The 72,089-nt window shown below is 38.7% G+C and overlaps 1 protein-coding gene across 3 annotated transcripts; it reads left to right on the top strand.

The window, feature by feature from the left end:
- Positions 1–38,630: 38,630 nt before the first annotated feature.
- Positions 38,631–45,281, top strand: LOC110879058 (patatin-like protein 1). Of its 3 annotated transcripts, none has more exons than XM_022127465.2 (7): positions 38,631–38,886; positions 39,047–39,228; positions 39,320–39,506; positions 41,045–41,191; positions 44,360–44,662; positions 44,814–44,989; positions 45,131–45,281. In XM_022127465.2, exons 1-7 carry the CDS (start codon positions 38,740–38,742, stop codon positions 45,201–45,203), a joined length of 1,215 nt encoding a protein of 404 aa, XP_021983157.1. In that variant the 5' UTR covers positions 38,631–38,739; the 3' UTR covers positions 45,204–45,281. The 3 variants fall into 3 exon arrangements, with proteins under 3 accessions (XP_021983157.1, XP_035833592.1, XP_021983158.1); XM_035977699.1 differs by having other exon boundaries at positions 44,345–44,662; XM_022127466.2 differs by lacking the exon at positions 41,045–41,191.
- The last annotated feature ends 26,808 nt before the right edge of the window (positions 45,282–72,089 follow it).

The raw sequence follows: 72,089 nt of genomic DNA, 5'->3' as shown, positions 1-72,089 counted from the left end.
CTAAAGATCACGGAATATCAACGGCACCTAATAGGTAGCTTATGTTAATATACCGGACCAAATCGGAAGGATCGGACAGTACGCGGGTTCGTAAACCAAACGAGTATGGAGACTCGTGTAATATGGCTTAGCAAAGCCTACATACTAAAATGAAACCTAATCTAAGTGCTTACGGTCCATCACGACCCGTTTAGGTAGCTTATGCTACCCTAACGCGTCGTTCGCGTAGAACGCGTTCGGAACGCCTAACATTGCGACCACACGGTATAACCTCGGAAGGTTATAGCTATGGTCACCTAATGCGTTTGGTCGGGTCCTAATGACCGACCAAATGGGTCGGGTTCGAAAGTATAAGCGATGGTTTAAATCGCTTACCTTACGACCCTATATAAGCACTAAACTAAAAGTGACGAGCTAAGCATGTTAGAACATGCTTAACTAAGTTTAGAAACAGGTTTGGCATCAAAACAAACGGCTTTGATGCCCACGAGTAGTTTGGTTACAAAATACGCAAGAATGCGCATTTTGGCCGAAACTACGACTCGTCACTGAGCCTAGATAACGTGGTAATCAGTAGGTATGGTCACTATGGACCATAACCATCGTGATCACGCTCACGTTATGAAGTTCCATGAACTTCACATTGACCAAAAGCTGGTCAATGCAGAAAGTCAACAAAACGTTGACTTTCGGACTCGAAAAGCGAATAAAAGAACGAAAGAAGACTTACGGAGGGTCCCCGAGTGCTAATCAAGATCAAATAGCTCAGGTATGAAACAACGGTTCCAACTTAGAGCTTTAGATCTGATTTTGTGATTTTTACACTAAAGGGGGGGGGTATTTATAGGAAAAGTGAAACCGTTAGGATCGTTTTATCGAATATCGTGCCTTGATCTCGTGCGTACATGTGTCCAGGGGTTAAATACACTGAACTTGGCCCTTGGCCCTTCATTTGGGTGAAAAGGCATCGCCCCTTGATCGAACGAAAGGCCAGATTCTGCATTAAATGCAAAATCTTCTGTCAGACATCCTTACGCGGCCCGCCTACACATTTGGGCAAACCTTACGCGGGCCGCCTGGCCCCTCTGATCTGCACCACTTGCAGAATTTACATATTTGGTCCCTGTTGCGTTTTTAAGCCATTTCCAGCCCTTTCAAGACCTGTAAAGCCATCTTTAAGGCCCTAAAATGATGCCTAAACATTGTGGACATGAAACATGCCCAAAAATATGTCGGATGTCGGTTCGTTTGGCCGTACGATCGCGATGTTCGCTTAATTACGACGGAATGCGCATAAGCGTGAAAGACGATCCAAATGATGCGACAAATGGATTTTTCTCATGCCAAACACTAAGGCATAATATAAGGATGCTTACATAAATTTTTGGATGTCCGGATGTATTCAGAACGTGAGTTATGCGCGAAAGTGCAAACTTATGCACTTTTTGACACTTTTAGTCCCTGAATGATCCAAAAGTTTGTTTTAGCATACCAAACCCCTCAAAGCCTATTTCTAAGCTATGTAAAGGATATATATGGTATGTTAAGTGTATGATGGTCTCCCGGAGTATTTGTCGCATTAAACTGAGTACGTTTATGCACCAGTTTCCGTATAATTCTCCAGAAAGCATTGTAGAGTATGAAATTGAACAAGAATTGATATGTGCAAAGCATACACATATTTATACAAATCCCAAGTATGAAATACAATATTTCCTTGGTTTGGCATTTGTTTGATGGTTGAAGTGACACAGGTGTCACAGTCTCCCCTACTTTAGGAAATTTCGTCCCGAAATTTAATTCTAGAGGAAACTCGTGAGGACAGCTGTGACGGTTTCGCCTTATAATAGATCCATTGAACCCTTAGGTAAAACCCTGGGCCATGTTAGGATTCTTAGCTAATTTGTTAACCCTCAAAGTGAATTCCTTGTAATAATAAAACATGGAATTTTGAACTATGGATAGAAGAATGTTTCTTATGAAGACTTATCATAGGAAACTTGGTGTGTGATTGAGATCAGAATTAGGGGAGTGTGAGAATAAATGACATTGGTCGAGGTCCGAGACTTCTCCCGTATCATTATTCTTGCCACTAGGTCTTAACACATGATGAAGCTTCCTGTGGCTCCTGTGCACTGAATTCCATAATTATGTAGGCCTCCATAATTACGTAATTCCTTGCACAGTCCGCACAGTCCATTTCATAATACGTAGGAAAATTACTTGAATAAACATGAAGCGATTCGACTAGACCACCAAAGGATCCTTTTAATTAGATCAACGAACGATCTTTTTAACTAGATCAACACATGATCTTCTTAACTAGACCGTCGTACGATCTCTTTAAATAGACCACTTAAGGGATCATTTTTTAGTTACGTCATCACATGATATTTCTAATCAGATTTTTCAAAATCAATCTGTTTAAACAGACCTTTCAAGAGGTCCAATTATAGAATAATACTTTATAACCCGAGGGACTTAATTACACTGTTGAAATCCATTAAGGGTTTAAGATAGTATCTTTGGATATCCCATTATGAATCTCTCGTATGAAGATATGAAAGATTCTATGATGATTTGGATGGATCACATACAACCACAAAACATGTAAGAAAATACATAAGCACAAATTTAGTTAACTTGATTCTTTATTTTGTTATCCTTAGGTATGGATATTAAGGCACACTAGGAATCCAACCTATGGATTTCATTTGGCACTTTAACGATTTATGAAGATCTATCTATAAAGATAGAGGGATTCTCAATAAGTGTTTGACTTTGTTTCTTAAAAGAAACGAGAGTTTAAGGTTCTTGGGGAGATCACAAGTGATCATAATATGACAGAACCATACGAGTAGTTTGTCTTTGGGTTGACATCATAAAGTTGCATCAAGCATTCACACAAACGCATAAATTTTGCAGAAATAAAAACAACAAATCTTTATTTATGTAACAACGGAATTGTCTTGAAGTGTCAAAAGATAGCAACCAAGGTAATACAAAACACTAATTGTTCACTGCTGCATCATTGTTCATGTTTGCCTCATTGATGTTGAACACTCGTCCATGCGCTGGAGGTATGTTAACAAGCCTTGGTCAATTGTTCCTGTAGTGGGTAAGGTCACCACAGTTATAACATGACCCTGGAGGGAACCGTGCTTGAACAGCAGCAGGGTTTGCAGCAGCTTGATTTGCATAACGACAAACATTGATCAAATGTCCCAACCGTCCACAGTGGGTACATTTGTGACACTGCTCTTGCTCTAGATGATGACGGTTGCACTTGTTGCACAAAGGTGCAGTACCAACATAGTTTTGCCTTTTACGAGGTTGTGCTGGTTGGTTTGGTGCAACTTGTTTGTCTTGAGCAGTTACAGCGTAGCTTTGAGAGGCTTTGCGCTTTTTCTTCTTGGACACCTCAGCATTTTCTTCCTTTGGTTCCACATGAGCAGTCTTGTCAGATGGTCTTAAGTCGCCCTTCCGAAACAGCTTGCGCTTCCTGATTTGGGATTCAGTCAGAGTGGCAGCCAATTCAATGGCTTGTCTGACAGTAGTAGGGTTGCTGCCAGTAACGATATCCTGAACGACGTCAGGAAGCCCATCAATGTATTTCTCAATCGCCTTATCCAGAGGCGTAACCATAGTAGGGCATAACAAGCTCAATTCCTCATAGCGATCAGTATAGGCTCGATGTTCCCCACTGTCTTGCTTTAAATCATCAAATTCCCTTTCTAGAGCCCTAAGCTCATGACGAGGACAGAATTCCTTCATCATAAGAGCCCTAAGCTCGGCCCAAGTCTGTGCTAATGCAACCTCTGCACCGCGGTCTCTCATAACCCCGTTCCACCACGTAAGAGCCCTCTTCTGAAACACACTCGAAGAAAACTCAACCTTGCGATTTTCAGGACACTGAACGTGACGGAAAGTATTCTCAATGCTCTCGAACCATTGAAGAAGCCCAGTTGCTCCCTCAGAACCACTAAACTTGAGTGGTTTAGCCGAGTTAAAAATCTTGAAATTGCATGGAGCATTGTTGTTGTTGTTGTTGTTGTTGATGGCTTGGGTTATTTGAGCATAAAGAATTGGGAAGGCAGCAACCATTTGTTGCGCGATGATTTCCGCCAGTTCGGCATTCGCCATCTGATTGTCGCGTCGAGGAGGCATTCTAAAAGAGGAAACATGAGAGGAAACGAGTGAGAGAATTAGACGAAAAGAATGAGATGAAACAAATCTGATGAAAGCAAGGATAGTGGCCGTCTGTCTGTTACTACAAAGCAACAAACGACCTGGTGATTAATCAAAGCAAATAGGTCAAAAATAATGTATCGCGAAGACATGCTCGCCTATAAGTGGACACTCACCCCAAGAGTTCCCAGGTAAGAGTGACTGGTCCGATTATGTGGATTTGTACGAACACTCTAGCCTTAGACAGAAAACTCAGGGTACAGGCACCCACCCTTCCAGTTTGCATGTGTTCACAATATTTAGACCAACTTTGACGAGAGTTTTGAAAATTCAAAGGGGTTCAAAACCTTATAACAGAGGGTTCAAAACCTAGTAATCAATCATCCTAGAACAGATGATTAGTTTTCAAAGCGGTTTTGAAATTTATGTTCTTGTTGCGGTCGTCGCCTAAGGATAGGTGACGGTGTTGTTTTATGACTAAACGCAAGTAAACTCGCGTTAGGGTACTAGGAAGGTTATAGACTAGGTCAAAGCATTACTAATAACCTAATTCCCTATAACCATGAGCTCTGATACCAACTTTTCTGTCACACCCCGACCACGTGGTACAACAAAACGTGGCGGAAACGTCGGGGAGTGTTGTAACAGAATCATTGTTTCATAACACATGGAAATTTAAATATTGTTTTATTGATTAAATGAACTCGTTGTTCTATTACAATCACATAAGTACAACTATGATCTTCCAAGTTTTAAAGTTGCTAAGGCACGAGTCCATCCTAAATGTAGGATGCATCAACAATCATCTCAAGACAGCACCTGAAACATGTGTAAAAATAGGTACGTCAGCATAAAAATGCCTGTGAGATACATAGGTTTTGTGAAAACGGAGTTCATGACTTATGTTTGAGAAAATGTTTAGTCATGAACTTTGTAAATTTGCTTTGTCTGGTAAATCATTTGAAAAACGATAGGATCAGATGATATGTATAAATAAGAGAATAATGTATGGTTAACTGAATAACCATGTAAAATGAGTTTGTATAAGTTAAGTTGTTTGAAAAACAATGTTTTAATAAAACGTTTATGGTATATATAAAATATACCTTGGTTTTAAGAAAGTTGAATAAGTAATATATTAAAATATATTTCAGTTCCAATATTGTTAACCCATGTGTACTAAATAACGCCACGGTATGTAATGCAACGAAAACACTTATATATAAGAAGTACCAGCGGCGTATCTACCATGTTTTCATCACATTACACTCGTTCCGTTATCTAAACACTAACCAAAACCAAATCGTTTGATAGATAGTATATTAAATATACTTTAGTTGTTCAAAATAATAGTTTTCAGTAGTATATTACAAGTATACCTTGGATTTATAAATAACACATTAAACCATGTTTTAGTTTTGTAACCAACATATCAGTATATGCTTTGGATGTGATAAATAACATATTAAACTATGTTTTAGTTATGTAAGTAACATATCACAATATGCTTTGGATGATTACAAAATATATGTTGGTTCTGTACAATACCACACATGAGAGTATATCAAACTATACTTTTTGGGAGTATATCAAAATATACTTTAAAGGTGCGATTTAAGAATTCATTCAGACCTGGTGCATCAAACTACACCTTTGAGACTATAAGGATACCACAAAGGAAATCCCTATTTGGATGGAGAAACAAATTGGTTTCAGACATTCCATGACAACAGGAATGGGGTGTCTAGTCCTATAGCGCTATATCATACTACCAATCGGTCTGGTGAACAAAATAAGTACTATTCCAACAATTACTTTTGTAATCTTTGAGAAATCAGTGTTTAAACCATAGATAGTTATTTAGTTTGTCAAAAGATAAATACTAACATGTATAATCAATTATACTTTGAAATCATGAAAATAACAGATAGGTACACATGCTTCACCCCAAAACAGTTCGGAAAACAGTAAAAGAGGGGTTCAATGTACTCACCTGAGATTGCTTTGGATTCCTTGTATAATAACCGGATAATGCTAAAGATCACGGAATATCAACGGCACCTAATAGGTAGCTTATGTTAATATACCGGACCAAATCGGAAGGATCGGACAGTACGCGGGTTCGTAAACCAAACGAGTATGGAGACTCGTGTAATATGGCTTAGCAAAGCCTACATACTAAAATGAAACCTAATCTAAGTGCTTACGGTCCATCACGACCCGTTTAGGTAGCTTATGCTACCCTAATGCGTCGTTCGCGTAGAACGCGTTCGGAACGCCTAACATTGCGACCACACGGTATAACCTCGGAAGGTTATAGCTATGGTCACCTAATGTGTTTGGTCGGGTCCTAATGACCGACCAAATGGGTCGGGTTCGAAAGTATAAGCGATGGTTTAAATCGCTTACCTTACGACCCTATATAAGCACTAAACTAAAAGTGACGAGCTAAGCATGTTAGAACATGCTTAACTAAGTTTAGAAACAGGTTTGGCATCAAAACAAACGGCTTTGATGCCCACGAGTAGTTTGGTTACAAAATACGCAAGAATGCGCATTTTGGCCGAAACTACGACTCGTCACTGAGCCTAGATAACGTGGTAATCAGTAGGTATGGTCACTATGGACCATAACCATCGTGATCACGCTCACGTTATGAAGTTCCATGAACTTCACATTGACCAAAAGCTGGTCAATGCAGAAAGTCAACAAAACGTTGACTTTCGGACTCGAAAAGCGAATAAAAGAACGAAAGAAGACTTACGGAGGGTCCCCGAGTGCTAATCAAGATCAAATAGCTCAGGTATGAAACAACGGTTCCAACTTAGAGCTTTAGATCTGATTTTGTGATTTTTACACTAAAGGGGGGGGGGGTATTTATAGGAAAAGTGAAACCGTTAGGATCGTTTTATCGAATATCGTGCCTTGATCTCGTGCGTACATGTGTCCAGGGGTTAAATACACTGAACTTGGCCCTTGGCCCTTCATTTGGGTGAAAAGGCATCGCCCCTTGATCGAACGAAAGGCCAGATTCTGCATTAAATGCAAAATCTTCTGTCAGACATCCTTACGCGGCCCGCCTACACATTTGGGCAAACCTTACGCGGGCCGCCTGGCCCCTCTGATCTGCACCACTTGCAGAATTTACATATTTGGCCCCTGTTGCGTTTTTAAGCCATTTCCAGCCCTTTCAAGACTTGTAAAGCCATCTTTAAGGCCCTAAAATGATGCCTAAACATTGTGGACATGAAACATGCCCAAAAATATGTCGGATGTCGGTTCGTTTGGCCGTACGATCGCGATGTTCGCTTAATTACGACGGAATGCGCATAAGCGTGAAAGACGATCCAAATGACGCGACAAATGGATTTTTCTCATGCCAAACACTAAGGCATAATATAAGGATGCTTACATAAATTTTTGGATGTCCGGATGTATTCAGAACGTGAGTTATGCGCGAAAGTGCAAACTTATGCACTTTTTGACACTTTTAGTCCCTGAATGATCCAAAAGTTTGTTTTAGCATACCAAACCCCTCAAAGCCTATTTCTAAGCTATGTAAAGGATATATATGGTATGTTAAGTGTATGATGGTCTCCCGGAGTATTTGTCGCATTAAACTGAGTACGTTTATGCACCAGTTTGCGTATAATTCTCCAGAAAGCGTTGTAGAGTATGAAATTGAACAAGAATTGATATGTGCAAAGCATACACATATTTATACAAATCCCAAGTATGAAATACAATATTTCCTTGGTTTGGCATTTGTTTGATGGTTGAAGTGACACAGGTGTCACACCTCTTGCTGGGGACCCCAAGCAAAAGGCTTCTCTTTCTGAGTCAAAGTAGTGAGAGGAACGACGATCTTTGAAAAGTCCGAGATGAATCAACGGTAATAACCCACCAATCCTAGGAAGGAACGAATCTCGGATGCAGATTCAAGCGTACTGCAATTCTTCACAGCTTCGATTTTAGAAGGGTCAACATGAATACCTTGCTTACTAACGACGTGCCCAAGAGATTGTACTGCACTAATCCAAAATTCACACTAAGAAAATTTAGCGTATAAGCGTTCACAACGTAAAAGTTCCAACATAAGACGTAGATGGCGTGCATGATCAGCTCTAGTTTTTGGATAAATAAGAATATCATCAATAAAGACTATCATAAAACAGTCCAAGTAAGGTTTACGAACGCGGTTCATAAGATCCATGAACACCGAGGGTGCGTTGGTTAAGCCAAAAGGCATAACCACGAACTCGTAGTGCCCGTAACGAGTGCGAAATGCAGTTTTGGGAATATCGTCCTCGAGAATACGAAGCTGATGATAACCAGATCGAAGGTCGATTTTAGAAAAACAGGACGCGCCTTGTAGTTGGTCAAATAGATCATCAATACGAGGGAGAGGATAACGATTCTTGATGGTGAGTTTATTCAGTTCGCGGTAGTCGATACACATACGAAACGAACCATCTTTCTTCTTGATGAATAGCACAGGAGCACCCCACGGAGAGGTACTTGGACGAATGAATCCTTTGTCGAGTAGTTCCTAAAGCTGACTGGATAGTTCTTACATCTCGGACGGTGCAAGTCGGTAAGGAGCCTTGGCGACAGGGGTCGCACCAGGTATGAGATCAATACGAAAATCAACAGATCTTGGAGGAGGAAGACCAGGAAGATCTTCGGGAAAGACGTCAGGGAAATCACATACAACCGGAACATCGCTTAGGTCCTTTCCCTTACCCTTTTGTTCCACCACATGGGCCAAGAAGGCAAAGTCCTGTTTACGTAAGCACCTGCTCGCTTGAGTGCATGACATCAACTTCAGTCCTCTAGAAGGTCGGTCTCCATAAACGTGCAAAATATCACTGGACGGGAGAGGAAGACGGACGTACTTCTCGTGACAAGCAATCTCGGCATGATTCTTACGCAACCAATCCAAACCGATTATAACATCAAAGCTACCCAGTTGCATTGGTATTAGATCAATAAAAAGACGTGGTCGTTAAGAGTCAGGGAATAACCTCTGAGGATAGAATCAACAAGAATCGATTTACCATCGACAATCTCAACCGAAAACGACTTAGGTAGTTTCGAGCGTGCACAGTTTAACAAAGATTCGAATTCTACAGACACAAAGCTTTTGTCGGCACCAGTATCAAATAGTATCAAAGCGTAAAGATTATTGACGAGAAATGTACCATTCATGACGTCATTGTCATTACGAGCCTGGTTTGCATTAAGGTTGAACGCTCGTCCACGAGCGACTGGCTATTGCTACTGGGTTAGCTGCGGACACTGGTTACGGAGATGAGCAGTGTCTCCACACTTGTTGAGTTGCTTAAAACGGGTAGTATAGGCCAGGTTGTCATCTCCAACCTGCTTGAGATGCCAAAACTCTTCTTCAAGCTTCAGTTGTTCATGGGGATGGCAGAATTTGAGCATCATCAATTCTCGCACCTTAGGCCAGGGAAGAGCATAGGCTTCCTCGTTGGAACGAATGTTTCTCTCGTTTGCCCACCACTCTAGAGCTTTGCCTTGAAACATGCTAGTATCACTCCTAGTCTTTAAGTGTTCTGGGCACTCGCTGTTGATGAAAGTAACCTCGATGCTGTCGAACCATTCCAGCATAGCAGTCACCCCATCACTGCCCGTGAAAGGCTTAAGGTTGAAAGAGACAAAGTGTTTGCAGCGGAACTTCGTGGGCTTCACTTTCTCTATCTTAGAGTCAACAGAGGAGGGAGGAGTGTTTGAACCCTGGATCTCAGTGATGATCTTTGGCACAATGCGAGCAATCTGATCGGCCATGAAAGACATCATTTTCTTCTGAGATTTTCTCTGGATCTCTTGAGAGTGTCGGATAGCTTACGGGAAGACATCTAAAGATCCAAGAAAAGGATCATATAAGTCTAGATCACAATTCATAGTTTCACACGTGATCGCACAAAGACTTAAGTTTCAGAAAGATTTAACACAAGTCCGCAAACCCATGACTTTCGCATGGCACGTGGTACGAAAGTTCGGTAACATGTCTGAAACACTTATATATAGGAAGTACCAGCGGCGTATCTACCATGTTTCGGGCATATCACGTCCGTCTCGTCTTCGGTGTCATGTTACCTGTCGCGTTTTGCCAATCACAACAATACACTCCATCATTATCACATACACGTAGATCAATCAAATAGTTTCACATAGCTCAACATTCAACATCCTCACCACAATCCACAAAACAACGAATTCCTCAGGGATCCTTAGGGTACACGTAGGTTAGCAAGTAGTCTCTCATAGATCATTGTTTCAACATTCTTATCACCGGTCTGCAAAATACCAAATTTCGCATGGCACGTGGTACGAAAGTTGGAAACATGTCGGAAACACTTATATATAGGAAGTACCAGCGGCGTATCCATCATGTTTCGTCCATGTTACTTTTGTCTCATCTGTCGGTGCCATGTTACGTTTAATGTTTTGCTTCCTATAACAGCACATACCACATAGATTAATCAAATAGTCTCACGTAGTATCACGTTTCACATAGTTTACTCAAGATTCACACACAGATTAACACGATGAGTGGAGCTTTATAAATTTGGTTCAATCCTGATTATCGTTTTAGATTGTGGAGATACGTGTGAATTGTGCCAAAGTCCCAAACGAATGAAGAATCAAGTTTAAAACCACATAAAAAATCGAGATAACATAAAAAGATAGGATCATAAAACATAGGATTGTTCTGGGTAGAGGAACGTTGACTAACCAAAGTGAATCGAACCCCTTTCGAATGGAGGCAACGTGTCTTGACTTACTTAGACAAATTCGTCATCGATGTTAGGCCTACGGTATCTGTCCTTTCGATCATTTCACGTTCCTAATTGATTGGGAATTTCGAGACTTTGGCGAGACAGAAAATCAAAGAGTGGAACTACTTATCAAGGTATGAGTTTCACCTCTAACTTGACAACTTCGTACCCCAATAGCGTCGGTACTTATCGAAAGATAAGACCTTCTAGGATATCATATGGAGATTTCCTATCAAGGTTCGGATGTCACTCCTGACTTGAGGGTAAATCTCGTGCAAAATACGAACACTGCATAACAACGTTTTCAAAGCATCCAAGTGTATATTGTGTCAGCCTTAGGAAAGGCATGTAAGTTTAACAGGAACTGGGTTGTTAGGAAGCAATTACGGTAGAATACATAAGTCTTAAACAACAGATAAGAGTCAAGATTTCTAGCACTATAGCCAAGGCAAGGCATTCCTACTTTACCTAATTCCCTATAGTTATGGCTCTGATACCAATCTGTCACACCCCAACCGATGGCGGAAACATCGGGGTGCGGTACTAAGCGATTCAGATTGTTCAGAAGTTTCCACAACCCTGAATGTGTCATTATAGATTAATCAAAATTCATATCAAATCGTCCAAAACATCAACCACACATCCAAGTATTAAATACATAACGTTAAACATTGTTCAATTTCCAAAATTAACTAGTTGAGTTTCTAATCGTCATCCTAGCTTGTTTCTTGAATCCAGCATCTTATCAGCCTGTAACATGTATTAAAATAGAGTTCAATGCAAAAGTAAAGGCGAGTATACAAGTTTGAGTATATAGTATGATAATTTAAAAGACTCGTATCCATCATGTAAACATATGATAGTTTCAGCCATGCTAGTTCACGCAGTCCAAGTGATAGCCCAAGTATCCCAATGCGTTTACCACTTCCCCAAGTCTCAAGGAAAGCAAAATAGACTCCTCCTAACAATACCCCCGAGAATAATGGGGAGGTGCATTACTCCTATAGCGCTACTATTGTTAAGGCAGAACTACACACAAGGATTAAACGTTCACATTGCATAGAGAATCAAGAATCTAAAAGTATCAAGTTTCACGTTCACAGAGGATAGAGTATGTTTCCAAACAAGTTTCAAGTATCAAGTTTATAGAATACATGTTGCATCCCAAAAGTGTTTAAAACAAAAAAGGGATCGAGTATACTCACAGTGGGTGCTAAGTATCAACATCAACTAGTTGGATTGAGGGGAGCTCTGGGTTAGCCTGATTGTAGTTTAACAGTGTATGCGTTGAACAGAAAGTGGAATCAGCAAATAAACGTGTCTGACAGGTGTCCGGATCGGATGGTCATCCGGTCGAATGACCATTCGTCCCAGATAGGATCCATCCGAGCGGACGGTCGTCCGTTCAGTGACGTGTTTGTAAATTGATAAGGGTTCAAGTGTCGAGATCATAGTGCCCTGCAAAACAACAAGTGTAACGATAATCAGACCTTCTAGACGGATGGTCATCCGATCGGATGGCCATCCGGTCAGACGGTCAAAGTGTCTCAACTTTTGAAGTTTTTGTTGTAGTATAAGTCCAAGTCTTTCGACCGGATGGTCGTCCGGTCGGATGATCGTTCGGTCAGATGACTGTTTGAGTAAAAGTTTAATAGTTCCAAATCTTGATTCAAATCGTTTAAGTATTGAAGGACTTAAGGAACCAAGAGACCTGATCAAGAGAATTAAAAAGCTCAAGAGCCAGGTTGCGATTCTGATTCTGGAAGAGAAAGAGAAAAAGAAGGTGTAGAAGTCAGAATTTTGATAAAATCAAGCGCAATTCAGTAAGAACTCTTCCTCCTGAGCTCTGATACCACTTGTAGGATCGTTTGCACGACCAAACGAGTCGTTCAGAAGAATTCTCGATCAATACGAGAGGCGGAAACAAACGTATTAACGTTGAATCAGCTTGATATACACATTAATTGTCTTGTTTATTGATTTGAAAGCGTTTTACAGGCTAGAGACACTTCGGCAGCACCTCGGCACCGGAATCAGAAGTCTACATACGAAATGACAAGTCAGGTATTTATAGAGAAGGCATTTCGCACGGAATGACTATGAACCATTTCGTGCGAAATGGTCACTGTTCATTTCGTACGAAATGGGCAATATCCATTTCGTGCGAAATGGTCCCTCATCTCTAAAACCCTTTTTCTCGTACAACGTGCCTTGATCTTTCTAAATTATTACAAGACTCGATACAAGACGAAGTAGACAGACATATGTACCAACAGACTCCCCCTTGGATGTTACTGTCACACCCCCAAAATCCACCTGCGGAGTATCACCGCTTGGGAGCGTGACTGACCAGGATCAAGCCACCAATCATATTGAACATGTAATTAATGTCAAGTATAGTAAATGTAAACAAACCATTCAATACGATTGATGTTTCAATCAAAACGTAATTTAAGTTGCGGAAGCATAGTAAATAATCCAACAAAAGTTAATAGTTTTAAATGTCAAATAGTTCAATGTAGAAACCACGATCCTTGTCCACAACGACCCGCTTCTCCAGTGCAAGCTCCAAGTACCTAACGATCTGCAAGGCATGTAACAGAATGATCAACAAACTAGTTGAGCGAGTTCACAGTAAGTAAGTGCGTAACAGTAAGTAACGGGTGGCTCTACTGGGCCAATAGTAAGTTATACAAGTGGGGGCTTCCCATGTTATGTGACCACTAGACTATTCGTATTATCCCTGTTCTTCGTCCGAGAACAGTAGTGCGTATGAGGTGTGCGTAGGTTTTACGCACGTATCCTTTGTATCGAGGATAGTAATTAGTGTATGACCACGTAGGTGTTATCCCAACCTACGGAAGAAGTAAGTAATGCGTACACGTAGGTTTTACGTGCGTATCCTTTGTATCGAGGATAGTAATTGGCATATGACCACGTAGGTGTTATCCAACCTACGGAACCACGTAGGTGTTATCCCAACCTACGGAACCGTCCTGACATCCGAGGACCATGATAGGTGATAGTCTAGGAAAAGCGTTTGTACGTTATAAGTCAATTGAAACCTTTAACCCATTCCCACGACCCGGGAATCCCATGCCTTAGTAAGAGTGTGAACTCACCTTGGTTTGCTCGGTATGCTATGCTCTAGGGTTTAACAATGGCCTAAGTCCGTTATACACGACCTAGGATATATTGCACAGGATATAATGTAAGTGTTTGAAATCCGTTATCAATTAGGGTTTGCAAGTCTTGGCGTTCAATCAACTGAGTTTGATAATCGCTTACACACTCAACTAACATGGTTTGCACATCAACACAGTAATATACCACCATTACATCAACATAGATATCACATCACGTAGAACAGAACATGCTGTTATTGTATCACACCGTACAAGCAGTATCTTAGCATGTAAAACCAAGTAACAAGTAAACTCGTGATTGTATGTAAGCATTCAACATATCACAATCAAACTCAGGCAAGACATTACAAGTAAACTCGGTCTAGATAAGGTGAGCATGAAGTTCGGACCATTAAAGGTCGGACAAGAGAGTGGGGGGGGGGGGCTGCCCCTGTTAAACTCGGACAAGAATCAAAGAATTAAACTCGGCCCACTTGAAATCTTTTAAGATCGGACCAAATGGACGAACAATTAAACTCGGACCACTAAGGATCAATATTCTCGGACCAATTAAGTAATTAAAGTCGGACCAATATTTAAACTCGGCCCAATAAACAAACTCGGACCAATATTGAAGATTAAACTCGGACAAAGTCATTTTGATTAAACTCGGACCATTGTTGATTTAAATAAACTCGGTCCACTGAAATTCATTATATTCGGACCAAGTGGTCCAATTAAACTCGGACCTCATTAATTCAATTATATTCGGACCATTTGTGATTTATATTCGGACCATATTCAATCAAATAAGTTCGGGCCATATGAAGTCACATTAAGTTCGGACCAATCTATGTTTATTATGTTCGGACCTTTACAACTCAATTATACTCAGACAATATCAAATCATGAATTCCAATACAGGGAACGATCAAATCAGTTACGTTCTTCATTCAACAAACCCTAAATCAAAACATATGACGGCAGAATCATGATCAATCCATTCATGCTCAACAACAATCGAACTATATCATTATAGGAACCATCTAGCAATCATACGACTAATCATTATCATCAATAGTTCAGAATCAAACCAAATCACAACCTATCACATGAAGAACTAGGGTTTTCAAAGAACATAAGAATCCAGAAATCGATAAACAATCAAGCACAAATCATTAACAATGATTAAACAATTACCTTGAATGATTCTAGAGAAGTAGAGTGATCAAACTTGTGATGATTATCTTGGTGATGATTGCTAGAGCCAAAGAAACGAGAATACGTGCTTTGGTTTTGGTGAAAAGTGATTAGTGAATTTAGGGGTTAGGGTTAAGTATAATCAAGTTCACTAATGGCTCTCTACACCCCTAACTAATATAATTTACAGTAGTACACCATCTCACAACTATTTCATAATTCCACCACCAAGTTTACACATTTACAAGTTTCACAAATAATCAACAACTACACACAATCAAACAATCAAAACATATATAATTTCATGGCAATTAATACATGATCGTGCAATAAATACGAAATAGAAATCTTGGAAATTTGAGTTGTCACAGTTACGAAGTCTTTAGTGTCGAGTCTTTAACGTCTTCAGTCTTTATCAGTCTTCTTGCTCTCTCGAAGTATCTGACAATGTAAGCTTCCTTCAATCTTTTCTCATCTTCTATCAGCATCTAACCTCCCCCTTGGATGTTGATCTAATCTTCAATCTCTTCTTTCTTTTGCTCATCAGCATTAGCAGCTTGGCATGATCAACAGGATTCTAATCTGGCTCTAAACAGCTTCAGACTCCCCTTTTCTAACAGACTCCCCCTTAAATTGTGCTGGGATCGTAGTCTGACTTTCACAGGTTCTAGAATCGATACCTGGCTCACACTCTGCTCAGGTATAGATATGGGGACCTGCACAAAACTCTACCTCACAATAAATTTCACAAATTTAAAATTTTGACAAATTTATTCTCTGCTTACCACTTGAAGAAACATACTCAAAACATCATTTGTTATAATATGACATTTCACAAATTATCTCAACCTTTTAACTTTACTTTTTTTATCTCGAACAAACTTATCCAAACCTGTTCATCATGATTAGCACTCGGAATTTTGAAAATCAGCTTTTCATCATCAGTTGTCGAAAATCTTTTTGAATTTTCAAAAATTTATGCTAAAACACATTGAAAATCTTTTTGGATTTTGTTTTTAGAAATGCATTAAAGAAATATTTACAGACACTATTTTTATGAGTTTGTGTAAGAGGATCATATCAGTTTATGAGACAAATCACCAACACCGTTAAGCTTTAAACATTTTAGGTTCTAAACAATTCACGTAGATTGTAAGTATACTGGTCCACTTAAATTTTCACACAAAGTTCAACTGTTCCGAGATACAAGATTAGTGTTTTAAGCGCTTAAACTTATTCGCGTGTACCACCTCAGAATATACTCTCGTATCCAGACTTTTATATTCAGTCTTACAGGTGAATGTACACTAATGATATCTGTAAATGGGTAATGCGAGACCATGAGAGCTCAGGTTAGAACTTCCGTTCAGATAAAGAGATGATGGTTTGTCTTTCGGTGTGTCCCGTTTGGGGATCTTTTCTACAACAACACATGATTAGCATTTTTCAATGTTTCATCATTTTATGCTGAGGGAGAGCTTTATGATTAAAATAATGCAAAGTATTATACGAGGACTAGGCTATTGCTTCCGCAAAATTAGAAGTCCTGGTATAATACCCCAGATATCATCACGCACAAAGACCTAGTATGTCAGAAATAGAAAATCTTTCAAACAAGATTTCGAGGGTTACCCATATATCCGAGAGATGTTCCCCACGAAATAAGTAAGTAATTGATATTTAGGTTTATATCTCGAAAACAATCTACTTAATGTATAAAAACCTACTAGCATATCCTCAGTGAGTCCGTTTATCACATTTGACTTTCCAATTCTTTAGCATGCTGTTATAGTCCACTGATATACTATCATTTCCTCTTTTTCACAACAAAACTCATTTTTGATTTTTCGATGTTTTTGGATTTTGAGATTTTATCATGTTTTTTGATTTTTCAAAATTTCGAAATTTCTAAAATTTTTACTCCCCCTAAAATCAAAAATATGTTGCAATTTTTTATTTTCAAGGAAAATTTGAAAACAAACTGTACAATAAAATGACAACTGTTGTGAATTGCTTCAATTCGTCATCCACTTGGCATAAACAATTAGAACTCCCCCTGAAAACAAACTATTTTCCCATTATGATTTCAAAACACTTAAGTTTATTTTAATCAAAGTGGTTTTTCCAGAAAATTAGTTTTGTTGTTTTTACAATCCACTTGTAGGTTAGGGGATAAACTCATCACTTTGTTTACTCAATCACTTTGAATGAAAGTTAAAACAAGTTCAACTTAATGACCTTGATTAACCACTTGTAGATGAAAAACCTCTTTTTCAACCACTTGTAAATCAAAATATGACAATTTTTAGTATTACCACTTGTAGGCTTTTTCAAACAAGCATATTCAAGAATGATGTCGATTCCTGCTCCACGATTACCAACTTGGGAGCTCCGGCAAGTCAGGATTTTTAAGTAAAAAATACAGACACCCAAGCCTGACCAGCTTTGGGTGTGACCTTCTCGATCTCACTCGGGGTTTGAACATTTCTTTTTTCTTCATAAAAATCTTTCACCCCTTTGGCTCTTCCATCGACCATTTTCCCAAAAATATTTTTCACTTTGCCATTAAAAACTTTTTCGACATCAAATTCTTTCTTTTCATAATAGAATTGATTCGAAATCTCCACTTTTCCAACTTTTGATTTTAAATTTTCAGCCCGCAATGGTGGAAAAGTGACGTCATCCATTGGCGGAACTGAGTTTTCACTTTTTACCTCAACTTGTGGCTCCTCTGACTTTGACGAGTCAGATTCATTGCCAGATTTAACATCTGTTTTCTTAACAACCCATGTTTGGTTGTTAGGATCCACCCTTCTTTTGTAAAACCTTTTCGAACATTCACCAACTTCATATGTTGAGTTTTTAAATACTTTGAATTTTTCAGTTGGTGGTTCAGTTTTATCAACAACTTTTACTTTGATTTTAGAAACAACTTCTTGTTTTATGTTGGTTGCCTTTGGACAATTCCAGGCAATGTGACCAACTTCTTGACATCTATAACAGGTTCTTGTCTCCTTTCTCTGATGAACTCCATTCTTTTCAAACTTTTGCTTTTCTGCAAGAAATGTCTTGTTTGACTTCTTCCAGAATGAGCTCTTTGCTTCTTCCTTAGAACTTGACCCTGAAACAAATATTGTTTTTGTTTTAGAAATTTTCTCATTTTTATGATTTTCTGGTGGAATAAATCCTAATCCTTTCTTTTTGAAATTACTGTTATGGTTTGGTTTCTTTTGAAAACCAGAACCAGAACTGTAACTCTTTTTCTTGTTAATCTTTGTTGAACTCTTGAAGTGTACTTTTTAGGTTTTTCATTAAGATTTACATCTTTTATTTCAGAAATATTAATTTCTGTTAATTTGAAAACCTTTTTAATCTTTTCAATTTAAACACTTCTTATTGGAAATTCCTCATCAGAATATAATTTGTCTGAATCATTCAAATTATATGCCACTTTGATTGGTTCGTCATTCAAATTAGATTTTGATAACAGGAATTCTTTATTGTAAACCCTTTTGACCGACGATTTTGGACTGTCAACTGATGAACTCGAACTCTTTGATTCGGACTTTGACTCTGACTCTTCATCCTTATCCAACACCTAATCAACCACTTTCTTTATTAACTCAGACTCATGATCAGTGTCAGACGATGTGTACGTGACATGAATGTTTTCTGGTAATTCGTCAGTTGTTTCAGACTTCAGTTTTATATTGACTGCCTTTTTGACTTGCTCCTCATTTGGTTTTCTGGGAGAATAACCTTCCCAGATCGGAGGCGAACACTTGTTATAATTGACACTCTGTTTCTTACCAGTATCCTTCTCTTCCGTCTTCTTATCTTGAAATGCTTCCAAACCTGCAACAGTTGGATAAATTCTGTCAATCAAATAATCAGAACTTGAATAACTTTGCAGCAATCGTCGGATTCTTTCATTTTCTATCTTTTCTGTCTCCAACTCCTGCTTCAACTTTGCACATTATTCAATATAGTGATTGATAGCCTTCTGCTTAGACATCATCACTGCATTCATCATGATTAAGGCATCTTCTCTTTCAGAATTTGTCTTTTGCAGACTATTCACCGTTCTGTTCAACACATCATACGATTCTTTCACATACTTAACATCGAACAATAATTTTTCTTTCATCTTGTCAAGCTCATTATACTTCTCGTCTTTTTCTTCACAATGTTTGCATGGTTCCAAACATTTTAAACATGGTTTTGTGATCTCAACAACTTTTTCAACTTCGATAATCTTTTCAACTTCGACTATCTTTTCAACTTCAACTACCTTTTCCACTTCAACCACCTTCTCAACAATTTTAATTTCTTCACACTGTTCAACTTTCTTTTCCTGAGCAACCTTTTTGCATTTTACCTTTTTCTGTTCTTTTGCAGCTCGCTTCTCCTTTAGTTTCTCCAATCTATCTGCAAAATAAAATTTAAAACTTTCAGGAGATAATTGAGTTTTTCCAATCTTTATTTGTATTTCTTCTTCATCGCCACTGCTATCAGTTGATGATTCATCAAAGACTGTTGTCTTTTCTGAGCTTTCTTCTGAAGAAATAGACTCTTCATCTTGACTTTTCTCATCATTAGCAAACACTTTCATCCATTCTTTCATCAAATCTGGTTCTTGAACTATTTGAGCAATGAATGCTCCAAGCCCTGAATCAGCCGGAATGTATTTATCCCAGCTAAAACCTTCTGCCACTTTTTCATCATCTTGATTAACCAGATAAGCTTTCTTCTTTCCATCTTCAATGAGTTTCTATGTAGTTTCACCCGGCAAGCTAGTAAACAAATCAAATTCTTTCTTTAATAATGATTTCTTACTCCTGATCATCTCTGTACTTCCCTCAAATTTAATTCGAAGTGCTTCCCAAATTGACCGTGAAGTACCATCGTGTTGAAGTAATATGAAGATGTCCTCTTTTACGGCTTGCTGAAGTAAACTAATCATCATTTTTTCTGACTTATACATATCTCTCTCTTTATCCGATAATTCAGAAATAGTTTTGTTAACTCCCAAATCTGTACGAGGTTTAACATACTTCTTTTCAACACACTCCCAAGACATTAAATGATTTGCTTGAACCCAGTTTTCGAACCGGTCTTTCCAACAATAGTACTCTTCAATGCCCATCAACTTTGGCGGTTTCTGCAATGTTCCTGTTTCATTTTCCATGTTCACACACTGAGAAATGGTAACAGGAGTACCCGGGGCAGTAGCAAACGCGTTGTAAAACTCTTCTTCCATGATTCGGCTTAAAAAATTTCCCAAACTTGCTTTCAAACGAAATGACAATATTCACACAAATTGGATTTGGTGCAAAATGACCTGCTGGACTACTTTGTACGAAATGACTTCAAACGAAATGGATGATTTCGTACTTTCAAACGAAATGAACAATCTGACACGAAATGGATGATTTCGTACGAAATGCACAATTTTCAAACGAAATGGACAACTTGATGCGAAATAGTTGATTTCGTGCGAAATGGAGTCTACACTGTCCAATCCGTGCGAAATGAACTTTGATTCAAGCGAAATGAAGGTTCAATCCGTGCGAAATGGTGCTGACGTCATCCAAACGGCCATATTTTTGTCAAATTGATCAGGTTTTAGATTAATTTTAGGTCTAATTCTTTCAAGGATTCGTTAAAACAGTGTTTCGCTTATAATGTGAGAAAATCAAGCCATTTTAACTGTGAAAACTTGTTTAATTTTGAAAAAGAAGGTGTAGAAGTCAGAATTTTGATAAAATCAAGCTGAATTGATAAGAACTCTTCCTCCTTAGCTCCGATACCACTTGTAGGATCGTTTGCACGACCAAACGAGTCGTTCAGAAGAATTCTCGATCAATACGAAAGGCGGAAACAAACGTATTGACGTTGAATCAGCTTGATATACACATTAACTGTCTTATTTATTGATTTGAAAGCGTTTTACAGGCTAGAGACACTTCGGCAGCACCTCGGCACCGGAATCAGAAGTCTACATACGAAATGACAAGTCAGGTATTTATAGAGAAGGCATTTCGCACGGAATGACTATGAACCATTTCGTGCGAAATGGTCACTGTTCATTTCGTACGAAATGGGCAATATCCATTTCGTGCGAAATGGTCCCTCATCTCTAAAACCCTTTTTCTCGATCTTTGCTAATATCCAAAAGAGACATTGATCGCACTAAATGGCAATATCTTTCAATATGTTTTCCATTTTTCTCGTAAAACGTGCCCTGATCTATCTAGCCTAATACAAGACTCGATACAAGACGAAGTCGATAAACATATACACCCACAGAAGGTTATGGGAAACCAGTCGTTCGGTCGGATGACCGTTCGATCGGATGACCGTCCGATCAGATGGTCATTCGAATGATGTTATCCCATTCCTTTGCAACCTTCGTAAGATTCTAAGTTTGAGATTAACTGAGACGACGTGGTAACGTATCAAGACAACAGGAATCCATCAAGGTTTCAGCCTGTCTGGTCGGATGCGATTCACCCCGTCCGATCGGATGACTGTTCTTGACGGAGTTCCATGTCTGGCCCGTAACCGGTCATCTTCTCCGGCGATAACCCTGTTTTGAAGAGGACTCCAGACTAAAGATAAGTCTACAGCCCGTTTGTATCCAGATTCCACCAGGTTTGAGTAGATAAGTGGAGAAAAGCATGAAGTTAACCGAAAACACTTAGATTATGTAATGATTTGCTGTAAAACGCATGGAAATCTCTTAGATTTGGACTAGATTCTTGAAAGAATGACATCACATAGCCGGTTGTACAAGCAGTCATGATGACGTCATCTCCAAGAGCCTAAATCTTGGCGGTTTCACGGTGAAAAGTGAGACCTTGGTGAAGAATCAGGTGAGAAAGTGTGTATTGATGATAGTTGTACAATAATTACAGAGAAAACTTACAAGAATCGCCTGAAAATGGAAGAAAAGTGCGAGAGAACGAGAGTGTGCGTCTGGGTCGGAGGAGCCTGTCACATCAAGTGATGTGACAGGGTATTTATAGTGTCAGAGGCAAAGAGGCGGTGGGATGGCATAGATCGATTGGCTCTCCGATCGAATGGCCATCCGATCCGATGGTCATCCGATCGGATGTCCATCCGGACAGCCAACCTTGTTTGCCAGTCTTCGGTTTTCGATTCGATTCGCGTGTTGGATTTGTGTTGCATTTTATTGTGTAATATCATTATATGACCAGATTATCTAACTCACACAAAAGTTTTCATATTTCGAGTCTACATGTTTCAGGTTTCTCGTTTAACCAAAAGTCTTAAAGTTTCACGTTCCACAAGTATCAAGAGTCAAGAATCAAGTATCAAGAGTCAAGCATCAAGCCTCTACTTTCAAGAATCAAGTATCTAGTATTAAGTATCAAGTTTCAAGATTTAAGATTCATAGTGTTTAATAAGCATCAAGCATCAAGAGTCGAGTTTCAAAGTATCAAGAGTCTAGGTTCACAACATTCTAGTATCATAAGAGTTAAAGTTTCACATAATGCAAAGTTTCACATAGTATAGGGACTAAACTTGTCAAAAGGTGAAAGTTTAGGGACGCAGGGCGTTACATGAGATACCCCAAATATAAATATATATGCTCTTTCGTTTGTTTCATGAGTGTTTTAGTTGGACGTCCTTTGAAAATTTAGAACTCGACAGAGCATACGATCAAGAAACCCATAACCGAACACGAATAGATAGATGATAGAGCCATTAGGATTTTTCAGTTTTAACCCTCGCTTTTACCCTTCATTTCTAAACCTACCCTTTAAACCACATTCCCCCTAGTTAACCCCTTTGAGCCCAATATCTTTTCATTTCTTACCCACATAAAAGGCCTACCAAAAGCCCAAAATATTTATCCTTTTAAACCGAAATTTTAGTAGCAAAATATAGTTTTCAAATATACAATAATTTCCGTGACCTGTAATCCTAAGAAGGCCAGCTTCTCAAAGTGCGAGAAGAAAAAAAAATATTTCAATGGCATCTTGTATAGTTTGATGCCCTCGATTTGAAAAAAAATAAACAAATCAAGTCTATAACCAAACGTCAAAATGGTTAAATCTCAATTTAAGTTTGCATAGTCAAGTCATTCTGAAAAAGCCACGAAAGATAATTTTTGAAATTTATTTTTGCTACATACTTAGCCAATCTCCCCAAATACTATCCACACATTACCCCAAGCCAACATTACAACCCAATAAAACATCTCTTAATATTTAGTTGTTTAGGTTAAGCGGTTGAGTACTCGATCATTTGTCAATCATATGATATTTTCTTAGTTTGTGCAGAGTCGAGTGTTCACTCCAACATAATATAAATCGGCCAAGTATTAAAAGAACATCGTGAGGTATGTGGTTTAGTATAAAAGAAGTTTTTTAGCATTCTTGTTATATTTTTAATTTTTTTTATAAATAGATTAATAAAAGGCGAAAATAAAAAGGTTGAAGCAAGAGAAATGAGTGGTGATGCTCAAATCTTGGCCCATTGATCAAAACGAGGAACTTGGGTGTGCAATAAAGCTAAATATTATATAACTTTGCTTGAGTATAAGCACAGATTCAAGTATGGGGATATTTGATATGAGAAAAAGTTCACATGTTTTTATGTCAAATTATCACCCATTTATAATATGTTTTGTTAATGAAATGTTCAAAATTGGCTTAAATTGGTTTATATTGAATTTTCAAGACAAAAATAACCTAAGAATAACAAAGGAAGCAAAACCAGGCGAAAAACAGAGAAAATTAGAAGAAATTGTCTAGACACGCCCCATGCCTTGGCAGACATGCCCCGTGCCACGGATCTTGACACCACCAGACACCTCTAGAAGTCCACTTCGCATAGATCAGGTAAAAGAATTCAGGCACGACATGTGCCCTGAAGGCACGCCCCGTGCCACGATAGTAGAAAACAAGATAAAGCTTCTGAGGATTAGGAAGATCTCGTGGGGCCCACAAAGTTGACCACGACCTATGTGTACGAGACACGACCTGTGCCTTCCAGGCATGGGGCATGCCTTGGCCCCAACCTGCCTATTAATAGAGGCCTTCTCTACCATATTCAATTGCTCATTCTCTCCCCTCTTCTCCACTACACATTTCTCTTCTACCTACGCTCTCTAATCATTGTAATCATTTGGAGAAACTCAAGAATCACTAGTGTAATCAAGATTTTAATGATTTATATAATCTTTTGAAGTTTGATCTTATCTTCTTCCATGGCCATTCTTGGCTAGATTTTTGAGGTGTTTGGGGGGAAACGTACCCCCTTGATGTCAAGCTAGCTAAAGAAGATCATGGGTAAGCAAGGTGTGTGTATGTGTGTGTTAATAGCTTTAATTAATTAACATAGCTTATTTAAAGTGAGTAAAATAATAGTGTCTTCATTAACTTGGGTCATTAGAGTTTCCGCCTAATCCATAAAATCTACCAACAATCTTTAACGCCATTAACTTGGGTTATTCATGTTTACGATGTCTACGTAGAGTCAAAACATGTTGATTCTCTTAGCGGAGGTTAAAGGTTTTGGATGGGACTTCGGGTTGGGTAAGCTCTTGCCTTTATGCAGAGATAACACCAAAGTGTAAAGGACTTGATATATACAAAAGTAACTACCTTAGGGGAATTGACGACTTACCGACAGACTAATAGAAACAAGTAATTTATATCCCTTGGACTATTTAATTAATTAATACTACATCTCGGCCTCAAGTGGTGTTTCCCTACTGATTCAAAGCGGAAGGAGCAAGTGTCTTACGATTCTAACCCAGATACTGCACAATAATATGCATTATCACACACAGTCCCTCGTCTGACAATCGACCCCTTCCGACCCCTTGATCTGATCTAGTGAACAAGACATCAATATTATTGATTCATACCCTTTTCTTTTTTTAGTCTTTTTAACAAACCCAACTTTTGGACTTGGTTAGATGTTAACGGCGACTTGGTACTAAAACCTCTGTATCCTTGGACGACCTCGGTATCTAACCATCACTATATTACGCCAACGATGGTTGCCCATTGCCCAATGTGAATTATAGTGTGATAGTAGTTTATTCAGTTTTTATAAATATTAAAAGTTGAACTAGTGTATAAAACAACCTAAAATTTGTTGGATCATGTGGACCCCGCCAAAAGAATAGATGATTGGAAAGCCAAAATAATCTACATCATCTGATCAAAAATTATAGTGCTTAGATGATTTGCTCCCCCCAATGACAAAGGCATCAACATCTGCTACACCAAAAATCTGCTAAAGCCAAAGTCTGCCAAAGAGAAACATCTGCCAAAGACAAAGTCTGCTGATACAAAGGTCTACCCAAGTGAACTTCTACTTGAAGACAAAGTTTGTTGAAACAAATGTTTGATCATCCATTGCTAATGAAGACAAAGTTTAAAGAAGCAAAGTCTGCTGAGGCTCAATAGAGGTTAAAAGCTCAACAGATGATTACTCAACATATGCTACTCAACAGAGTTTTTAATGTAACAGTACTTAGGCATTTAGCAGATGTTAGAGGTTGTTAGGTTGTTAGATGTCATTGTCTAGGTGAAGTCAGCTTAGATTCCTCAAATGTTTGATTTGTACTATAAATAGAACAGTGAATGTACTTTTCTATTCATCACTTTCTTTCTTGATATTTTGTACGAACAAATAGGAGTGATCAGGCTGAGGGGGAGTTTGTAATTTTCATGCATACGGGAATCATTACAATCTTTCAATGAAAAGCATGATGATGAAAGCAAATCTTCCATTGTTGTGATCAAAAGTTTACTTTCCGCTGCATATTTCCATTCTTGTTTATCTTCTTTTGTTGTTACATCTTAACTGTAATACCCCGAATCTTAATGTGCTGGTTATAAACGTGCGAAATATGTAATTTATATTCCATATATTGTTAAACGAGTAAGATAATTGTGTGAAAGGTGAAATATCTTGACAAACCTTGGTTAATATAGGAGACCGTTAATATTAATAATTAAATATTTTATTTTATTTACCTTACTCCGTTTTTAATGAAACTTAGGTTAAAACGTAGATAAAAATATGCTTGTTCTAATGACATATTCGTCGTTTTATAAAACGTCATATTTTAAAAGTTATACAAGAAAAACGAGTTAAGCAGCTGAATTAATATATATATAAGCAAGCTAGCTAGCAGGTCAAGCAGGTAGGTAGGCACGTCAATTGAATCCCACATCGACCAGGGATTTGAGGTGCCTGCTTGCTTGCTTTAAATAAGAGTCTCAGTAGTTTGTTTAGGTACCAGTTTCTTTAACGGGAATACTCTAGTATAGAGAATCCCGAGTATACGATACCCCGTTGGGTGTTGTTAGTAGTCGTTTTTGGAGCGCGAGTAGGAGCAGGAGTAGGGAAACTCTACATCAACGGGTCGTAGATAGTTTTGAGGTATACTCTCGTTTAAGTTTATGTTTAGTTATTTATTATTTATTTTTAGTAGTTAATATTAGTTTATTATTAGTAATAATATATTAGTAGTAGTAGTGTTAGTATTATTTTTAGGTACTAGGGTTATTGTCAGGGGCGGGTATTGGGTAGCCTAGCCTTAGTTAGGCATGGACTGATCACCCATGCTTAAACAAGGCAGTGTTAACCAATATCCAACCATGATAATGACTAGTTAGGTGTACCATTACCTAACCTAGGATTATGTAATTGTGTCAGGACCTTGAGACATAACCCAGTATTGCTAGCGGCTGTTAAGCAATTGCTAATCAGGTGAGTCATCATAATTGTCTTTTAAACTGTGATAGTATACTCGTCCATAACTGGTAATAATGAGAATGCTGCAGTATGCATGTGTCAGTAGGGGTATATGGGATCCTATTATGCTTAATGGGGTGTGTCACTCTGGGAAGGGTAATAAGGTGTTGTACCCACAGGCACTTCGTGCTTATAAGGTCCAGCGACACACACTCATACCTATGTGACGGCCGTAGGGGACACAGCTGGAGGACCAGTATGTCTCTTGTACGGTGGTTTGTGACAAGTCAAATGTGACCTATAAGGTTCAATGAGGCCCAACCTGACTATAATGTGGTCACATGCCCATATTGTGTATGCATATAATGTAAACTGTGGTCTGTCTTTATAAAAATTGTATAGTATGAGCTCACCAGTATATATCTGACGTCGTTTTGAGTATACTTATCTCAGGTGAGTCGTGAGGAAAGCTATAGGAACTACTTGATAGTTATGGAGTTTTAGAAGATCAAGGAGTTCTTAGTTGCCAAAAGTTTGTAAATAAATAAAGTGTTGTACTCAGACTATTATAAGTTTTAATGAAAGTTTAGTTTGTTTCCGCTGTAAGTGTATCAATTGTGCACAATCACCCGGGTTACGGGGTGGGTGTTACAGTTGGTATCAGAGCCCGAGGTTTTAGCGAATTAGGTATTGCAGGAATGCCTAAGCTTTAACCAGTAGTTCTAAAAAGATTAATAGCACACTCAGACTAGGCCAAATAATATGTTCTCAGGAAAAGTACTTGCATAGTCAGTTGAGTGACGCTAGAAGAAGTAAACTATGTTGTGCCTTTTTATGTGCTATATATATATGTGTGATGTATATAGTTGTTATATTATAATGATGTATCATACATACTAGTAACTCTTTATACTCATATTCCTATTGGAAGGAGACAATGTCTGAACATAGAGATGAACAAGGGTCTAGAAATAATCAGAATAACAGAAGGAGAGAGGAAAGTTCTTATAGGACTCGAACTCCCTCTCATAGTGTCAGGTCCCGGTCTAGTACAAGCATGCGTCTAAATGCTGAGGATATCCACAATATAGCTGTGGAAGTGGCTAAGGTAATGAAGAATGCACAAACCGGTAATGTTAACCAATCTGGAGAACGACATGAAGAAAGCTCAGCAGCCTCCACGCCAGTTCAAAGGGAAGGAATGGGCGAAAGGAAAAACACTATTGCAACCATGCCACTAGAAGGAAAAGGTGAATATCCCAAATCAAAGGAATGTACTTATAAGCATTTCATGTCCTGTAAACCTCAGTCCTTTGACGGAAGAAAGGGAGCACTAGAAGCTCAAGACTGGCTCAACAGAATGGAGTCAGTATTAGACCTATGTGAGTGTGATGACCGCAACAAAGTACGGTTCATGGTACATATGTTTGAAGCTGAAGCCCTTCACTGGTGGAACATTGTGGTCCGAACAGAGGGAAAAGAAAAGGTTAAGGAGATGAAGTGGGAGGAGTTTATTCAAAAGTTTCTTGCTAAGTATTGTCCTCCCAGTGAGACTGAGCAACTGGAAGTGGAATTCTTTTAGTTAAAAATGGGAAATAAAACCTATCGAGAGTATGTTTCTCGTTTCAACGACATATCTCAACTGGTTTCTTATTTAGCATTGACCGAGGAACAACTGATCAATAGGTTTATTTGGGGTCTACCCTCTTAAATGAGGGTGTTTATCAAATCCAAATCCCCCAAGACTTTTGCAGAAACTGTTGAGGCTGGCGCCGTCATGGCTGCCGAGATGATTCTGCGGCAGGCGAAATCTCCCGCACCAAAAAGGAAGTGGGAAGAAAGAAAGGGGGACACCCGAAATAACAACTTTAAAAGGCCTAAAACATTTCCTCAATGTCAAATTTGCAAACGTTTTCATACGGGGGAATGTCGTTTTCCTTGCCCAAATTGTAAAAAGACGGGTCATGCTCTTCAAGAATGCAAGGAAAAAAAGAAGTGTTTCAAATGTGGAGACCCTAACCACATGAGATCTGAATGTCCCGAACTTAAAAGAAATGATAGGACACAACCAAATCAGCCAAAAGGGTGGGCATTTGTACTCACCACGGAAGAAGCCAAGACCAATACAGACGTTATCACGGGTACGTATCTCGTAAATGATGTATATGCGCGTGTGTTATTTGATACCGGTGCAAATAGAAGTCTAGTGTCGACTACCTTTAGACCTTACTTGAACCAGGCGTCCCAAACCCTAGATCATACCATTACAGTAGAAATGGCTGATTGAAGTCAAAGAGAGATAGTTGACATAGTTAAGAATTGTAAAATAAGCTTAAACAACCATGTTATCCCTATAAACCTAATGCCTATGGAACTTGGAGAATTCGACATAGTCATAGGAATGGACTGGTTGACACCATATCATGCGGAAGTTATATGTGACAAAAGGATCGTCCGACTCCGATTACCCAACGGCAAACAACTAACTGTATCGGGAGACCGCACTGACAAGACTAAGAACCTCATCACGATAGCACAAGCACATAAATGCCTAAGGAAAGGGTATGTTGCCTTTTTAGCATATGTCGTAAACACTACAGAAAAGCAGAAGGTCGAGGAAGTGCCAGTAGTACGAGAATACCCCGAAGTGTTTCCCGACGAACTCCCGGGACTACCATCGGATAGACAGGTTGAGTTTCGCATTGACCTAGTTCCCGGTACATCACCGATTGCTAAGTCGCCGTACAGACTAGCCCCGAAAGAAATGCAAGAACTCAAGAAGCAACTACAAGAGTTGCTTGACAAGGGGTTTATCCAACCTAGTTCGTCACCATGGGGAGCACCCATCTTGTTTGTCAAGAAGAAAGATAGGACGATGCGCATGTGCATCGATTATAGAGACTTGAATAAAGCCACTATAAAGAATAAATACCCTTTGCCCAGGATCGACGACTTGTTTGATCAATTACAAGGGGCAAGCTATTTCTCTAAAATAGACTTGAGGTCTGGATACCACCAAGTGAAAGTTGCACCAGAAGACATACCTAAGACTGCCTTCAGGACTAGGTATGGTCATTATGAATTTTTGGTAATGCCATTTGGATTAACCACCAAGTGAAAGTTGCACCAGAAGACATACCTAAGACTGCATATTTCCATTCTTGTTTATCTTCTTCTGTTGTTACATCTTAACTGTAATACCCCGAATCTTAATGTGCTGGTTATAAACGTGTGAAATATGTAATTTATATTTCATATATTGTTAAACGAGTAAGATAATTGTGTGAAAGGTGAAATATCTTGACAAACCTTGGTTAATATAGGAGATCGTTAATATTAGTAATTAAATATTTTGTTTTATTTACCTTACTCCGTTTTTAATGAAACTTAGGTTAAAACGTAGATAAAAATATGCTTGTTCTAATGACATATTCGTCGTTTTATAAAACGTCATATTTTAAAAGTTATACAAGAAAAACGAGTTAAGCAGCTGAATTAATATATATAAGCAAGCTAGCTAGCAGGTCAAGCAGGTAGGTAGGCACGTCAATTGAATCCCACATCGACCAGGGATTTGAGGTGCCTGCTTGCTTGCTTTAAATAAGAGTCTCAGTAGTTTGTTTAGGTACCAGTTTCTTTAACGGGAATACTCTAGTATAGAGAATCCCGAGTATACGATACCCCGTTGGGTGTTGTTAGTAGTCGTTTTTGGAGCGCGAGTAGGAGCAGGAGTAGGGAAACTCTACATCAACGGGCCGTAGATAGTTTTGAGGTATACTCTCGTTTAAGTTTATGTTTAGTTATTTATTATTTATTTTTAGTAGTTAATATTAGTTTATTATTAGTAATAATATATTAGTAGTAGTAGTGTTAGTATTATTTTTAGGTACTAGGGTTATTGTCAGGGGCGGGTATTGGGTAGCCTAGCCTTAGTTAGGCATGGACTGATCACCCATGCTTAAACAAGGCAGTGTTAACCAATATCCAACCATGATAATGACTAGTTAGGTGTACCATTACCTAACCTAGGATTATGTAATTGTGTCAGGACCTTGAGACATAACCCAGTATTACTAGCGGCTGTTAAGCAATTGCTAATCAGGTGAGTCATCATAATTGTCTTTTAAACTGTGATAGTATACTCGTCCATAACTGGTAATAATGAGAATGTTGCAGTATGCATGTGTCAGTAGGGGTATATGGGATCCTATTATGCTTAATGAGGTGTGTCACTCTGGGAAGGGTAATAAGGTGTTGTACCCACAGGCACTTCGTGCTTATAAGGTCCAGCGACACACACTCATACCTATGTGACGGCCGTAGGGGACACAGCTGGAGGACCAGTATGTCTCTTGTACGGTGGTTTGTGACAAGTCAAATGTGACCTATAAGGTTCAATGAGGCCCAACCTGACTATAATGTGGTCACATGCCCATATTGTGTATGCATATAATGTAAACTGTGGTCTGTCTTTATAAAAATTGTATAGTATGAGCTCACCAGTATATATCTGACGTCGTTTTGAGTATACTTATCTCAGGTGAGTCGTGAGGAAAGCTATAGGAACTACTTGATAGTTGTGGAGTTTTAGAAGATCAAGGAGTTCTTAGTTGCCAAAAGTTTGTAAATAAATAAAGTGTTGTACTCAGACTATTATAAGTTTTAATGAAAGTTTAGTTTGTTTCCGCTGTAAGTGTATCAATTGTGCACAATCACCCGGGTTACGGGGTGGGTGTTACATTAACTATTCACAACAATTCAAACTCATATCCTAACAAAATTAACCATCTTTTATAAGCACACCAAACAATGTCAATTACCACCATTAATTCGTTGTAACAACAAGTGGCACCCATCGTAGGGCACACCTCAACTTAGTCACTTACTGGGGTTCTCATCTTTGATTTTACCCGTTGACTTTGTTGCCTCAAAAGTAAAAGTGGAAAGAATATCTGGTGAAAAATCAAAAAGTTCAAGAGGAGGGTAGGCCTCCTCATTCTCCAGATATGTTATTGACAGTCTGACATGATGGATCTCACCCTTGAAGGGGTAAAGGAGCATTTCTCCATGTTGCAGCGCCTAATGGGCGAGCATATTCAGGAAGAGAGAATGAGGGGTGTTTCTGTAAGGCTCTCCTATGAAAAGGAGCACCATGGTGCTCCGGGAGGCACTCCTCCTTTCATAAATCATCAGATCCAGCACTAGCTATTTCCACTATAGCCATTAGAACGTTCAGACACCAGGGGTAACTCTCAAGTTTGGATCTACACCCATCAGGGGATTACTCGCCCAGGGTCCAGCCTTTGAAGCATTGGGGAACACCTTAGTTCAATAAGCTCAAGTCCCTATGGGACCACAATTCCGCATGAGTCACATTCTAGCAGCGTAAACATTGCCCTACATGTCCTTTCAACCTTATTACACCTGGGTACTCCCTACCTCCAAATCCCCTTCGGGGAATGTAGGAAAGGACACTCCTATTGATGGAGCAACAAAATTTGTTCCCCTCACAGAAAGTGAGGAACTCCTAGATGAGCTATTGAAGCCTTCTCGATTAAAAGACTCCAATAAGTTCACCTAAAGGATCGTTGAATTCAAGTTTCCTTCAAAAACAAATATGCTGACTAACGCCAAGATGTGATGTATGATGGTAGTGGAGATCCTGATGATCACCTCCACCTCTTCTCATGAGCCGCCAAAGTGGAACAATGGTCTATGCCCGTGTGGTGTCACATGTTTATCCAAACATGTGGAGATCCTGATGATCATCTTTAGCTCTTCTCAAGAGCTGCCTATAACAACCCTCGAAATCCCCCTAAAACGCTTCGTAGTCAAACAACCCGACTCGTATAACATTTATTTTCACAAAAATTTAAAAATCAAGTTTTTATACCCTGTCGTGGGCCACGACAGGATTGAAGGAACTCGGTCGCGGGGCGCGACGGAGTGTTTCTTGCCGGACACCCATAATGCCACGTGTCACACACGTGTTGGACCTAAGAGTTGACTTCGCAACCCTAGCCGTAGCTAGGGTGCCACTCGCGGGGCGCGAAAGGAACATGGGGGCGGGTCGCAGGTCGCGAGAGACTCCGAAATTTCCTATAAATTGAGTCATTCACTACATTTCAAAATTGTTCAGTTCTCTTTCTCTCTCAACAAATATATTACGAAATTATCAGTTAAAATACCCTCTAAAACACGAAGCTCTGCCCCATTGTAAGTATTTTAACCTCCGACCACTAATTCGTTACCCTACCCGATTGATCTAGGACCCAGCAACGCATGTCAAGGCTCTGCCTGACTAAGTATGTTGGGGTTCTGTCTCGTGATGTATGGCTAAAAGTGATTTGGGTTACTTTACTAACACGCGTGCATTGTCTGTTTTTAATAGAAACTCAAAAAATAATCAGGAAATATCACCTGGAAGCCGTAGAAAAACCTAAGTTTGCAATGTGAGTCATTCTCTTCTTCTCACAGTTTGTGAACCATTATTTCAAATGTTTTACAAAACCCTAAATGTTTATCAGTTGTATTTACAGTGATTAAGTTTTTTTGTAATTCTACAATTATTATCAGTATGTGGGGTTTTGTATACATTACTTGACACTTGTTAATATTGGACAAAGGGTTAGCCAATATTAGCATGACCGCAAGCACGGGGAACAATGGTGCCCTAGTAGCAATACTGTGTTGAGAAATTGGTAGATATAAACAAATGCAAAAACTCTTGATGCTGTAAATTATAACAATGTGTCATTTTATAAAATGGAATGTACTCACCAGTATTTCTTGCTGATAAAATATTTTTAAAACGCGTTTCAGGTAACTTGATGTGAAGATATTAAAAGCCAGCTATGGAGCACTGAAGGCTTAAAGAAAGTGGCTATAAAGTTACCTAAATAAAAAGTTTGTGTTTTCAGCAACTAGGGTTTATCCCTATAAAGATATTATAAATAAAATATTGGTTTTTATCCCATTTGTTTAATATAAAAGTTTGGTGTTTTGAAACTTTGAAATTTATTTCCTAACTACGATCCTGATGTCTTATTTCCGATGCCAAATTAATAAACACCGATACCACCGGCTCGTGCTCGCGGCTCCCGCTCCCAGGATGGGGTCAGGGGTTGCGACAGAAGGTGGTATCAGAGCCACTGGTTTAAGCTATTTAGGTGTTCTTTTAATACCTAAAATTTTATATTTATGTTAGGAAAATTATATAAATAACTTATGTGCTATTATGTATAAATATGTATATTATTATTTTATATTATTTTGACAATTTTCTTAGTTTAGAGTATGAGTGATCAGGGTACTTCTGACGCTTATCGTCACCTACCTAATTATCCAATGGATGAAGGAACATCCCAGCCAACCTCCGAATACGCAGCCGATTCTAAGGGAATCTTTGTTTTTAAAGCCAAATCCGAAGAACCTTTTCCCGTTAAGAAAATAGGATGGTTTAGTAGAGCAAAAGTAGAAAGGAAAAAAAGAATGAAAACAATCCAACAAAAAGCAATACTGAATAGAATAGAGAGAAATACCCAAAATCCAGAAGCTAGACCTGTATGGGAAAGGGCACTGGATAGGAGACTAGTCGATTTTCATATGCTTAGAGCTGCAGAAGTAGAACTCGATCTCAACCAAGTAGCAGTACCAGAACCACAATTACTACCATTATACCCTGATCTACCCATGAACCTAGAACCAAACCAGGAAAACTCACTTCCAATCCTAGCCTTTGATCCAAACGAAATACCTAGGTTGCCAGCCCCAAATCCTTTAGAATAATGGTGGAACAACGATTGGGCATCTCAAAACCTAGTGAATGACCCGTATATGCCATACAGAGAACCAGTACCAGCTTACCCTGAACCCATACCAGCCCCAATGCCACCAATGAATCAGGAGAACGTAGAAGAACTTCGCCAATATGGTGAAGAATTAGTTGAGGAAGGAAACCGGATTCGCCACTTGGTACCTCAAGAATACATCAATACATTGAGGGAGTCGATGTTGAATAGATGTCCGACATCTTCCTATGATCAAGTGTTCTATTATATTTGTTTTTATTGTATCAATCTAAATTTGTTTCATTTGAAAGATATAATTTTGACTAAGTGGTGGGGTCAAACTCAAGCAACAACGGCACAACATGCATAAAGCAGACACAGGGTGCCGATTTCTCCAACATAGAGAGATTCAAAGACAACTAACTGTTGTTATCTGCCGATGGCAGCAGCACCGACCATGTGTTCTGGTTCAGTGAAGGCAGCCTAGCGGAGGTAGGGTTTGGTAAGAGACGATGTCGGCTGGAAGTTTTAGGATTCTAACGAAGTCTGGTTAACTCCGGTGACCTGAACCAGGTCTGCATGCATCCTTTTTAGTCAGGTTGGGTCTTCCATGTTTTTATATATAACATGTTAGACTTTTGGGTGTAATTTTGATGCATTTCGAAAACATCAATCTAAATAAGGATTGAATCAGGTACCTTTGATACAACACATATGTGTTGCCGGTGATTGTTAGTTGTTTTGAAGTTTTTGTTAAGGTATTGAAATAGTCTTTGTTTCAAATCTTTTGCTAAACATATTTGGGAATTTTGCAGGTAAAAACTCACGTTGGCAACCTAGAGGGGTTAAGGTTTGGTAAGATATGATGGCGGCTGGAAGTTTTAGGATTCTAACGAAGCCTGTTTAACTCCAATGAGAACTCAGTGACCTGAACCAGGTATGCGTGCATCCTTTTTAGTCTGGTTGGGTTTTCCATGTTTTATATCTAACATGTTAAGACTTTTGGGTGTAGTTTGGCTGCGATTACGGCAACATCAATCTGAATAAGGACTTGAATCAGGTACCTTTGATACAACACATACGTGTTGCTGGCGATTGTTAGTTGTTCAGCGGCGGAGCATGACCAAAAGTTCAACGGGGGCGGAAAGTCATGGCCAGGGAAAATATGTATAGATTTTTTGGACATTAAACTTGGTAGTGACATGGAATTTTTAGGCAAAATAATTAATGGGGGCGGACCTATATAATTTTAAAAATTTCGGACGAAAAATCAGAAAATTACACTACTAACCAAAACATTGGCGGGGGCAGGTGCACCCCCTTGCCCCTTAAAAGCTTCGCCCCTGGTTGTTTTGAAGTTTTTGTTAAGGTATTGAAATAATCTTTGTTTCGAAACTTTTGCTAAACATTGTCAATAAATATATTGTTAAATTCTATTTTAAATACCATATCTTTTTTTACTTGCTGTATATAGCACAACTAACATGTTATATGTGAACTCAACTGAGGATAATTATGTGGAATTGGCAGGTTAGGTTACGATTCTTAAAATATAGCAGCTTCGGTTCTCGGGTTTTCGGTAGATTCGGTCCAGTTTCCACGATTTATGTCGAAGGTCAGCTCCCAAAGCATCCCTATATTTGATCACTTGCAGTTTTTTCTTTGTCAAATGTATAAATTTGCTACTAGGATTTACTGTAAAGCTTTTTGTCCTCATAAAAATCTATGATTTTATATGCAACTTTTTTTGTTTAAATATGGTTTTAGATTAACAGTGGTCATCGGCATTCTTGCTCATTTACTGTTACGTGATCTACTATTTTCTTAAATTTTAATGGGCTTTTTAATTTACATTGTTGGTGACTTTGGTCACTAGTTTGCTTAATCGATTCAAATAATTTGCAAGTATGTTATGAGAGGAACTTTAGTCAAGTATCTTTTTAGTTCACAAGTGAAATTAATATGTAAAATGGGTCACTAATAGGGCTGTGCAACGGTTCAGAACCGGACCGAACCGAACTAAACCAGAACCGAACCAGAACCGTTAATTGTTAAATTTAAGAACCGAAACTGAACCGTTTTATAACGGTTCCGGTTCGGTTCCGAACCGGTTAAATGGTTCTCGTGTAAACGGTTCTCGCGGGAACCAGTTGAGAATTAAATCCTAAAATTAACAATTCAATAGAAATGAATCAAACCATTTAAATCATTAACTAAGAGTTGCAACATTCAAAGTTCAAACCAACCAAAATAAAAGTAGCAAAGAAACAATAAAAAATTTCAAGCCATAAACAATCTCTAAATAAAACTATTACAACCATCATGTTGACAATTAAAACAAGCGATACACTATTTATATACACATTTACAATTCGATCAACATTGATTTGATTATTTTTGTTCAATTTTTTTTTCACATACAGAAAACTATATGTATCAGAAAGCAAACATCTAGAAAGAAAATATATGCAATCATAAAAAAAGGTCATGTAGAATAGCGTATCTATATTTGCAGGGTGTTGATGGAGATGAACTTGTATGATAGCAATTAAGGGTTAGGGTTGAGAGATGAAGAAGAATTAGAAGATGAAAGATGAGATCGTGGAATGAATATAAGAAGGGGGAATAAGAATTAGGATGGTCATATGATGTTGAAAATCCCATTAATAAAATAGGGGTTTAAATATTTATAATCCCAACTGGTTCTAGCGGTTCTTTAACCGGAACCGTGGTTTTAACCGGAACCGAACCGGGAACCGTTTTTACCCAAATCTAAGAACCGGAACCGGACCCTATATTCTGTAACACCTCGAAAATTCATGTTCAATATTATATCGACACATGTCATGGACTTAAAACGTGTAAAGGATTGAATTAGAGGGACTAAAGTTGACAAACAGGGAATCTATGTGTGTAAAAGGATTCAAAATGTCAACAATGAATAAATATGTCTTTCAATAACCCTACATGATATTTATACCCTTAAACGAATAAATCATGGATCATACGAAGCTAATTGTGATATTTTTACCGAAGTGCATTCAAATCAATTTTTAAACTCTTTTTAAAATGAGTCAGTTAAGTTGTATTTACCAGTGTAAACTGACGTATTTTCCAAAAAGGCTAAGTGCAGGTACTAGACGAAATAGGCTGGCTACTCCAGGCATCATTACTCAAGTCTCGCAAGCTTTAGATGTCAAAGTCTGTTGAACAGTTTCCTTTTTATTTGATCCGCCTGTGGATCTGTTTCGACTGTTTTGTGATACTTAAACATTACAATTTATTCAGTTGAAATAAATCTATCTTTTGCTTCCGCTGTGCATTTATATGTTGTGTTTTAACGTGTATAAAATCATAATATTTATGTCAACATGATAATAAAGATATTTTCTTTTAGCAACCTGTGAAATTCACGTGTTATTAAACTAGTATAATATAATATAGTATAGGATTAGTTTAGTCTAAATAGTGTATTTTATATGTACTTTTTTTTGAAAAAAAGGCCTTTAGTTTTATGTATATAAAAGAAAAAATGATATGAAAGATCTTCCCAATTATCTTCTATTCTTTCTGTAATTCTGTTGGTGTTGCCCCGGCCAAAAAGGCACAATAACATTATCATTCCGCCTTTATTTTCATTTTACTATATTAAATCTTGATCCCCTCACAAGAATTGTCAAATTTTAATTTTTCAAAGATGTGTCTTTCTAAGTTTCTTTATGAAAAAAAAAAGTTCAATTCGAAATAAATATCCTGTTGGACTATGATAAAAATGGGACAACTAAAACAATAAATACAACACACACCTTAGCATATAAACTCAATCATAGCTGTCTTCCTTCTAATCTTAATTTTCATCAAAGAATTTGTCATTTTTACGCTTACCATATGACTAGCGAAATCAAAGCATCAAGCCATATCACTCTCCCTCCACCATGCTCCGGAAATCTCATAACAATCCTTAGCATTGATGGTGGAGGCATAAGAGGTATCATCCCTGGTGTCATTCTCCAGTACCTTGAATCACAACTTCAGGTATATATATAGATACAACTTCTGGTGCATTTATGCATATATTGATCTTTAAAACAATATCACATCAAATAAGTTACTTGATTTCATGCCCACTTAGTTTTCAGACTTAATTAATCAACGTGACCAAGTTATAGTAATTATTGATTTACTATACACGCAGGAGTTAGATGGCCAGGAAGTAAGGCTAGCGGATTACTTTGATGTCGTCTCTGGAACGAGCACAGGTGGTCTAGTTACGATCATGCTAACAGCTCCAAATGAGAACAACAGACCTATGTATGCTGCGAAAGACATCGTTCAGTTTTATCTTGACAATTCTCCCAAAATTTTCCCACAAGTTGGGTAAGATCTAATTTAGTTAAATACTTGATGCAATGTTTTTAATTAATTACCTTTCTGTTTTTAGTTTGATGTTGTTTTGCTGCATATTTAGAGGGCCATTTGCTGGATTTATAAAGTTGTTGAAGACACTGGTAGGACCCAAATACAACGGGAAGTACCTTAAAAACCTTGTAACAAGCTTACTAGGAACCACAAAGTTGAGTCAGACATTGACTAACGTTGTGATCCCTACATTTGATATTAAGAATATGCAACCTGTAATCTTTAGCTCCTTTCAGGTATGCATTTTAATTTCTTTGAGATCTTTTTTTTTTTGTAATTTTATTATAGGGTTTGTGTGTCATATTGGTACTCCCTCTATATACGTTTCTATATATAAAAACAAATAGAAAACTTCTATTATATTAAACATCTAAAAATGCGAAAACGGTCGGTACGATTTTGATGTTGACATGTGTGTCGTCGATGGTAACTTACACTAAGGGTAATATTGTCAAAAAGCTCATGCACATACCACTCACATGCCAAAGACCATGCACATACAAGTCACATGCATATTCCACCCTCTTTTTTAAACTATCGTAACTTTTCTATACGTGAGGATTTTTTTTTTTAAATTACACTATAAAATCGAGTGTTTTATTATCTTTCCAACGAATATACTATTGCTATACTTTTAAAATTAAAAAAAATGACATGAACTGGGTGTTCAAATAAAAACACCATAAAAACACCCAGTTCAAAAAAACAGCATGAAAAACTCAGTTGAAAACGCCATAAAACACCTAGTTCGGAAAAACACTATGAAAAACTCAGTGGAAAACGCCATAAAAACACCCAGTTCAAAACAAACGCCATAAGAACACATGGTTGAAAAAAACACCATGAAAAACTCAGTTGAAAACGCCATAAAACACCTAGTTTAGAAAAACGCCACAAAAAAACTTGTTGAAAACGCCATAAAAACATTTAGTTTAGAAAAATACCATAAAACTAGGTGAAAACGCCATAAAAACATAAAGTTGAAAACGTTACAAAAAAATCCAGTTCATTTTTTTCGAAAAGTATATAAATAGTATACTCATTGGAAAGATAAAAAAAAACGCGGGATTTTATGGCATAATTTTTTTAAAAAAATAATCTTGTGTAAAAAAGTTATTGACGTTTTAAATATGATAGGGAAAATGACATGTGATTAGCATGTGCATCTTTGTTTGAATATTCCCAATTTAACCCTCTAATAGTTGTAAGGTTCCAAATATATACAAAAACGTCACCGCATTAGTCTTAGTCACAAATCACAAAGATTGTGTGACTGAAAATTGTTCTCACCATTTTCACACTTACAACCGTTTTCTACGTAACCTGTTTCACATGATACATATCCAATAATGTGTTGATTGAAGGTCAAACTATGCTGGATTTATGTAGGTTTTTCATTTTTTAAGATATTTTTGCCATTTTTTACTAAAAAAACTTAGATCCTTTTATAAAAAAAAAAAAAAAATCCATTTTTAGTAAAAAGCATTTTCAAACGGACATAAAAAGAAGGTTTGACTTTGGAGTATCTCAATTCTCAAGTCAGATTTTAGATAAATATTTAGTTCCTTTTTTTCTCTTGATTACTTTGTTAAATTCACTTTATTTATAGTCTTTTTTACTATTTTATAAGTGGTGATATATAATTGTTACGTTTAACTCACATAACCTCTGAACTTACTTTTAAATATGCATTGACCATGAGATTAGATACAACCTTTACTACACACTTTGATACCATTAAGCTTGACTAACTACGAGGAGTTAATACTTGAAGGTGGCCAGGGAACCAAGCATGGATGCACAATTATCGGACATCTGCGTCGGGACATCTGCGGCACCTACTTACCTCCCTGCCCATCAATTTCAAAACGGTGATCGAGAGTTTAACCTTATTGACGGTGGAATTACGGCTAATAATCCGGTAATTAAAACATCCCAACTAGCAAGGCACTAGGACACACCCATTACAACACACAATTACAACCTAATATCAAAATCACAAGAAGTTTTCCGGTGGATATTGCTAAATCTACAACAATTCATTAGCAAATTGCAAAATCTTTTTATGAATGGTGTACAACTCGCTTCATGCACAAAGTACATACAACGTACTCCAATTGAATGATATATGATCGCACGAAGTACATGCGACACCTAATGCACAAATACGGTGCAATTTAATGCATGTACTGGTACATCTATATATACGTGGACTACAACAACTACAACGAAACTTTCAGTGTATTTATGGAATTTTTTTAAACCCAGGTTTCTTTCAAAACTCATGATGAACGAATGGTTGCTATTATTGGAGTTTATTTCAAGACAGGGACTTATTAGAATTGAAAAGTCAAAATATAATTTAATGATTTTTGTAATAATATTTAATATTTAATAATTCAAAAATACATTGTTATGTTTTTTTTTTTGTTCGATAAAAATTTTATTTAATACAGAGTTTCGCTAAAAAGAAATGTACTTTTTTTTATATTTTGAGAGTATAAGATAATTTAAAACTAAATAGTAGTATTAAAACACCATATTGTGCAGTCAGTGGCGGACCCAAAAAATTTTTTCATTGGGGTCCATTTTTTTATGTTAGATTTTTTTCAAACCAAACATTAAAATTTTCGGGTCGGTCATCGTAGTCGGGTCGGGTCAATGGGTGGTTGTGGTGTTTTAAAACACTAGTTTAATTTTGATGGAAAAAATAAACTAAAAAACAAGAGATGTAAGGCTTGAATTTGAGAACTACTTGTTGGAAGACAAGGAGATTTACCACCTTACCAGCTTTGTTTTTAATACTATGGGGTCCAACTAATTTATTTTATGGGGTCCTTAAAAATTTTAACATACCGGTTCTACTATTTTTCTAAAAAACATTGGGGTCCGTGGACCCCGACCCGCATTATTTGGGTCCGCCCTTGTGTGCAGCTAAATATAAGAGTTAATTACATGGTTAGTTCTTGTGGTTTATTGAAAGTAACAAGGTCAGATACTAATATTTTAAAATTACATTCTAAGGTTCTAACTTTTCATTTTGTAACAACCTAGGGTATTAACACTAACTTTTGTTAACTTTTCTGTTAAATTAAAGTGAAATTACTAAAATAACCTTTTTACAACTACAGGGGCAATTTATGTAGTTAACTTTATTTTAATCTCTTTTGCAACTACAAGGGCCATAAATAAAAATACTTCTTTATGGGTCAGGTGTTCTTGACCAACCATTCTTCCTCCCTGTTTTTATCAAATCTCAATTAACCGTTAATCAATTCAAATTCAAACAAAATCTTCAACCACTTCATTTAATTATCTATGATACCCATCAAACGATTTTGCTGTGTGTTCTGGAATAAAAGTGTGAATGCGTGAAATAAAAAATTGAAGCTTTTCTAACTTCTCAAATGATACTGTTCAAATTAATGTTAATCAGCACATAAGTTGAAAAAGGAAAAGAAAAGATGCCTTTACTATAGATCCCTAATTTGAGGTAGTTAAAAAATCATCTTTTTAGAACAAGCCAAACCACACTAAGCCAAGCCGGCCACCTTGCCGCCACCTGTTTCGCCTCCACATACTTCTGGAAATTCCACAACCTAAAACTCACCGAGCCACCCACACCATTTGTCGAACTCACTCTACCAGGGTCCCTCCCAGTCACGTTCCTACTCACCCCTAAACAATCTGTCACGGCCAAGAACATCACCACCACCACTCTGTTGAATAATATGTCCCCATCATGAGATTCCTTGGTCTCGGTTTAGTAGGTTGATGCTTACCACGCGTCGGAGCTCCGGCAATCGCCGGAGACTCATCGCCGGAGTCCCTCCCAGTCACGTTCCTACTCACCCATATGGTGGTTTTAGAAAAACCACTGGTATAACCATTAGTATAGAGTAGTTACACAAATGGTCCCTGAATTCAAATAAAGTTAATTACATAAATGGCCTATGTAGTTGTAAAAGGTTATTGTAGTAATTTCACTTTAACTTAACAGAAAAGTTAACAAAAGTTAGTGTTAATACCTTAGGTCGTTACAAAATAAAAAGTTAGAACCTTAGAATGTGATTTTAAACTATTAGTACCTGACCTTGTTACTTCCAGTAAACCACAGAGACTAACTGTGGAGTTAAATATCTAACGTATTTTTAGTACCTGACCTTGTTACTCTAAATATAATTTCTCAAAACTTAAATATCTAACGTATTTTTATTTTAAATTTAAAGAGCGGTTAATAAATATTTCATTTCAACTATTTTCTTGTATGTTTAAAAAATTGTAATGTTAAAAAAAATGGAATTTTAAATTAATATATTATGCTTTATGTTCTCATGAAAATCTATTTCCGACTACAGACACACGAGACACACAGATACTAATTAACTAGGGTTATAAATAGCAATAAGATATATCTAGAGTTATTCTAAATTAGTTATATAATTACTTTAGAGTATATATATGATTCAATTCAAGCATTCCTAGGGTATACTTGTATGTAAAAATTATATAAATACTCAACAAATAATACTTTAGAGTAATTATAATCTAACTCAAATACATTTTATAGTAATTATAATTATTTTAGAGTAATTCTGATTGAACTCAAACTTATATCTATAAAAATGTCTCCATGTTTTTTTTTTTTTTTTTGGGTGTGTTTCCCCTTCATTATGTATGCTTTCTATGATAATTTCATTTTTATTTGACATTTACACTACATATCTATATAGGGTTAGATTAAAAAAAAAAACCAAGAAGCTAATCCAGTTTTTTAATTTCTTTTAACTAAAAGGTTAGTACTATATTATATGTATAGCTTGTGAAGATATAAATATGTAATATATGTGTGTGAATTGTATATATTTTTTCCTCAAAGATAAATAACATATAAAAGAAATTATCGTCTTTCTCTAGAGATATAGAGAAGGAGTGCGTGTATGTATACTGTTTGGCCATAAACATATTAGATGTATATGGAATTAAAGTTATAGATATTGTAATCAGAGCAGCTAGCTAACTCTAGACTCAATAGTTTAAACATTGTAAAAGTGGAGTTGTTTGATATCATAAGGTTCTCGATTGGCAGTCTTTGGTTGCAATAGGGGAAGTGGCTAGGCAGGTTCTAAAACGAGATCCAAATTTCCCCGCAATCGGGCCACTTGGTTACGGTCAATATCTCTTGATATCAATCGGGACGGGCACAGAGAAGCAACAACCTCTATTTGACGCCAAAATGGCTGCCAAATGGGGAGTGCTCGGGTGGTTAGTCAACCAAAGTTCCGCCCCCTTGATAGATGCTTTCACACAAGCAAGTGCTGATTTGGTTGTTATGTATAATAACACCGTCTTTGAAGCCTTCGAGTCTGTTGACAACTACCTCCACATTCAGGTACATATGGTTAACTCATCTCGATATGCAAGTTGAAACATTTGTTATATTGTTCTAAGCCAAGATGGTCATTTTGAATACCAATCATTATTATATTTTGTATGGAAAGACTAACTGTTAAAAGTTTTTGTTCACTACCGTGTCAAAATAGGACGATGGATTGACCGGAGACTTGGCTTCAGTTGACGTGGCAACAAAGGAAAATTTGGAAGGCTTAGTGAAAGCCGGGGAAGGGTTACTAGATAACCTTGTATCTCGAGTGAATACTAGTACTGGAATTGTTGAACCGGTCCCAAATGGTGGTACGAATCGTGAGGCATTGAAAAGGTACAACTTTGTTGCATAATTGCCATTGCTAACCTAGATAAAATAAAATAACCAAATGTACTTAGTAAAATTTAATTTTTAGAGTTGAGTAGGGTTTAATAATGTACAACTTTTTAATGCATGTTTTTTTTTCAAATGTAGGTTTGCAAAACGACTCTCAGACGAAAGGAAAGTAAGGGAGGCAAATTATATAAACGGGGGAGTGCTTGAGTGAATTGTTATTTTGCTTTGTGAAATTATTTAAATATATCGAAGGTTGTAACGAATATTTAATATAATGTTTTGTGTATTCTATTAGTGTGGCAAACATCATTTTGTATCGTACTAAAATCGCAATGCATGTATGTGTATTTATTGATCAAACTGATGCGACTAAGGATTTCATTAGGGTTCCACTTGATAAGCCCAATAAATTAGTGTTAGGCCCATTAAGCCTCTGCAAGTATGCAACATTAAGCTTCTGCTCCTCTAACGATGCTCCCTCGACCCTCGTGTCCCTCTTTATCATCTTCGTTGCTCGCCCAATCGGTGGTCTCAAACGCCATTGCGGTCACAAAATATTTTTGCTAAACCAAGAATCCGAATAACGTACGAAACCCTCTAGCATGTATTCCAAAAGAGTATGCAACATTTTTTAGCAGCAAAGATCAAGAGCTAAACTGCTAAAGTATTGAAGACCTCATCTGGCAATTTATAGAGAGTTTGTGACATTCTCATTTATACAAGCATTGTTCCACAACAATAGTTGTGTGTAACGTACATGTATATATCCACGCAGAGATCCCGTTAAGCTGGTGTTATCAGTGGCGAAGCTTGAGATTTCCGACCGGGGGGTCGAAAACGTATACATCCAAAATTTTCTATAAAACCGGGGGTCGAAAACGTATATACCCAAAATTTTCGATAGAAAAACTACATACTCTCCACTAGTGAGTGAAAAGTTCGGGGGGTCGGCCACCACCTCCCGCCCCCACTATCCTTCACCCATGGGTGTTATGCCCCTCCGTGGAGAAACCCAGTGGGTTCTGATCTGGGGTCAGCCTCACGGTCGTGTCTACGGCTGCCCAGTCCAACCACCCAGTAGGTGGTATCTTAAGAGTCGTTCTTTAAAAAACATGCTTTACTCATTTTATTGTTGGATTTTGGACACTCATGTGAAGAGTACAAAAGTATAACTGGTCTTGTAGTGTAATTTGGCGAAATTGTTTTATTTTTAATATTAGTTGGAGTCTAAATTTATAATATTCTTTTTGCTGGCCAAAAAAGAATTATTTTTATAACTATGTTATCTACATCAAAACAAATGATCTTTAAAGAAATATCTTTAAATCAAGATTATTCTTAACCAAGTAACAAAAAGATAAATCTGGTGCGTGATAAAGGTGTGGGGTATGACGCGTATTTGGATCTTTCGACTATCCGTTGCAATATATACAACATTCATGTTCAAGAAAATGCTAAAAAATTGAAATAAATCATTACCAATGGATAATAAGATCGTTTTACATTTATCTCAAAAATCAATTTCCTTACAATGACCGTTTATAAGTTTCTATTAATTCGATCAGTACCAATGGGTTAGTCAATTGACAGAGACAAAGCTTTTAGGAACACCTAGGTTTGGAGATGGATTGGTGTATATGCATTATTGTCTAGTGGAGATGGATATGATCTGGTGGTTTCGCTCGTGACACGATGATACTCTAATAGTCCGTCAGTAATCCAAATTTAACGTTTAAAAAAAATATAGGCTTGGAGATTTTAAGTTCAAGTCCCATATACTACAGGATTAAAGAAATTTATCGTTCTAAAAAAATTAATTCGATCAGTTTATAACATATGGACCAAAAACTATATTTTTGTATATTTAAAACTCAAGGCAAAGTAACCCGTTAATAAGTCTTTGTCACATGTGAAATACTAAAGTAGCTTTGTTATGTGTCATTTAGTTTCTGTGATTTGTCCTTGACGTTTGCATTATTCAAGGGTTAAGTTATACATCATACGTAGTCAAGCGGATTTAAAAGTGCACATTTTGGTGTTTTTTAATGGAGTTAAGTGTCATTTACGTTCCTGTGGTTTGTCCACTTTTACCATTTCAGACTAAATTTCAAAATTGCACCATTTTCCTCCCTGATATTCTCGAAACGTGCCAATTCAGTCAAACAACTAACTCAGTTAAAAAAACCCATAACTCAGTTATTCCAGGGACATAAATAGCATATAAAGTATAGAGACAAAAATGGCACATAACTTCAAGAATTTTTTAATTTTTTAATTTCTTATTATTATTAATATTATTATTATTATTATTGCACATAGTTAGGGATGAGCATTTGGTATCGGGTACCAGTACCGAATTTCCCATACCGAATTATTTTCGGAACCAACTTTTGCGTTTTTTGGTGCCGGTACATTCGGTTCGGTACCGGAATTTTACCGAATATTACCTTCAAATATCAGTACCGTACCGAATATTTTAGGTACCAGGTACCCTTATTTGGCGATTTTCGATACCGGTACCGAGCTCATCCTTACACATAGTCTCTTCCACACCCTATCTACATCACCACCACCACAGCCCCTGCCGCCACCACAAGACAACCACCACCTGTAAAAAAAATTCACACCCACATTAAATCATAACAGCTCTCTCTCTCTCTCTCTCTCTCTCTCTCTCTCTCTCTCTCTCTCTATCTCGAGAGAGAGAGACGTTTGGTGGTGGCGGTGGTGGATGTGGTGGTAGTGATGTAGGGAGGGTGAAAGAGACTATGTGTGTAACAGCCCAGCGTAACCGCACCATGATATTGTCCGCTTTGGCGGCCAGCACGCCCTCGGTGTCCGTCCCTCACGGTTTTCAAAACGCGTCATAATGGTGAAGGTATCCAGCCCCTTATAAGAAAGCCTTTGTTCCCCTTCACAACCGATGTGGGATGTCACAATCCACCCCCCCCCCCCCTTAAGGGGTCCAGCGTCCTCGCAGGACCTGGCACCACCGGTCCGAACCTGGCTCTGATACCAATATGTCACACCCACAAAATCCACATGCGGAGTATCACCGCTTGGAGGCGTGACTGACCAGGATCAAGCCACCAAGCGTATATTTTTTGGGTATTACTGTTTCATTCGTCACACTTTTAGCAAATTAGAAACCCTAAAGCCTTCTCCTCTCCTCCTTTCTGTGTGACGGCAACCTTGAGTTCTCGAAGCCCTTCTTAGCGATCAACTCATCATTCTTTCTAGTCTTCCTTCCCAGATACGAGAAGCTCAGGTTGAAGCATTGAAACCAGAAAACGTCAGGGCTGAGGCCCTACGCGGATCAAGGAAACGGTTAGAACAAAAGGAAGACGTCGCCTACTATGTAACAGGACGCATCTGGATCCCACTTTATGGAAACTTACGCGAGCTAGTGATGGATGAAGCACATAAGTCTCATTACTCAGTACATCCTGGTTCGGATAAGATGTACCACGACATAAAGACTACATACTGGTGGCCTAGCATGAAGGCCCACATAGCAACCTACGTTAGCAAATGTTTGACTTGTGCGAGAGTCAAGACTGAATACCAGAAACCACCAGGCCTACTTCAACAACCAAAGATACCACAATGGAAATGAGAGCAAATTTCCATGGATTTCATTACTGGCCTGCCTAGATCTCAACGCGGAAACGACACCATTTGGGTGATAGTGGATCGATTGACTAAGTCCGCACACTTCTTGGCTATCAAAGAAACAGACAAGTTCTCTCCTCTAGCAGACGTTTACTTAAAGGAAGTGGTTTCAAGGCACGGGGTGCCAACCTCCATTATATCTGATCGTGATGCGCGTTTTACTTCTGAACTGTGGCAAGCAATGCACAAATCTTTTGGCTCACGTTTAGACATGAGCACCGCTTATCATCCATAGAAGGATGGGCAGTCTGAGCACACCATTCAAACCCTTGAAGACATGCTTAGGGCATGTGTGATTGATTTTGGCAATGGCTGGGAAAAACATCTCCCGTTGGTGGAGTTTTCGTATAATAACAGTTACCACATCAGTATTCAGGCCGCTCCATTTGAGGCATTGTACGGGCGTAAATGCCGATCACCTCTTTGTTGGGCGGAGGTGGGTGATAGCAAGATCACGGGTCCAGAACTTGTAGTGGACACAACGGAAAGGATTGCACAGATACGACAACAAATGGCGGCAGCTCGTGACCGTCAGAAAAGCTACGCTGATAAGCGCAGGAAACCACTCGAGTTCCAGGTTGGGGATCGAGTGCTACTCAAAGTCTCACCGTGGAAAGGTGTGGTTCGTTTTGGCAAACGAGGTAAACTTAACCCACGTTATGTTGGACCGTTCGAAATCATCGAGAAAATAGGCAAGGTGGCCTACAAGTTGAACCTACCCGCAAAACTCAGTGGAGTTCACAACGTATTTCACGTGTCAAATCTGAAGAAGTGTCTGTCAGATGAGACCCTCATAGTTCCTTTTAAGGAGCTCACTATAGACGACCAGTTGCGATTCGTCGAGGAACCGGTAGAGATTACTGACCGAGATGTGAAAGTTCCCAAGCACACCAGAATACCTCTTGTTCGAGTTCGTTGGAACTCCCGTCGTGGCCCAGAGTTCACCTGGGAACGAGAAGACCAAATGAAACTCAAGTATCCCCAGTTATTCGGAAACAATGCAACTACTACTAAGGCTGAAGCTACTACGGAATTTTGGGACGAAATTCCAAATCAACGGGGGAATGATGTGACACCCCAAAAAAACCAGTAAGCCACGCAACTTAACTAGCTTCCTCAGTAACCGCATGCTAAATTTCGGGACGAAATTTCTTTCAAGTTGGGGATAATGTGACAACTCGAGTTTCCAAGATTCCATCTTCGCATTAATTGCACATTAATTGTTTAGTTGTTTACTTGCACGACTTGTTGCCTTGTAATTGTGCACGTTGGATTATATGTTGAGATGTTTGTTTGATATGTTATCTATTTAATGTGATTAAAGTGTTTGGTTACATGAACTTGTAAACTGTTTGAGATTAGGAACTATACCCGACGAAACAATTTCAGTCTCGCCATAACCCACACGACGAAACAAGGAGTTTCGCCATCAACCACTTCGACGAAACAGAGGAGTGTTTCGCCGTCCTTATCTCGACGAAACAGGCGTTTCGCCGGCCCACTGTTTCGCCGAATCCCATTAAGGGCCTAGTACGTTACGCGTATATTTTTTGGGTATTACTGTTTCATTCGTCACACTTTTAGCAAATTAGAAACCCTAAAGCCTTCTCCTCTCCTCCTTTCTGTGTGACGGCAACCTTGAGTTCTCGAAGCCCTTCTTAGCGATCAACTCATCATTCCTTCTATCCCTGTTAGTGTTCAATCTTTGATTGATTATTTGGGTGAAATCATCGTTAACCGTTTAATTGAAATCAGTATGAAGTGATTACTAAGTAATGTTCATGTTCATGTTTAGATAACGAATTGATTATAATAGAATCTAGATTATCGGCTACAGATTCATAAGTCGTGATTGGATTGCATGATGAGTAATTGGTTAGTAGATAGGGTTTGATGTTCTGTCTCGAACCACTTAGACTAAGCCCGGTGTTCATAAATGTAATTGTTATGCCACTGTTCATGTTTGATTTGATATTTGCATACCATGATCATCACTGGATTGAATGTTAAGTGAATACACGTTGTAGCCTTGTGTGTATCAATGATTACTGTGTTGTATGATTTTGTAAAATGATTGATGATTACGGCGTTATATGATAACTGCTTGTTCGAGATTGGTGTAAAACGGTTGTTCAGAATGATTAGGGTTTCTGTGTGTAACTGATTACACGACGTAACTGATGCCTTCCGACGAAACGCTGATGACGACGAAACAGGTGCGTTTCGCCGAAGGGTAACCACGACGAAACAGGGGAGTTTCGCCGAAAGCATGCACTACGAAACAGGGGTGTTTCGTCGAAGGGTGATCACGACGAAACAAGGGGTTTCGTCGAAGTAGAAAACTGCAAAGTAACTAAGTTTAGTTCTGTTAGGAGTTAACTGAGTTAGTTATGTGTCGTTAAATGTAACTCATGTGAATATGCGATTAACTGCTAAATGCTATGAGGCATCTGTTACTTGAGCTATACTTTATGATCATGATTTATACTTGAACTATGTGAATATAAACTGATTGTGAATACGTGCATACCATAGGCTTTGTGTCACACCCCAACCGATGGCGGAATCATCGGGGCGCGGCACTAGGCGAATCAGATTGCTCAAGAGAATCCATAACAACTATATTGCGATAATATTTATTACATTTGTCATCCCATACTAACAAACAATACAATCACATAAGTTATCACAGATTTCTTGTCCTCTCGAACAATTCAAATCCGACAACCTATAATTTAGATGAGTTTCTAGACTTCCTAGCTTGATTTGATGTAAACTTCGGCTAAACCTGCAACATACGTTAAAACTTTGTCAATACAAAAGTATTGGCGAGTATACAGGTTTGATATGTGATAGTGTGATAGAATAAAAGTACCGCGAATTTCCACATGCATAAACGTAATACACGACATATATACTCACAAAACTGATACTACCAGCTAAGTCCTCGATGCTCGACTCTTGATGGCATAACTAGACCCCGTCGGGCGAAATAGTACTATACTAGTCTTGGTGGGACGTCACGAGTATAAGTCCTAGCATACATGTACTAGCATCACGTATATCTATGCAAACAGTTATTCGCAAGTGATAAATAGTCCAATTAAATCATTCGTTTGATAAGTTTGGTTTTTATGGAACGTATGTTACACCCAAAATTCGATAAAAGGGATCAAGTATACTCACAGCGCGTTTTCGGTTAGGTTTGCGGAACCGGTGCCGGAGAATATCCTGATTTCAGATAATTTACATGAGTGATAGGTTACTATGCGTTAACGGTATCGATTTGCGTGAAATCGGGCGAAATTGGGTTAAAATCGGACAAAATGGTGAAATTGGGCTGAAAATTGTAATTGGGCTGGCCCAGTCGAACAGGCCACTCGATCGAGTGGGCCTGGTCGATCGGACAGACTTGGTCAGTCGGATGGGCTTGGTCCTGATCGATCGGACAGCCTGATCGATCGAATGGCTGTTCGATCGACTAGCTGTTCGATCGACTAGCTGTTCGATCGACTAGCTGTTCGATCGACTAGCTGTTCGATCGACTAGCTGTTCGATCGACTAGCTGTTCGATCGACTAGCTGTTCGATCGACTAGCTGTTCGATCGACTAGCTGTTCGATCGACTAGCTGTTCGATCGATTGGGCCACTCGATTGGCCATCCTGTTCGGCTGTTTTCGATGATTTTTCGAGCGTTTTTCGGCGTTTTGGGTCGAGACGTTATGATGAGGTGTTAAACAACTGAAATCCCGTCAATTCCGACCTGTTTCATCGGCCGGGAATCACCCCGTTCGTCAGATTTGGTCGTTTTTGTCGGTTTTTCCGTGTTTAACTCGAAATCGATCATTTTATCACTAGATCTGATGTAAAAACCTTGATTTTACTTAGGAAATGCCCTGGATCTGAGTTGTTCTTGATGATATGAGGTCAACACTTGAAGTTCATAAGAACTTTGTGATGAAATCTATCCGAACATCCCAAATCCGTGGTCTTTTGATTAGAAAAACATTGATTTGGTTGAGATTCATGAAAAATCGTATGTAAATCATCCGAATCTGAGTTGTTCTTCATGGGATGACATCACCTTTGAAGAACTTTGTGGTGACATCACCTTAGAACACCCCAAATCCGTTGATTTCACGGTTAAAAATTGGGATTTGAAAGATAGAAAGATGAAGGATTGCATTTGGATCAAGAAAGTACAAGATTTGAGCCGAAAACTTACAAGAATCGGAAGAAATCGAGAGATTTGAGGGCTGGAGCGTCTTGGTCGGTTAGGAGTAGCAACACAAGTGTTTGGGAGTGAATGGAGGGGTATTTATAGGCAAGGAAGGAGAAAGGAAGGCAAAACAGCAGTTGGATCGGCTGGCCCAGTCGATCGGCTGGCCCAGTCGATCGGCTGGCCCAGTCGATCGGCTGGCCCATTCGATCGGTTGGCCCAGTCGATCGGACTGGCCCATCCGATCGGACTGGCCTATCTGATTGGGCCGGTCTGACCAATTGGACTAGTCTGATCGAATTGATCCGTTCGGAAGCCTTTCGATCCCGTTTTTGGTGCGATTTCGACGGTTTAAGCCATATTTTTATATTTTTATATAATTATTAATTTATTTATTATAATTAATCACAAAAGGGCCGTATATACGTATTTATGTATCCAATTCTCAGTGCGGTGATCGAGTTACGCGTGCCTTCGAGTGCGTTCTTCGATGTGATGTGCCACGATGACTACCGGGGCACTACTTACTCGTATTGCCATCATCGTCATGACGGTTAGAGTCATAGTACTCACCCGATAGCCCTCGTTAGCGTCGATTACTTACATTTTGACACCTCACGCTCGTCGAGAAGGGTAGATTAGGCCCTTATTCGACATCATCGTGAGTGTTATGCAAAATAGGTTTGTAATAGCGATAGAATATGCGTAGTTATTCGATTATACTTCGATTTAGCGATATAACTGGTATGATTACATTATGATCCAAATCTCCGGTGCTAGGCGTAACGAGTGTGTCGAGTAGTAACAACGCACGAAGGTGCGGGTTGTTACAGTATCCCCTCCTTTAGGAAATTTCGTCCTGAAATTAATCCAATAGTAGGGTCGTAAGGGTTGATGCGATTGATGGAAGGGATTAATAGCGTCTAGATAACGAGCGATCGATTAAGATTTGGCGAGTGAAAATAGAGAGAGCATACGATTCGATTACTTAGAAGTGATAACACATACAAAAAGCGATTTTATAGCGTTTTAAACTTACCAATACTCGATTAATTTCCGAAGTTAATTAAGAAAAAATCTCCTCATGGCGCGGTGTCGACCGTTTTGATGTCCACACCAGCGCTATGTGGAGGGTTTTGTTATTTGATAACAGGTTTTGAGTTTTACATTTTAAAAGAATCAGGTGGCAAAATAAGTTTTAAGAAAACTTTCCTACAACGTGGGTTCGAGCGGAACTCGACTGCCGAACCCTCGTTCTCGGGAAGATTCCTTTCGGTCATTGCAAAGGTTTCTAAGAAAAGAATTGGACTTATGAAATTTTCATTGGGCACGGAGCCAAACTGATTCAATGTTTTCTCCATGTTGTAAGGGATTTCATTTGTCCAACGGTTTTAGTAAAAATTTTATAAAAATAGGTTTTCCTTAATACTATGGAAAAATAACTTACATCGGGCCCCACGTGGCACCTTCCCACAAAAGTTCGTTAATATGGTTAAAACACTTATATATAGGAAGTACCAGCGGCGTATCCACCATGCTTTACCCATATTAACTCTGTTTCATGAGGCAGTGTCATGCGTGCCGATAAGACACAGATAGAATTTCGATTCCCTTGATCCTAGCGATGAGGTGCTAGACCGAGTTTTGAATAGAAATAAGTTGGATGCAAACCAAGCGTAGGCAGCGGGTGCGAGTAGTCCGGTCGCACAACGCTGATATGGTATGCTTGGTTGGGCAACGAATGACACGATTTTGATTCGGGTAAATGAGATTTCGATTTGATTCCACACGAAGTTCGCATGGCACGTTTCCACAAGACTTGCTAATATGACAAACACCATGTTTCCATATTAGTTTTATCTTGTGAAGCAATGTCATGCACCCTAACATTACACCACCTGCGATGACTTCCAAGTAACATTCGAACATCGATAGACAATAGATTTCAACAGATTGATAAGCGACGATTGTTGCGTTGCGAGTGATAGACGATTGATTGAACTGATTACACCACGAATAGTACTAAGGCTAGCCCACACGGCCTTTTTCCACAAAGTCAACTAATATGGTCAAAACATCACCATGTTTCAACCTTATTAATTTTATCTCGTGAAGCGAGGTCTTGTGTGCTAACATGACACGTAGAATGCGTGCATTGATAAGTAATAGCGAACCATGATAAGAGTATCGAGTTGGTGGATTAGGTGCGAGGCGCGTTAAGAGTGGAAGGCGGCGAGTGATTCTCGATACTCGTCTAGCGAATCCACAATAGACGATCCACACCAGCTGATAGAAGTTCACACAATTGACAACAACTAGCGTTAGAGATTTCTAGACAAACACATGATGCGATTGCGATTTCGAGCCACTTATCGAATGATTTGATTGCGAGATTGATCCGGCAAAACTGCGATTAAGTTGCGTTCTAGACTTTACGACCAGTCTCGCGTTGCTCCAATTGCTCTTCGGGGTGAACTTACCTAAGTTCATCGATGTGGCAATTTGTGTACGCGGACTTACGAGAAGCCTCGCAGTGATGCGGTTTAGTTTTGTTACGCCTTGTGATTGATGGTAGAGTGTCAAATTAACCATAATAGTATAATAGGTCTAATAACGTCCAACTCCACATGGCACTTTCTTCACGAAGTTTCGGTAGTATGGTAAAGCGTACCCCCGCGTCACCCCTACTACTTATGCCCCGTGCTTTGGTGTCACACTTTGTTGACACGGCCTTGACCGTGCTTTTAAACGTTATGGCACCATTAGAACTTCACTACGATCTCCGTGCACTGACCAAGATAATCCCGTGTGCACCCGTGATTAGTTGTCCCTTGCACGTATACCGTACCTCGTTCTAAGAGTGTTATAGGGATAAAATACATAATATAGTACATAGTGCTAGCGTCTAGGTAGTGCTCGATTGTAAGAGAAATAGAATCCACACACGATGATATATGAAATAAGTTCCAGAAATGATAGCGATAAGTCGGATTATTACAACAACATTAGGATCAAAATAACGTTGTTGTGGATACTTGCGGAGACGGCGGTTGCTGATGACTTCCTTCCAGGTCACGGTCCTGTACGGCACTGCGACGTATAATGCCCATACCAGTTGCAATTTGCGCAATAGCGACATTTTGCTTCCAGCGGGTGATGATACGTGCATGTGAAACACAGGGGATGAGATCCATTGTAAGCTCGCTTTGACTGAACTGGAACTGATCGGAGAGGTTCGGGTTGCGGCAGTCCAGTTGTTGAAGAGTCTGGGCTCACGGTCTTTCGTTTGCGGCTCGGTTGGGCTTCTTGAGTTGATGCAGTGTCGTCCTCGGATTTGCCTGATGATTCAACGGAGACATTGTCGGAGCAATCCTTGGAAGAATCCTCCGAGGAGCTGTCAGATGAACCATCGACCGATTCTCCAAGGGAATCATCGGATGAGTTGATGAAGATTGCTTGATGAGCTCGTTTGACAGGCTTCTTGGAGAAGGATCCGTCCACGACTCGTTTGCTGTTGAGCTCTGCGGCTAGACGATAGGCTTCTTCGATGGTAGTAGGTTTTGCAGCTTCGACAAAATCACCCACACACTCTGGTAAGCCACGAATATACTTCGCGATAGCTTTCTTTGGAGTGTCGACTTGACTTGGGCAGATTATGCTAAGCTGTTTGAACCTTGCTGTATAGCTCGCATTGTCACCTTCGGTTTGCTTGATTTCCCCAAATTCGTTCTCTAGCTTCTGGACTTCGTGAGGGGGACAATATTCTTCCTTCATGAGTTCCTTCAGCTCACCCCATGAGAGGGCGTAAGCTGCGGAGATCCCACGTTTGTTGCGTTCGGCGGTCCACCAATCGAGTGCTCGGGATTGGAATACTCCGGTGGCGCAAGTAGTTTGAAGGTCCTCGGGGCACCCACTCTGACGAAGGGTAACCTCGATGGCATCGAACCACTGGAGTAATTGAGAAACATCTCCTTCACCCGTGAAAGGCATCGGATCACAGGCTTTGAAGTGTTTGTAGAGGAATGCAGATTCCGTCTTGACGTCTTCCGGGGCTCGAGAGTGGCTTTGAGAGTGCACTTGCGCGACAATTTGAGGAATGAGCTTGACCACTTCCTTGGTCACAATTGAGGCAATCCTCTTATCGGCGCGTCGTTGGGCTCTTCTCCTAGCTACTCGTCTCGAGATCGAGTTGTTGGAAGGCATCTAGACAGAAGGATTCGGAATGAGATTCGATCATAATGATTTCTGTACTTTTGATGCGATTTGATTCGATCAAAACTTGGTATAGAATTTAATTAAACACATAGGAGCCACATAGGAAAATACTAGATTCCTAACCTCTCACATAATTGGTTCGTTTTGTATTTAATACATATATAGATATAGTTGTAGGTTATACATAGATATTGATTCAGAATTCGCGAGGACGCGATGAGAGAAATAGCGTAAGCGAATTCGAGTACTTAGACGTTGGTTTTGTTGCGATCATTCGGTCTTTGTTTTAGATTGCGATGGCTGTGCAAGTTGTGCGCTTTGTAATTCGAGGTTCGTAACTCCGATAAATCGAGAAATCGGTAAATCGTAAAGCTTAAATTTGAAAACTCATAGACGTAATCCATACACGTAAAATTTAGATGGAATGCCTTGGGTGTTCAGGCGTTGACTACCCAAGTAACCCGACTATACCCAACAAGTTCGGGCATACGCGTTGACCTAGGGGACTCATGCTTCCACTGGGATGCAGCTCCTGACATTCGTCTCTCTAGTCTTCGCGTAGCCTGAGTCGTTGTTATGGTCGTGTCCTTGGTGAGAGCTTTTGTAAACCATTTTATGGAGTGGAACAGTTGATTAAGGTATGGGTTTCACCCCTGGCTTAACAACTTCGTTCCCATTTGTGGTTGTGCTCATCGAATAAATCCGAGAGTTCCACCAGAATTTCGAAATGGAGACCTTTTGTCGAGATGTGGATGTCACTCCTAGCTCAACAAAGAGTTCTCGTGCTAGAAAAAAATACGCTGAGTGAGTGATCCTATCGAGAGTTATTGGTTTTCACACCTGGTCTCGACTAGATCACTCGGTTTTGTTGTACGAGTAGTTTTGAAAACATGTGTATTGTGTCAGCCTTAGGAAAGGCTAAGTAACCTTCTAGCCTTAGGAAAGGCTCTTTGTGTGAAGCTGTAGTATGCGGTGTTCACACAATAGTTGTAACTTTTCAACAAATTCGATCGAGAGTAGCAAGTTGGCCCAAACAAACCCTAACGAGTTCGTAAGAGTCGGCCTGTTGGTACTTAGACTATAGACTAGGTCACTTTCATAAGACATCGACCCGGACTAGGTCGAGTCTCAAACTTTGCCTAATTCCCTATAGTTATGGCTCTGATACCAATCTGTCACACCCCAACCGATGGCGGAATCATCGGGGCGCGGCACTAGGCGAATCAGATTGCTCAAGAGAATCCATAACAACTATATTGCGATAATATTTATTACATTTGTCATCCCATACTAACAAACAATACAATCACATAAGTTATCACAGATTTCTTGTCCTCTCGAACAATTCAAATCCGACAACCTATAATTTAGATGAGTTTCTAGACTTCCTAGCTTGATTTGATGTAAACTTCGGCTAAACCTGCAACATACGTTAAAACTTTGTCAATACAAAAGTATTGGCGAGTATACAGGTTTGATATGTGATAGTGTGATAGAATAAAAGTACCGCGAATTTCCACATGCATAAACGTAATACACGACATATATACTCACAAAACTGATACTACCAGCTAAGTCCTCGATGCTCGACTCTTGATGGCATAACTAGACCCCGTCGGGCGAAATAGTACTATACTAGTCTTGGTGGGACGTCACGAGTATAAGTCCTAGCATACATGTACTAGCATCACGTATATCTATGCAAACAGTTATTCGCAAGTGATAAATAGTCCAATTAAATCATTCGTTTGATAAGTTTGGTTTTTATGGAACGTATGTTACACCCAAAATTCGATAAAAGGGATCAAGTATACTCACAGCGCGTTTTCGGTTAGGTTTGCGGAACCGGTGCCGGAGAATATCCTGATTTCAGATAATTTACATGAGTGATAGGTTACTATGCGTTAACGGTATCGATTTGCGTGAAATCGGGCGAAATTGGGTTAAAATCGGACAAAATGGTGAAATTGGGCTGAAAATTGTAATTGGGCTGGCCCAGTCGAACAGGCCACTCGATCGAGTGGGCCTGGTCGATCGGACAGACTTGGTCAGTCGGATGGGCTTGGTCCTGATCGATCGGACAGCCTGATCGATCGAATGGCTGTTCGATCGACTAGCTGTTCGATCGACTAGCTGTTCGATCGACTAGCTGTTCGATCGACTAGCTGTTCGATCGACTAGCTGTTCGATCGACTAGCTGTTCGATCGACTAGCTGTTCGATCGACTAGCTGTTCGATCGATTGGGCCACTCGATTGGCCATCCTGTTCGGCTGTTTTCGATGATTTTTCGAGCGTTTTTCGGCGTTTTGGGTCGAGACGTTATGATGAGGTGTTAAACAACTGAAATCCCGTCAATTCCGACCTGTTTCATCGGCCGGGAATCACCCCGTTCGTCAGATTTGGTCGTTTTTGTCGGTTTTTCCGTGTTTAACTCGAAATCGATCATTTTATCACTAGATCTGATGTAAAAACCTTGATTTTACTTAGGAAATGCCCTGGATCTGAGTTGTTCTTGATGATATGAGGTCAACACTTGAAGTTCATAAGAACTTTATGATGAAATCTATCCGAACATCCCAAATCCGTGGTCTTTTGATTAGAAAAACATTGATTTGGTTGAGATTCATGAAAAATCGTATGTAAATCATCCGAATCTGAGTTGTTCTTCATGGGATGACATCACCTTTGAAGAACTTTGTGGTGACATCACCTTAGAACACCCCAAATCCGTTGATTTCACGGTTAAAAATTGGGATTTGAAAGATAGAAAGATGAAGGATTGCATTTGGATCAAGAAAGTACAAGATTTGAGCCGAAAACTTACAAGAATCGGAAGAAATCGAGAGATTTGAGGGCTGGAGCGTCTTGGTCGGTTAGGAGTAGCAACACAAGTGTTTGGGAGTGAATGGAGGGGTATTTATAGGCAAGGAAGGAGAAAGGAAGGCAAAACAGCAGTTGGATCGGCTGGCCCAGTCGATCGGCTGGCCCAGTCGATCGGCTGGCCCAGTCGATCGGCTGGCCCAGTCGATCGGCTGGCCCAGTCGATCGGCTGGCCCAGTCGATCGGCTGGCCCATTCGATCGGTTGGCCCAGTCGATCGGACTGGCCCATCCGATCGGACTGGCCTATCTGATTGGGCCGGTCTGACCAATTGGACTAGTCTGATCGAATTGATCCGTTCGGAAGCCTTTCGATCCCGTTTTTGGTGCGATTTCGACGGTTTAAGCCATATTTTTATATTTTTATATAATTATTAATTTATTTATTATAATTAATCACAAAAGGGCCGTATATACGTATTTATGTATCCAATTCTCAGTGCGGTGATCGAGTTACGCGTGCCTTCGAGTGCGTTCTTCGATGTGATGTGCCACGATGACTACCGGGGCACTACTTACTCGTATTGCCATCATCGTCATGACGGTTAGATTCATAGTACTCACCCGATAGCCCTCGTTAGCGTCGATTACTTACATTTTGACACCTCACGCTCGTCGAGAAGGGTAGATTAGGCCCTTATTCGACATCATCGTGAGTGTTATGCAAAATAGGTTTGTAATAGCGATAGAATATGCGTAGTTATTCGATTATACTTCGATTTAGCGATATAACTGGTATGATTACATTATGATCCAAATCTCCGGTGCTAGGCGTAACGAGTGTGTCGAGTAGTAACAACGCACGAAGGTGCGGGTTGTTACACTTTGACTGATTAATTGGAATCAAATAATTAAGCATACCGAGCAAACCGAGGTGAGTTCACACTTTCTACAAGGCATGGGATTCCCAAGGGTTGTGAATGGGTTAAAGAACTAAAACGGAAAACTACATATTCTCCTTGGGTAGAATATGTACGACCATCCTCCTTGGGTAGGATGCCACTATAGATCCTGCGTATTCTCCTTGGGTAGAACTACGTACGTTCGTCCTCCTTGGGTAGGACAACAACCTTAAACTTACTAGACAAAAATCTATCATGAAGTCCCTCCTCTTTATATCGACTTAATCGCCGAGGCCGATGGCGAGCGGGTCATTAGTTAATAGCGCTATTAGGTTTAACAAACCTCACACCGTGTCGTTCGAACGGGCGTGTACTAATGGACTATGGCAAACTGTCAGTGATGATAGACACTGATGCATGGCACAACTTATATTTCGTTAGTAGTCGATATGGTACGGTCTAGTGGTTCACAGGGGAAGCCCCCCACTGATTATGGTTACGGTTTGGGAAACAAAAGAACTGGTTAACTCGTGGTTTACGAAACGACTTATGATTTCAAAACAAACTGGTAAAACTGAATAACCAACTGTGAACTCGCTCAACTTTGTTGTTGAATCGTTGTTACATGCCTTGCAGGTCAATAGGTACTTTTGGAGCTTGCACGAGGAGGCGTGGACGTTGTGGGACATGGATGGTCATATGCCATGTTAAACATTTATCATACTTTGAACTTATACTTTGGTTTTAAACATTATGCTTCCGCTTACAACTTAAACTATGTTTTGTTTGGACACCAATTATATTGTGTTTGGGTTTTGCATTTATTTATATGCTATGTTCAATATGATTGGTGGCTTGATCCTGGTCAGTCACGCCTCCAAGCGGTGATACTCCGCATGTGGATTTTGGGGGTGTGACAATGTGTATGGGTGTAAGGATGAGCTCTGTAATGGTACCGAAAATGTTCGGTAGATACATACCGATATTTAAAGGTAAAATTCAATAAATACAGGTAACGAACCGAAAACTCCAAAAAGTGGGTACCAAATACCGAAAATAATTCATACAAAAAAATCGGTACCGGTACCAAATGCTTATCCCTAACTGTGTGTATATATAATAACAATAATAGTAGTAATAATAATAAAAATTAAAAAAAAAAGTAAAAAATAAAAATTTCTTGAAGTTATGTGTCATTTCCGTCCCTATACTTTATGTGCTATTTACGTCCTTGTGATAACTGAGTTATGAGTTTTTTTTAACTGGGTTAATTTTTTAGACTGAAATGGCACGTTTCAAGAATGTGAGGAGGAAAATGGCTTGAAATAGCAAAAATGGACAAACCACAGGGACATAAATGGCACTTAACTCTTTTTAATCTAAATGGGCTCAGTTTTAGTCAATGCAAGTCAAAACCGGTTTGGTTTCGAAATCGATTTCCAAGTAGAAAAGGATCGGGTTTCAAGATAGGGGTTCTGAAACCAATATCAAACCAACAGCTCAGTTTGGTTCCAAACCGGTTACTGAAGCGGTTCGGTATCGATTTCATTAGAGAACTAGTTTTTTGCACCTATTAGTGGATCTAGATAGATCGCGCCATTGTCACGTAAACTATTAAGAGAAAGATACATAGGGGTTTTGTTTTGTTCGCGGATTCTTTTTGAAAGAATTGGAATTTAAGGGCTTGGTATTTGAATTCATAGGATTTGAAATTTAAACATTTCAAGAGGAACTGAATTAAAAGGGATTGGAATCTATAAAACGAAATTGAAATATGTATGTGATTGACAAAGAAAAATGAATTGTAATCTAGCACCTCAGCCTTCGTCGTTGTTGACCCGAAACCCCCACCCCCAACTCAATCAACTGCAACTCGAATCAATCACCACCCATGACCCGACCTGACAAGATGGCACCCAAGATCCCGAACGCTGTCAACTCGAACTGTCAATACCGCCCCCCAAAATGACTACCCCGTCGTGCCCCAAACGCCAACCTAGACCGACCTGCAAAGCCAGTTCCGCTCGATCCGGGTCAACGGTCTAGGTAGATGGTGTGAGTTCGGTTCTAGAAAAGCGGTGCAAGTCGGGTGGTGTTCCGAGTTGGGTAGGGAGTCTAGGTCGACGGATGGTTCGGGCCGACGTTCTCGATGATACACTTTATTTTTTTCACATTTCAAACCTCCTACAACAATAGTCTTATCTTTATATGTTTGTTATATACATATTAAACATTAAACACTCAAGTAAAAATTGTATAATATTATAATATATATTTTTAATTACTTCACAAAAACCATTGAAGCAGCTACAATGGTTTTCTTTTATTTTCTTTTTTTACTTTTTGTAATTTTAAAACAACCCTCAAACTATAAGTAATATACGCCTTTAACCTAATAGTTTTATTTTCCTTATATAACTTTTATTAATTTGCTATTTTTTTACAAAAACTAAATACACGATATATTTTTTTAAAATGGACCGACCTGTACCCCACCAAAAATTTAATTAGATTTTTTTTACAAAAACTAAATACATTGTCGACCACAACTGCGAGTGGCATCGAGGGTGGCTGTCGCAGGTCGAAAGTCTTCAACATATTGGTCGCAACACGTCACATGTACCACTTCACCATTTTTTTCATCTATTTATTACATTTTTTTGTTTTTTTACACGTTTATATTTTGCAACTTCATATTATCTTTTACCGTTTGGTTCTTATAACGATTCTCAACCGCAACATGCACGAAATGGAAATCCTAGTTCTATTAATTCAAGGGGACACTAGCAAATGACACCTTTTTTAACCATATATGTTTTCAAGGAAGCCTTTTGTTTTTATTGACATTATTGCATTAATCTTTCCTGATTTTATGACGAATATTATTTCCGAAAACAGAAAATGAAAATTATAAAAAGAACTAAATCATCACGTGTTTAAGATAATACAGAAAAATAAGGGACCATCAATAATATTGGAATCAGTAGGTAATGAAACCCAGAAGGCCCACTTGCAGACACTGTAAGCGAAGATCGGCCCAAGCCACTTTAGACTGTCGTTTTCTAGTGGTGCCAAGGGGGAAGTACGAACTTTGATTTCATAGTGGTGTTAGCCTGTTCGGGCCTACGCTCTATAAGGAATCGACCCATATGCCCCACTTATTATTATGTCTTCTTTTGTATCTCCTCTATTAATTCTGATTTGGGATTATAATAACTTAGGGGTCGACAACTCGTTGGATATATAATGTAGGGTTTGCTAAACCTATAGAAGTCATTTAATGTGATTTATACTTTTTTAACATATTATTGTTACATACGACAATTTTACTCATTAATGGTTAGATTGGAGTCATGTTTCATACTTTTGTATCTAACATGTAGAATTAGGTAAATTCAACAGTTTAGTTAATAAAGACATGTCTTATGGGTTAAATAGGACAAAAATGCCGAGCACAATTTTGATGGGACGAAATTCGTAGACGGGTTTATTTGATAAGTTTAGTCGAATGAGGTAGTGATACATAAATCGACATGGCTCATGCTAAAAATCATTCGTCGCTTAGTGCATTCGATAGATCAATACTTTAACCTCTATATTATAGCCATTCTAAGACTTGGGAAAAAATATAGTTAGTATAAGAAATTATATTACGATACGAATATAGGCCAATTTTATACGATACGAATATAGGCCATCAAGATCCAGTATAATGCTTAACCGTTCAGAGGCAAATGTCTGACCAATTCAGATTAGAGGTCTTAATCATTCAGACTCGGTATAATGTTTAACCATTCAAAGGCAAATGTCTGAACCATTCATACATATGCTCATGAAACAAACAGTCTGAACCATTAAGTGTTAAACCAATAAGAGGTGTGAACCATTAAGATCATCATTAAGAGCTGAATAAACAGCCCCTTAGTTAATCTAGTTACATTATTTTGATGAAAACAAATAGGAAAAATCACTAACCTAAATTTGAGTTTGGTAATTCGGTTAACATATGGTTGGGGATTGAACCGGTAGCTTACCAATGCCGACTAAACGGCACAACATTGGTACTCATTCTCAATTGTCCATGTGGATATGGAACGGTACATGTAAGAGCGTCACCAGTGGTGAACTCGTTCACCATTACAAGCTGCCACCTTAGCATGTCAAATCAGATTTTAAACAATTTTCAAAAACCTTTTATTTTTCCTCTAGCAACAAACCTATACAAACCTTCACTTCACACTCCACTTTTATATAAAAATATATATATTAAAAGAATGTTTGTGTGTGGTCCCCGCCGCAACGTCCCGGACGAGTCCGCTCCCACAGACCAATCTTCTCGGACGCTACATCACCAATGGTGGGTTGGGTTTGTGGTGGTGGTTTGTATTTCCGGACGTTGTCACATGGGCACCGTTAGAGGTGCTCTAAGGGTGAAAGGGGTGCACCCCTCATGAGATGGGGTAAAATTTCCACTCACCTAATCATGAGGTGTCATGTCAATTCCCCTCTCTTACACCTCTCTTGCCCAAAAAACATAAGGGGTGGTCATGAGGAGGGGGTAAACTATTTTTTTTTAAATATAAAAAACAAAAAAAATTGTGATTGGTGTGAGTCACACCATTATTCAACTCTCTCTCTCTCTCTCCTTCCCCTCTTCTTCCCATATGCGGTAAACACTCACCGAAATGTCTTTCCTCCACTCACCTAAAGTTGACGGCGACGATGTTCCCCTTAGATGAACTCACTCCGCGCATACACTCCCCGCATGCACCCCTCTCACCCTAAGGTCCGGTTTCGTGGAGTCACACACCCCTACATGTGATCTTAGAAATCTTTTTATCCTAATGGAATCATATATTTAAGGACCCACATTGGTGTGAATGTTCGTGCATGTAAAGTAAAATCAAGAACAATAAAAGCATGAATCATAAACCATGAAAAAAGGCTTTTACATTCAAATCAGAATATATTTGAAATAAAAAAAAAGTATAACTTTTAAAACTAATAATAGTTATAAAAACAAAAAAAGGCTACATAGTCAGTTTAACTGATGAACCGAAGATAACTACACCAGTCATAGCCTTTTAGAATGTCTCGAATGCATCATTCCAAGTATATCTTCTCTTCATTCACTAAAATTCCTTTTTTTTCTTTTTCCCCGCTCACTTTTATCTCTCTCTCAAACCGTACTTAAGAAATATCCTCTCTATGCTCTCCGTCTTTCTTCCACATCACCAAAAGATTTCACGGATTATGCTTCACATATAACCATTAGAGACAATCTTAATTTTAATATTTAGTGTTCGTTTATAGCACATGTTTTGTCAAATCCATAATGATTCAAACAAGTCCAACCGAAAACCATTGAGGACAATTTCATTCTTTATTGAAGTCCGTCTTGATTGACCTGGTTCAAACCAACGGTCAAGAGTCAAGACATGAGTTCAAAACTTCCGAGCTCAACTACAAACGAAGTTCAATGCCGAGACTTGATTCTATTCAAAACCCGAAGCCAAATAACCATCGGCACCATCTTCATAGCATTAAAAACCTTGCATTCTTTGATGTTAAAGAAATCCTACCTAAATGGCATGTATGGACACATTAAAAGCATATAATTGAAGGCTTTGGATTCAATTATTAAGGGTACAATTCAATTATTTTCACACCTAATTATGTCACTACATACCATTCAAATCATATTGAGCCGATTGTACCCTTCAAACAAAAGCAAAACCTTAAGTTTCCTTTTCAAAGTAAAAGTAATCGGTTCAAACACAATAAGACACTTAGGGACCCTACCCTCTTCTTTCCATAAAACCTTTTTGTCATGCAAACCACAAGCCTATATGAATTATTACTTTGTTAGTTTTCATTGTGATTTATACTAAAATGGTACTATTTATCTATTGAAATGTTAATTAAGTTCCATATAAAACTGCAACGTTGTTGAACTAGTAGAAATAAAATGATCACTAAATTCGTATGTTCCTTTGAATTTTTTCACTTGGTTACATACACGACCATGTCAATTTCCATGCAATTTAACTAAATTAACTGTCACCTCACTGACATATCATCATACCACTCTCCTTCACTTTTTTTTCACTTACTCTTACTATGGTTTCAGTAGTTTTCACCCAAGTTCCCACTCTATTCATTTTTTAATCATTATCCATTTGTTTAAATCTTATTTTTATATAAACTAATTTACTTAAATAATTAAGTAAATGAGCACCTTTACGGTCCTTTTCAAGTCTATTTGCTCTTATACGTGGTTGTGAACTTTGTGCTTGATGACTTAAAATTTGTATACCCAACTTAACATATTGAGCAATGATCTCTCGTCTTTGAGATCCGAATCGGATGATTCGACAAGAAATTATGATAAAAAATATATAAATAATTTAGAGATAGGGATGGTGCGAGAGAGGTAAAAGAAATGTAGAGGTGTATGGAAAGTGAGATAGGATATTGTGTATATATTGCCACCTGGCTGGGGCGTGAGGCCATAGTGAATTGCCTCAAAATTGTTGATCATTAACAAGTTTGATCATATTGCTTGTTGAGTAAGCGGGTGTTAAGAATTGTGTTTTAAGTGTAATTATATGATTATGACGCTTCAAAATGTTAACAATAAGAGTTCTCTTTTATAAAGCACGTGAAAAGAATAATTATCCGGACATTCTAAAACAAAAACGTCACTTTTAATAAATAGTTTTGGACAAGGTTCTTGAAATACCATTAATAATAATAATAATAATAATAATAATAATAATAATAATAATTAGAGTTAATTACAATTTGTCCCTGTGATTTGAGTCATTTTACATAATGACACCGTCTCTTCCAGATCCTATCTTATGCCTCTCCGCAGGGGCGGACTTACATGTTGCCCAAGGTGGGTGGGCGCACCCCCGGGAAAAAAAATTTTAGTGCTATTTTCCGTTGAAAATCCCGTCTGCACCCCTTGAATTTTTTCATCCGCACCCCTTGGAATTTTCCGTCCACACACCTTAGGTAAAAAAATGTTTTCGATTTATATTTTAATTTTTTTAGTAAACTCTAATTAAAAAAACTACCTAAATTATATAAACTTATACAACCCAACTTAACCCAAATACCCAATACCTTAACCCACTATTTCATTAAACATAATTAGCCCACTAATTACTAGCCCATTAAAAAAACTCAACCTAAGTTCAAACTATAATAATTAAAATAAGCTTAATAGTCCCTTAGAATTCCTCCCGCACTCCCTCTCTTGGGTCGTCTCCTACCAGCGATCATCGAACACAACAGCAACCACAACAACACGTCATCAGCAGCCGCGAACCACCGCCATCCGACACCAAAGGGTAACAAAATTCTTAAATAGGTTTGAAATTTCATGTGTTTTGACGTTGTTTATGGTTGTTTAGATGATTTTTAGGGTGATTATGTTGTTTAGATGATTTTTAGGGTAATTACACACGATTTCTAGGGTTGAAAATTAAAATTGAAACATTATGTTATGGAGCGATGAACTTATGCATCAATTTGTTTGTGATAGGAACCATGAGTAGGGACGTTATGGCGCAATTTCTTTTGTTTTACATGACCCGACCCGAAACGAATCGATTTTTTTACTTATATACCTAGGGGCCTAAAATTTCTAAAAATGTTTCGCACCCACATGAAAAAATTCTTGGGTCCGCTCTCCGTGCTCGCATTTCATAATACTTTGACCCCTTCATCAGTCAAATGTATGTTTGACCGTCAAAAAACCGAGTAAATGACTCTTATACAATTAGTCAAACGTTTTAGTAAAAGTTTCAACTATTATTTACAAATTTTCTGTTTGTGTATTCTACATGTTTTATTTATAGTAAGGCTAAAAGTTAAGTATACTTCATGAAGGGTTAAAATATGAAATCGAGCAACTGTCTAAACCCAAGCAAGTCGGTAAGTTCAACCGGTTTGATATTCAAATAGTTCAATCTTAATAGTTTAGTAGTTTAGCGGTTCGTCTCGTTTAAAATTTGGAATCCGTCATGTAAACCAAACTGGCCCTTTTATCTTTATATATTTAATTATAACCATGAACTGCCTTCGCTTAACATTTAATATACAAAATAATGATTTTGAAAAAAAAAATAGTTTAACACGCCCAAACCAAACCGTGAAACTAGTCGGTCATTCTTACTCACCCAACTAGGCCAGTTCGCTTTGTTGCTCCGCACAACCATAGTTAACGGCTCAACTCACTTATTTAGGGGAGGGGGGTGGTTCACTAGTGATAGAATTCTATCACTCACAAGCACCAATCAAGTTCCGCCATGTCATCGACCATTTTTCCATCACTCACAACCTTTTTTAGTGGGGGTGGTCATCACTCACCACCACACCCAACAATTTCCCCCCAACCAACAATTACACTCACAAAACAAAAACAATAACGCGTTGAAAATATCACGAAAATGGAATTGCGTTATAGCATCACGCGTTATATGCAGGAGACGGGGTGGGGGAGATGAAAGTTCCACGCGTTGTTGTTCCATTCCGTGATACTATCACGGACGAACCCGCCACCTCTTATACTCAAAATCAGTTAAACCAGATCATTATGGCATTAATTCCTCTAATACGATAAAACACTCAGAAAAAAAAAATGAGACGTGCTAGGAAGTCTAGGTCAGTTTAACTAGGTCCAAAAAGCATATATAGCAAAAGTAATCGTTTTGCTCGTACGAGGGTAAGTAGTGTTTCCCTTTAATGTGGCTACTCATCTTTTAAAAAAATAAGATATTAACTTTCTAGTGGTCACATTCATAATTTTTTTTTTTTTTCAATAAAGTGTTGCATTTATTTTTAAATAAAGACAATTCCAACTTGCTTATTTGTTGGACCAGATTTGGTCATTTTCAAGAACAAATATAAGCGACAAAAATATATATCCGAACAATATATTTTATCATGAGAAATAGGTAAAATGTTCAAATATATTATTTGATATTACATCGAACTAGGCAAACGAATCGAGTCTGAGTCCGAGCTCCTACTCGGTTCGTTAAATTTAAGATAGCTTAAGCCCGACTCATTTAATTTAAGATAGCTCGAGCCCGACTTGTTTCGAAATATGTCTAAATATCGTGCTAGTCTTGCGAAAAGTTATAAAGGAAGAGCCTGGTACGGCTCAAGTCGTTGTATTTATTAGTTATTTATTCATGCACTTGTTTATTTTTCTTACGGAATTAGTTATGAATAATATATATTAAAGTTTTTGGGTTTATTTATAATCTTATTCTCTAGTCAAAGCTCGAGCTCGTTAAGACTTAGTTGGATTTGTTCTTTTAGTCAGCCAATCTTGTATAGCGCATAATCAAATACACTAATTTAGTGATCTTTTATGAAGAATAGTAGCTAAGGGTGTAAGGGGTGCTCACCTAATAGGTGAGTCCCCTCTCTTACGCCCGACCAACCAGCTATTGCCACGTCAAGTCCCCTCTAATACTCCCCTAACACCCCATTTTGATGGCGGCACTCCCCTCTTAGGGGAGTTGGTTTTTTTTTTTTTTTTTTTTTTGTAAAATTATGCATGTTTACAAATTAAAAAAATATTAATAAAAATAAAAATTAAATAAAAGACATTTCATTAAATTAAAAAAAATACATTCAAACTAGAAAAAAAAATACATTCAAACTAGAAAAATATAAAAACAAACTACTCGTCGTCCGAATCAACTTCAAGGTGAGGCAAATCTAAACTTCCGAGATGCTCAACGAGATCGTGTTTTAGCCTCCAATGCGTGTCTTCGTCAATGAGCTCCGTATAGGCTGTATCATTGAAGACGGGTTCGACTGGAGGATCTTGAATATGTACCGGTGCTATCGCCCTTCCGTCGTCTTTTATAATCATGTTGTGTAAAATAAGGCACGTATACACGATGGACCTTATCTTTCTCACCGTTTTCGAACGCATTGGACGATTTAGTATTCCCCACTTCGACTTTAACACACCAAACGCCCGTTCCACATCTTTTCTTGCGGCCTCGTGTTGCCTCTTGAACTTTTTTTCATTCGGGTCGTGTGGATATGGAAAAGACTTCACAAACACGGACCAGGTAGGGTAGATCCCATCAGTAAGATAATACCCGCGTTTGTATAAGTGGTTGTTCACTTGAAATGGACAATTTGGCGCCGTTCCGTTTCGTTGAGCAAGAAATAATGGAGATTGTTGCAGCACGTTGATGTCGTTTTGTGAACCCGCAGGGCCACAAAAAGCATGTCAAATCCACAAATCTTGAGACGCCACCGCTTCTAACATAACCGTCGGGTATTGATGATCGCCTCTCATGTATTGTCCACGCAATTCTGTGGGGCACATTCTCCAGACGAAGTGTGTACAATCCAGACTACCCAACATACCAGGTAGGTGATGCCTCTCCTCATGAGCCTGATACAATAGCGCGACGTCGTGGCTCGTTGGTCTACGTAGGAATTCACCGCCATACCTTTTACAGACCGTCTCGCAGAAATATTCAAGGCACTCACGAGAGGTCCTTTCAGACATATTTAAATACTCGTCCCCCTCGTCTGGTGGGTTACCGGTTGCAAGTTGTTTAATTGCCGAAGTAACCTTTTGCAACGGTGTAAAACTTTTCTTCATTCTCCCGTCTAAGCCTTCTTTAAACCACTCGTCATACGCTTCCACGTCACTAACAATTTTTAGGAACAAAGACTTGGACATACGAAATCTGTGACGAAAAGTATCTTCATTAAATTTTGGATTTTCATCAAAATAATCGGCCATGAGTGTCTCATGGCCCCCCTCACGATCTCGACGGACATAATTTTTTTACTAGACGATGCCGTGTCTAGTAGCTCCGCTTGTTGGATGAGATTTTGGAAGAAAATTAAGCTACTATCGCTTGACGATGCATCTCCATCGTCGGGAAAGTCGGGTAGGGTAGAAAGAAACGGAAGCTTGGAATCCATTTTGTATTTGAAAGATTTGAGTTTGAGAGTTTTGGTGTGAGTTTGAGAGTGGTGAGTGTGGTAAAAAAATTGATTTAGGTTGGTTAAATATATATTGTTTAAAAAAGTTGAATTTTTTTTTTTTAATAAAAATGACCGTTTGACAACGGTATTATTTCGAAAAATGTGCCAAACCACGCGGTAAGTCCTCGCCGGATGACCCCCCCGATTCGGGTCCCCGCTTTGATGGCGGCGGTGTTCCCGATCGGGGACAAGGGTCACCGCAACCCTTCCCCGAGAACGCCCCGTACACC

Source organism: Helianthus annuus, chromosome 9 (genome assembly GCF_002127325.2).
Source record: "Helianthus annuus cultivar XRQ/B chromosome 9, HanXRQr2.0-SUNRISE, whole genome shotgun sequence".
Classification (NCBI taxonomy): Eukaryota; Viridiplantae; Streptophyta; class Magnoliopsida; order Asterales; family Asteraceae; genus Helianthus; species Helianthus annuus.
This window is presented reverse-complemented; position numbering and strand designations above follow the sequence as displayed.

Excerpts from the sequence above, each read along its gene's own strand:
- LOC110879058 (XM_035977699.1), top strand. The coding sequence starts at position 38,740 with ATGACTAGCGAAATCAAAGCATCAAGCCATATCACTCTCCCTCCACCA. Across the intron at positions 38,887-39,046 it reads ACCTTGAATCACAACTTCAG|GAGTTAGATGGCCAGGAAGT; the intron begins GTATATATATAG and ends CTATACACGCAG. Across the intron at positions 39,229-39,319 it reads AAAATTTTCCCACAAGTTGG|AGGGCCATTTGCTGGATTTA; the intron begins GTAAGATCTAAT and ends CTGCATATTTAG.